Source organism: Arachis ipaensis, chromosome B9 (assembly GCF_059453495.1).
Source record: "Arachis ipaensis isolate K30076 ecotype BB chromosome B9, ASM5945349v1, whole genome shotgun sequence".
In the NCBI taxonomy this organism is placed as follows: domain Eukaryota; kingdom Viridiplantae; phylum Streptophyta; class Magnoliopsida; order Fabales; family Fabaceae; genus Arachis; species Arachis ipaensis.
In genome coordinates this window covers 112,378,219-112,450,307 of record NC_142444.1, presented here as the reverse complement: position 1 = coordinate 112,450,307, position 72,089 = coordinate 112,378,219, and the positions used below count along the sequence as shown (strand labels likewise).

At 39.9% G+C, this 72,089-nt stretch overlaps 5 non-coding genes across 5 annotated transcripts; 2 read left to right on the top strand and 3 right to left on the bottom strand.

The window, feature by feature from the left end:
- Window positions 1-4,443: 4,443 nt before the first annotated feature.
- LOC148545939 (small nucleolar RNA R71) lies at window positions 4,444-4,547 on the bottom strand. Its single transcript, XR_015901825.1, has one exon. It is a non-coding gene; the product is annotated as a small nucleolar RNA R71 (small nucleolar RNA).
- Window positions 4,548-27,418: 22,871 nt separating this feature from the next.
- Window positions 27,419-27,525, bottom strand: LOC148545938 (small nucleolar RNA R71). The gene has a single exon (XR_015901420.1). It is a non-coding gene; the product is annotated as a small nucleolar RNA R71 (small nucleolar RNA).
- A 15,006-nt stretch (window positions 27,526-42,531) lies between these two features.
- Window positions 42,532-42,639, top strand: LOC148545937 (small nucleolar RNA R71). Its single transcript, XR_015901202.1, has one exon. It is a non-coding gene; the product is annotated as a small nucleolar RNA R71 (small nucleolar RNA).
- A 530-nt stretch (window positions 42,640-43,169) lies between these two features.
- Window positions 43,170-43,277, top strand: LOC148545936 (small nucleolar RNA R71). The gene has a single exon (XR_015901212.1). It is a non-coding gene; the product is annotated as a small nucleolar RNA R71 (small nucleolar RNA).
- A 27,324-nt stretch (window positions 43,278-70,601) lies between these two features.
- On the bottom strand, window positions 70,602-70,709 carry LOC148545935 (small nucleolar RNA R71). The gene has a single exon (XR_015901665.1). It is a non-coding gene; the product is annotated as a small nucleolar RNA R71 (small nucleolar RNA).
- Between the last annotated feature and the right edge of the window lie 1,380 nt (window positions 70,710-72,089).

Here is a 72,089-nt window from a genome sequence, read left to right as displayed (position 1 = left end):
ATCATATACCGTGAGGTGTTAGAAACTAAGGACTCGGATTGTAAAAGGTTTTGCGCGAGCACCTTGAAGCTTGGCAATAGTGGAACTTCTCAATAGCGATTGAGAAAGAAAGTGGACGTAGGACAAGGATTGTGCCGAACCACTCTAAATAGCGTTTGCATCTCTCCAAACTCATCTCTTCAATATTATTGTCTTTTACCTTTGAGCAAATAAATTGTGATCGAAAAGTAGCTTCGTAAGTACTTAAGGAATAGCTTAAGTCCGATTGGTGAAAAGCTTGATCAATTTATTTGAGTTGGTATCTATTGGAAAGTAAAAGCTCCTTATAAATGCTTAGCAATTGAGTTAAGCTCTTGGAAAAATACTAGTACAATAACACTTTTGTATATTGTCTTTAACTTTCGTAAAAAGATTCATTGTTGTTGCAATACTCAATTCACCCCCCCCCCTCTTGAGTAATTGTGCATAGGTTCTACATAACTTAGTTAACGTGACTCTTAACGTGGGCAATGATGGCTTTGAGAGTGCTATTGGCAATCACTTTTCTCATTAACCTTGCAAGTTACCTCCCTTTCCTTGCTTCCTTTGGTCCTGAAATCAAGCAACAGAGTGCATCAAAGTTCTAGTCCAAGTCATGGGTAATGCAGCATACAATTTGTCACTAAATTCATGCAAAATCCTCATGAAATAATGTAAAATGCACAATGTATGCTTGAATCAAGGTGTAGGTGAATATCTACCCAAAACTAGCTTATTTCCTAAAGAAATGCATGAAACTAACCTAAAAATAGTAAAGAAAAGGTCAGTGAAACTGGCCAAGATGCCCTGGCATCACAACACCAAACTTAAAGCTTACTTGTCCCTAAGCAAGTACTGGAACAAGAGAATGATGAATGGAATATCCAGAGGAATGAGTCATTCTTGTGGAAGTCATGTTACTGATTTTATGGTGGTTTCATGCATAGAAACTTAGGTTCATTCCATTACTGGCTTTCAGACTTTTATCATGTCCCTAAACACTTACTTTATTTATATCCCATGAGACTTTTATTCATTGATCCTTTTATTGTTATTTCAAGGGTTATTTGTGTTATTTAGGCTAAGTGCTCTGTAAGGGGGCAACTCTTTAAAATAAGCTTTCAGCCAACACTCCCGAACCAGTTGGTTCAAGGTGCTAGGTGTTGAAGCATGATGCCAAGGCATCATAGGCTAGTTTCACTAGCATTTTTCTGTTAGTTTTAGTTGTTTTATGCATTTTCTTGAGCTTAAAGTAACCAAAAATGGTTAAATGAAGAACAAAGTAATGAACCATCCAAACAATATGATTTTGATGCAAATTCCATGAGTTTTAGTTATATTACTTAAATGCTATGAATGAAAGATTTCTCATGAAATTTTGCAAGACTTTGATGCAATTGTTTGGATGATTTCAGGGAAGAAGAGGCTAAGCAAGGAAGCAACAAAATCAACAAAGGAAGCTTGAATATCACATGTGGAGTTTAAGTTCCAGTTTAAGCCTAAACTGGAGCTTAAACGCCAAAATCATGAAGGATAAGAAATGCTGGGATTGAAGTTTAACCTCCAGTTTGACAACGCCAGAATGAAAAGCCTCACTTAAGGAGCATTCCACGTTTAACCTCCAGTTTGACCTCAAACTGGAGGTTAAACGCCAGAATGAGTATGCCACCCAGGGAGGAGTTCCACGTTTAACCTCCAGTTTGACCTCAAACTGGAGGTTAAACGCCAGAACCAGGAAGAGTACCAGGGAGCCACTCCACGTTTAAGCTCCAGTTTGACTCAAACTGGAGCTTAAACGTGTTCGATAGCTTTTCTACTCCAGGGTTGCTCTCTCCATCTCCACGTTTAACCTCCAGTTTGACCTCAAACTGGAGGTTAAACGTGTTCGACACCTCCAGGGCCACCATTCTAAGCTTCCACGTTTAACCTCCAGTTTGACCTCAAACTGGAGGTTAAACGTGTTCGACCTCCAGTATGCCTCCACCCTTTTCCACGTTTAACCTCCAGTTTGACCTCAAACTGGAGGTTAAACGTGTTCGACCTCCAGGGCTGCCCTTCCTATTTCCACGTTTAAGCTTCAGTTTAACCTTAAACTGAAGCTTAAACGTGTTCGACTACATGACTCTCCAGGGCTACCTTCTTCCATTTCCACGTTTAAGCTTCAGTTTAACCTTAACTGAAGCTTAAACGTGCTTCTACAAATGGCCTCACTGGAAGTGTCTGGCGTTTAAGTTGCAGTTTAAGCTTAAACTACAACTTAAACGCCACTCTTGAAAAAGGTTTCTGGGCCAAAAATATTGTGATTTAAGTTAGTCTTTGAGCACAATTATTAACTTAAACTTACTTTGGTATGAAACCCAATTGAATATCATGGTTTATGGGATTGGGCCTGAAGGATTGATGAGTTTGAAATCTCAATTTATTGAGTCATGTGTCATTATTTGATTATCACTAAGTTGGCTCAATAAATGTTACAGGATTTGGATCAACAACCTCATCAAGATTATGGATCATAAACCCAAGGCAAAAGGAAAGCAAGGAGAGGCCTCAAAGCCCAAGAAGCACAACTGAAGCTCAATATAGAAAGTGTATAAATAGGATAGAAGTTAAGTTAGAGAGGACTTTTTACTTTTCACTTTTAGCTAGTTTTCCTTTTCTTTGTAATTGAATTCAGAGCTATGATTCACTAAACCCCCTTTCGTTGGGTTAGGGAGCTCTATTGTAATTCAATGAATCAATAATAGTTTATCTTCTTCTTCAATCTTTTCTCTTGAATTTTGTTAGAAAGCTTCTCGATCTAATTCCATTGAGTAGTTGTCTTGGGAAAGAAACTACTCATACTTGGAATCCTTCGGAGCCTTGGGAAAGGAATGGAGGATTCATGCTAGAGAAGCTTTCTCACAGTGGATTGGATTGGGGTTTGGATGGATATTGTGACATGTAATCCTACCAAATTGTGGTTCATGAAATTGTGTGGTATAATCAGTGATCAAGCATCATCTCTTCTTATGAACATTTAAACCAAGGGATTGGGAATTTGTTTGTTTTTAGAGAGCATTGGTGAGCCAAGGAATTGGGATCCAATCATATAAGATTGCCAAGCAAAATTCAATGAATGCATTGGTTGAGGAAGAGATATACATGTTTTGATTCGGAGATTTCAATATCTCCTAAACCCAATGAATTCCCCATTTCTGATTTCTACTTTCTCTTTACATTCTGCAATTCAATTCTTGCAATCATCCCCATTCCCTTTTAATTTCAGCAATTTACATTCTGCTCTTTAATTCATGCAATTTAAGATTCAGCCATTTAATTTTCTTGTCATTTACTTTTCCCGCCAATTTTACATTCCGCAATTCTCATCTCAAATCTTGATTCCGCTCAACTAGAACACACTTCTAATCCGAATTGCTCACTCAACCAATCCTTGTGGGATTCGACCTCACTCTATTGTGAGTTTTTACTTGACGACGATAACCGGTGCACTTGCCGGAAGGAATTTTGCCGATCGTGCAATTTCCTAAATCGTAGCATAACTAGTTTATGTGCATCAAGTTTATGGCGCCGTTGCCGGGGATTGGTTTTCGATTGACAATTCTCAAATTGGAAGCTAACTAGATTGAGCAATTTTCTCTTGCTTTGTTAATTCTGTTCTAGATACTTGTTGAATTTTAATTTCTGCACTTGGTTACATGCTTTCCTTCTTTATGCCCTTTAAATTCATGCAACTAACTTACTGACTCACTAACTGTTTGAATTAATTCCTCAATTGAGCTAACCATACTCTTCCATTAACCAAGAGTATTTCACTTGTTTGTGTTTGAGCTGTGTTCTTGTATGACAGGTAGGAGAGGAGAGACATCAACTCCTCCATATACCGAACCAGAGAGGACCCTTCATAGACTTAGAAGGGAAGCAAGAGGGAAGAGAGTAGTGGGAGAAGAGGAATCTGAAGGAGAATCTGAGGACAATTTTGAGGAAGCTTTAGATCTCAACATGGATAGAGAAGTTCACAACCATGAGAGAGCTGATGGAAACGATGCCATCCCTGAGAGGAGGGTTCTTAGTTCATACATAAACCCAACCTCTGGGAATTGTGGTAGTAGCATCCAGAAACCACCCATTCAGGCCAACAATTTTGAGCTCAAGCCACAGCTAATATCACTTGTGGAAAATCATTGTTCCTTTGGAGGAAGTGCTAATGAAGACCCAAACCAACATCTCACAAAATTCCTGAGAATTTGTGACACTGTGAAGTCCAATGGAGTCCAGGAAGATGCCTATAAACTGCTTTTGTTCCCATTTTCACTTAGGGACAAAGCAGCTAAGTGGCTGGAATCATTCCCAAGGGGGAGTCTAACAACATGGGATGAGGTGGAAAGCAAGTTTCTGGCACGTTTCTACCCTCCACAAAAGGTCAATAGGCTTCGATCTGAGGTTCAGACTTTTAGACAACAAGATGGTGAAACTCTCTACGAGGCATGGGAGAGATTCAAGGACTTGACAAGGAAATGCCCACCAAACATGTTCCATGATTGGGTGCAACTGCACATCTTCTATGATGGGCTCTCTTATGAATCAAGGAAGGCTGTAGACCATTCATCAGGAGGTTCATTGAACAGGAAAAAGACTGTGGAAGAAGCCATTGAAGTGATCGAGACAGTGGCTGAGAATGAGTACTACTATGCATCAGAAAGGCACAACACTAAGGGAGTCATGGAGCTGAACCATGTTGATACAATTCTAGCCCAAAACAAGGTGTTTGCCAAGCAACTAGCAGAGCTTACCAGGCAACTAGAAACAAAGCAAGTAGCTGCAATACACACACAAGATCAAGAGGAGGTAGGCATTGAAGGAGGTGATTGGGATGAGGCTAACTATGTGGGAAACCAACAAAGGCAATCATATGATCCACATTCCAACACTTACAACCCAGGCTGGAGAAACCACCCAAACTTTGGGTGGGGAAACCAACAAACCCAACCACAAAATCACAAACCTTACAACCACAACCAACATAACAATTCCACATACCAAAACTCCAACCAAAGATCATACCAAGCCACACAAAGCACCTACCCCCAATCATCATATCATGGCCAAAATAATCAACATACCCAGCCTAATCCGAACCAACAATTTCAAGATCAATTAAACCGGATAGAAGGAATTATGGCAACCATGAGTCAAGACATCATTGAACTGAAGAGCTTCAGGGATGATGTGAGAACTACCTTAAGAAACCATGGTGAAAAACTCAAAAGGATGGAATCTCAAGTAGGAGAGCTATCTCAACAGGCACCCAAATCAACTGCAGTGTTCCCTAGTGACACAGAAAAGAATCCTAAAGGGGAACAAAAGAGAGTAAGATGGGAAGAATGCAAAGCCATCACCATAATAAAGGAAGTCTCAGAAGAAGAAGGAATCAGGCCCTCAGAGCAGGAACCAGAAATTTTGAAGGAAGGTGTGGAAGAAGTTAAGCAAGAAGGTGGAACTGAGCAAGCCAAGGAACTGCAAAAAGGCATGATGGAAGTAGACCAACCAAAAGCACCATTTCCTGAGAGGTTAGGAGGAGGTGAAAAAAGGAAAACCTATTCAAGGTTTCTAGAGACATTTAACTCTCTTCATGTCAATATTCCCTTTCTTGAGATTCTTCATCAAATGCCCACACACATCAAGTATTTAAAGGAATTGTTAAGCAAGAAAAGAGTGTTGAAGGGAGGACAAACGGTAACAATGAACAAAGAATGCAGTGCTCTCATCAAGAAGGACACACTCTCTAAGAAAACGGACCCAGGAAGTTTTCATATCCCTTGCATCATAGGGGAAACAAAAATTGACAGAGGATTCTGTGATCTAGGAGCTAGCATAAACGTGATGCCTCTAACTCTTATGAAGAGGCTACAACTGAATGAGGTGAGATCCACTGATGTAATCATACAACTGGCTGACAAAACTCAGAAGCAAGCTGAAGGGGTAGTTGAAAATGTGCTGATGAAAGTGGGGGATTATTATTTCCCCACAGACTTTGTCATTGTGGACATGGAGGAAAGCTACTTACACCCTATCATTCTGGGCAGACCATTTCTAGCCACTACTAGAGCGCTCATAGATGTAGAACAAGGAGAGCTAATTCTGAGAATACATGATGAACAGCTCATTTTCAAAGTCTTCAAACCTGCATCTGAGCCTGAACCAGAACCTGAAAAGCCTAAAGATGATAGTAGCCATCCGTGTTTGGAGGAAAGTAATCCAGCAGCTGAGACTCTAAAACAGTCATTGGAAGGCAAACAAGAGTTGCAAGAGTTAGAGCCACAAGAATCAGTGGAAACAGATCAGAAGGATCCTCCTGACATAAAGGTCAATGAAGAAATCCTCAAGAGAAAGGGAAGAGTGATAGGGAGATTGCCAAGAGGATGGAGAAACAAGAAAATTCCCACTGAAGGTTTTTCTCCGGGAGATAACGTGATATCAAGTCATTATCTGCCAATCCCACCTGGCCTCAAGACCATTCCTTCCCAGCTCCCTCAAGTGTTCACAATCAGGAAAGTTCTTTCTATGGAACATTTAGAGGTCATGAATGAATCAAGTGGGGACGTTTTCATAGTGAAAGGAGAGGACGTCAAGCACTACAATCCACCCTAACAAGGGACAACCGTCAAGCTAATGACGTTAAACAAGCGCTTGTTGGGAGGCAACCCAACCTGAGGTAATACCCTTTTGCTGTTTCTTTTATTTGTTTCAATAAAAAGGGTAAAGTAGTTTCTGTGCATTGCAAAGAATTAAGTTTGGTGTTTCACACCAAACAATGAATTCATGGATCAATAAGTCAAAGGGGAATGTGTGACTCTAAGTTTGGTGTTCCACCATAAAGATCAACTGAACACAACAACCTTTGAATTATATGAAAGGAACAACTATTCTAAGCAGTCACAGAAATGCTTAAAACCCTTAGTAGCAACATCATTCCAAGATAACTCAAGGATTCAAAGAACAGAGAGAAGTAAGTGGGAGACTAAGTTTGGTGTTCACACACCAACTTAAGAATCCGATACTTACCCACACATAGTTGAGCTAACCACTCAAGTGCTTGAGAAGCAAGCAACTTCATTACTCTTTGCAGGAAAGGAAACAAGAACCTTAAAGCATGAAGCAACATTTAGGAAGAAGAAGGAGAAATCAAAGTGTTTCCTGACAACAAAGAGAAAACAAGGAATTTCACAAGGTGATATTGTTCCTTGATAATTCTTTAAAAAGGGCAAACAAAAGCATGCGTGTTCTTGTTTAAACTGTAAATGTTGAATCTTTCTGGAATGTGTAGTTTTTTTTTGTTAATTGCTTTGAATAAAGTGAATGCCTAGATGTTTGGATATAACTTCACCTTCTTAAACAAGTGCGTGCCATGCTTGTTCTGTTTCCAAAAATAAAAGAAAAGTTTGAACAAAAGTAACTTGGCTAAATTAGTGACAAATCAAGTAGAATTAAGTGGTGGTATGCATGCTTGATTGTTTAGTCAGATCACTAAAAATTAGAGTGTAGAATTATCATTTTTCATGTAGAAAGTGAACATTGTCTATGGATCTTGATGAATAAATGTCTTTGGCCATGAAAAAGAAAGAAAAAGAAAAAGAAAAAGCCACGGAAAAAGGCAACCAAAAAGCAAAAAAATTGAGAAAATAAGCTAGGTACCAATGGTTTGAACTTCTGAGACAAATGCCTGTGGTGTTTATGTATTAAGGATATGCTTGGATGAATAGGTTCTGAGGAGTGTTTCAACACTTGGTAACTTGGGTTAACTAACCTGGGATTATCAACCAAAAGTCCATTATCAAGAGCAACCTAAATACAAAACATTTAGTCACACAAAGAGGTGCTGGGCACCAATGTCTCAAGAAGAAATGTGAACTAAAATGCCTAAAGTGGATATGTGTAGTGCACTGATAAGAAAAAGAAAATGCCAAAGGCTTGTGCAACACATGACACTAAGCAAACAAGGAGCAAAAGAAGCTCTAAGAAAAAGAAAAGAAAAACAAAGAAGAGAAAAGTGCCAAAGACATAAGAATAACAAGAGGCCATAGCAATGTTTGATGGATGCAATGAAAAAGTGATAATCCTACCTGATAAGTATGAAAAAGTGATGCTGCAACTTTCTGCATAAAACCCTTCTGATGAACTTCAAATGCTTGCTAATATAGCCAATGTAATTGCTTTCTGTTTCATACTTTCTTCTCAATTAACTCAGGACTTGCTTAGGGACAAGCAAGTATTAAGTTTGGTGTTGTGATGCCAAGGCATCATAGGCTAGTTTCACTAGCATTTTTCTGTTAGTTTTAGTTGTTTTATGCATTTTCTTGAGCTTAAAGTAACCAAAAATGGTTAAATGAAGAACAAAGTAATGAACCATCCAAACAATATGATTTTGATGCAAATTCCATGAGTTTTAGTTATATTACTTAAATGCTATGAATGAAAGATTTCTCATGAAATTTTGCAAGACTTTGATGCAATTGTTTGGATGATTTCAGGGAAGAAGAGGCTAAGCAAGGAAGCAACAAAATCAACAAAGGAAGCTTGAATATCACATGTGGAGTTTAAGTTCCAGTTTAAGCCTAAACTGGAGCTTAAACGCCAAAATCATGAAGGATAAGAAATGCTGGGATTGAAGTTTAACCTCCAGTTTGACCTCAAACTGGAGGTTAAACGCCAGAATGAAAAGCCTCACTTAAGGAGCATTCCACGTTTAACCTCCAGTTTGACCTCAAACTGGAGGTTAAACGCCAGAATGAGTATGCCACCCAGGGAGGAGTTCCACGTTTAACCTCCAGTTTGACCTCAAACTGGAGGTTAAACGCCAGAACCAGGAAGAGTACCAGGGAGCCACTCCACGTTTAAGCTCCAGTTTGACTCAAACTGGAGCTTAAACGTGTTCGATAGCTTTTCTACTCCAGGGTTGCTCTCTCCATCTCCACGTTTAACCTCCAGTTTGACCTCAAACTGGAGGTTAAACGTGTTCGACACCTCCAGGGCCACCATTCTAAGCTTCCACGTTTAACCTCCAGTTTGACCTCAAACTGGAGGTTAAACGTGTTCGACCTCCAGTATGCCTCCACCCTTTTCCACGTTTAACCTCCAGTTTGACCTCAAACTGGAGGTTAAACGTGTTCGACCTCCAGGGCTGCCCTTCCTATTTCCACGTTTAAGCTTCAGTTTAACCTTAAACTGAAGCTTAAACGTGTTCGACTACATGACTCTCCAGGGCTACCTTCTTCCATTTCCACGTTTAAGCTTCAGTTTAACCTTAACTGAAGCTTAAACGTGCTTCTACAAATGGCCTCACTGGAAGTGTCTGGCGTTTAAGTTGCAGTTTAAGCTTAAACTACAACTTAAACGCCACTCTTGAAAAAGGTTTCTGGGCCAAAAATATTGTGATTTAAGTTAGTCTTTGAGCACAATTATTAACTTAAACTTACTTTGGTATGAAACCCAATTGAATATCATGGTTTATGGGATTGGGCCTGAAGGATTGATGAGTTTGAAATCTCAATTTATTGAGTCATGTGTCATTATTTGATTATCACTAAGTTGGCTCAATAAATGTTACAGGATTTGGATCAACAACCTCATCAAGATTATGGATCATAAACCCAAGGCAAAAGGAAAGCAAGGAGAGGCCTCAAAGCCCAAGAAGCACAACTGAAGCTCAATATAGAAAGTGTATAAATAGGATAGAAGTTAAGTTAGAGAGGACTTTTTACTTTTCACTTTTAGCTAGTTTTCCTTTTCTTTGTAATTGAATTCAGAGCTATGATTCACTAAACCCCCTTTCGTTGGGTTAGGGAGCTCTATTGTAATTCAATGAATCAATAATAGTTTATCTTCTTCTTCAATCTTTTCTCTTGAATTTTGTTAGAAAGCTTCTCGATCTAATTCCATTGAGTAGTTGTCTTGGGAAAGAAACTACTCATACTTGGAATCCTTCGGAGCCTTGGGAAAGGAATGGAGGATTCATGCTAGAGAAGCTTTCTCACAGTGGATTGGATTGGGGTTTGGATGGATATTGTGACATGTAATCCTACCAAATTGTGGTTCATGAAATTGTGTGGTATAATCAGTGATCAAGCATCATCTCTTCTTATGAACATTTAAACCAAGGGATTGGGAATTTGTTTGTTTTTAGAGAGCATTGGTGAGCCAAGGAATTGGGATCCAATCATATAAGATTGCCAAGCAAAATTCAATGAATGCATTGGTTGAGGAAGAGATATACATGTTTTGATTCGGAGATTTCAATATCTCCTAAACCCAATGAATTCCCCATTTCTGATTTCTACTTTCTCTTTACATTCTGCAATTCAATTCTTGCAATCATCCCCATTCCCTTTTAATTTCAGCAATTTACATTCTGCTCTTTAATTCATGCAATTTAAGATTCAGCCATTTAATTTTCTTGTCATTTACTTTTCCCGCCAATTTTACATTCCGCAATTCTCATCTCAAATCTTGATTCCGCTCAACTAGAACACACTTCTAATCCGAATTGCTCACTCAACCAATCCTTGTGGGATTCGACCTCACTCTATTGTGAGTTTTTACTTGACGACGATAACCGGTGCACTTGCCGGAAGGAATTTTGCCGATCGTGCAATTTCCTAAATCGTAGCATAACTAGTTTATGTGCATCAAAGCACCCCTAAGGACTTACTTGCTCAAGTCTCTCCCCCATACATACACACCACAGGCATATAGTTTATTTATTTTCTTTTCTTGAGACCTTGGTGTCCAGCACCTCTTTGGGTTACTAAATGCTCTGTAGTGAAGGTTACTCTTGATAGTGGACTTTCAGCTGATAATCCCGAGTTAGTTAACCCAAGTTACCAAGTGATAAGGCACTCCTAAGAGCTTATTTATCCAAGTAGATCCCTCACACAGGAGCACCACAGACACTTGCCTCAAGATTAAAACCATTGGTGCCTAGCCTTATTGCTTACTCTTTTTCTTTTATTTTTTATTTTTTTTTCACTTTCATTGTTCTTTCCCTCTTTCTTTTTAGGATCTTCTTATTTAGCCAGTCTCATGGGGTGTGTCTCAAGCGTAGTATTCATGACAGATAGTTGTCTTCCCACCCTTGTGGTTGAACCAACTTAGCTAACTTATGACCACACCACAAACTCATGAACTCATTCCATAGTATGAACTTTACTCTGGTCTTTTAAAAATACTCATTCTCCTTTCATTTGATTCAAAAGGGATAAGCATACAAGTAAGCAAAGTAAGGATGCAATAATGACATTCAGACTAGAAAACACAGCCTTAATCAATAAAAAGTTTTAAAGACAGAATTGACATGCTTATTTACAAGGAACAAGCACACATACATACAAAGAACTTAGAAGACAATCATGCAATTGAATGTACTGGAAATAAGTAAGAGGAAAATGGAAATTTACCACCTTGTAGTTCATCTTTATTGTTGTTGCCCTTCTTCTCCTACTTTTCTCCCTTCCCACACCAATTTAGACTAATTGCTTGTCTTCAAGCAGCAAATAAAACAGTGGTGGTGAGGTCTATGATGGGTCATGAATGTCTTACATACTGAAATGTAAGTGATGTATGTGGTTAAGCAAGCAAAAATTAAGGATAACACTGCAAGCCTAAGAAGCAAAGGCATTATGATTATACAAACAAGTGGTGTTGCTGGATACATTGCATAGAAAAATAAGTGGCACACCAAACTTAGTGTGACACTTTCTCTTAGAATGGATGCAAGTATCCAGAAAGATTGAAAACAGATTGTTGCAGGGCAACACCAAACTTAGAATGTGATCATATGCCAATTTTATTTGGAAAGAAGCTGAGTAAAGAACTGTTGTATTAATAACAAAATCACCAAGAGCCAAAGCTGTCACGAACAGGGGCTTCTTGGTGAGGCATTAACACAAAGAGTTAGAGAGCATTGAAAATAAAGAACTAAAGCAATTACATGAATAAAGCAAAACAAAAGAAAATGTCTAATCTAGGTAATCAACCAACCGGTAGTTTGTTAATCACAATTAATCTCCGGCAACGGCGCCATAAACTTGATGCGGGGAAAACTTGTCTCTCAACAAATCTCCCTTCGGCAAGTGTACCGAATTTGTCGTCAAGTAAAAACCCACAATAGAGTGGGGTCGAATCCCACAGAGATTGATTGATCAAGCAACTTTAATTAGAAGAATGTTCTAGTTGAGCGAATCCAGAATTTGGGTTGAGAGTTGCAGAAAATAAAATGGCGGAAATGTAAATAACAGAAAAGTAAATGCTGGAATTAAAGAACTGGAAGTAAATGACTGAAAATAATTGCAGAATTGTAAATGGGAATGGGGGATTTGCTCATAAAAGTAAATGGCAGAAATTAAAGAGAATGGGTAAGATCAGAGATGGGGAGTTCATTGGGCTTAGGAGATGTTGCAATTCTCCGGATCAAGTTCATTCTCATCTCTTCCTCAATCAATGCACTCATTGATCTCCTTGGCAATCTTAAGTGATTGAATTACAATTTCTTGCAATTCAATCTCTCAAATCTTGATCAATAGCCAATTCCTTGGTCAATTTCTCATGAGAAGAGATGAAGTATGGTCACTGATTATACCACATGCATTTCCCAAATCAAGTATTGAGAGGGTTATAGTCACATACCCATCCAAACCCAATTTGGTCCAGCATGAGAAAGCATTTCTAGCTTGATCTATTCATTCCTCTTTCAAGGTTCAAAAGAGATCCAAGTTTGAATAGCTTCTTTTCCAAGATAACTACTCAATGGGATGAAGATCGAAAGCTTTCAAGTAAAATCAAGAGAAAAGATAGAAGAAGAATAATGAAAATTAGTATTGATCCATCAAATTATAACAGAGCTCCCTAACCCAATGAAAGGGGTTTAGTTGTTCATAGCTCTTGAAAATGAAAACAAAGATGGATAATACATCATAAAACTAGAAAATTCAGAGAGGGTAAAATACAGAGTGTAATTCCCCTTTTCCAGCCGTCCAGAACTCTCTCTTTAACAATTCAAAGTTACTCCTATATATACTACTCTTCTCAGCTTCTAGTTTGCTCTTCAAGTCTTGGGCCTTTGGATCTTGAGTTTGAAGCAGTTCTTTTCTTCATTTGGGCTTGGTTTTACTTGCAGAGAGAAAGTGCTAAGTGGGCAAAGACTTTAGCTCAGGGCGTTAGGGGTGTTAACAATTAATGAAAGTATAAGTTCGAGAACGTTAGTGGCACTTAACATTTTCACTAACGTTCCAATGTACCCCTTTGCCTCATGTTAGAGCCCACGTTAACTAGGTTAATGTGGCTTCTAACGTGGCCTTGCCAACCTTCAAGAACGTTAGTGACACTCAACATTGTCACTAACGTTCTAGTGTGCCCCTTTTTGCTTCACGTTAAAGCCCACGTTAACTAGGTTAACGTGGCTTCTAACGTGGCCTTGCCAAACTTCGAGAACGTTAGTGACACTCAACATTGTCACTAACGTTCCAATGTGCCCCTAGATCTCACGTTAGAGTCCACGTTAACTAGGTTAACGTGGCTTCTAACATGGCCATTCTTAGCCATCCCAACGTTAGTGACAATGTTGAGTGTCACTAACGTTGGCTCATCATTTATTCCTCATCGTTAGCTTCCACGTTAACTAAGTTAACGTAGAAGTTAACGTGGCTCCTTGGGGGTTTGTGTGGTTGCTTTCAACGTCAGTGACAATGTTGAATGTCACTAACGTTGTCGACAACTCTCACTTCTTACGTTAGCTCCCACGTTAACCAAGTTAACATGGGAGTTAACGTGGTGTGTTGCATCCTTAGGCCAACGTTAGTGACAATGTTGAATGTCACTAACGTTGGCTTCTCTTCCCCCTTTAGCGTTAGAGGCCACGTTAACTAGGTTAACGTGGGCTCTAACGTGGCCACTCATGAGTGTTTGCCAACGTTAGTGACAATGTTAAGTGTCACTAACGTTGGCTCAACTTCCCTTCTCCACGTTAGAGTGCACGTTAACTTAGTTAACGTGACTCTTAACGTGGGCAATGATGGCTTTGAGAGTGCTATTGGCAATCACTTTTCTCATTAACCTTGCAAGTTACCTCCCTTTCCTTGCTTCCTTTGGTCCTGAAATCAAGCAACAGAGTGCATCAAAGTTCTAGTCCAAGTCATGGGTAATGCAGCATACAATTTGTCACTAAATTCATGCAAAATCCTCATGAAATAATGTAAAATGCACAATGTATGCTTGAATCAAGGTGTAGGTGAATATCTACCCAAAACTAGCTTATTTCCTAAAGAAATGCATGAAACTAACCTAAAAACAGTAAAGAAAAGGTCAGTGAAACTGGCCAAGATGCCCTGGCATCACAACACCAAACTTAAAGCTTACTTGTCCCTAAGCAAGTACTGGAACAAGAGAATGATGAATGGAATATCCAGAGGAATGAGTCATTCTTGTGGAAGTCATGTTACTGATTTTATGGTGGTTTCATGCATAGAAACTTAGGTTCATTCCATTACTGGCTTTCAGACTTTTATCATGTCCCTAAACACTTACTTTATTTATATCCCATGAGACTTTTATTCATTGATCCTTTTATTGTTATTTCAAGGGTTATTTGTGTTATTTAGGCTAAGTGCTCTGTAAGGGGGCAACTCTTTAAAATAAGCTTTCAGCCAACACTCCCGAACCAGTTGGTTCAAGGTGCTAGGTGTTGAAGCACCCCTAAGGACTTACTTGCTCAAGTCTCTCCCCCATACATACACACCACAGGCATATAGTTTATTTATTTTCTTTTCTTGAGACCTTGGTGTCCAGCACCTCTTTGGGTTACTAAATGCTCTGTAGTGAAGGTTACTCTTGATAGTGGACTTTCAGCTGATAATCCCGAGTTAGTTAACCCAAGTTACCAAGTGATAAGGCACTCCTAAGAGCTTATTTATCCAAGTAGATCCCTCACACAGGAGCACCACAGACACTTGCCTCAAGATTAAAACCATTGGTGCCTAGCCTTATTGCTTACTCTTTTTTTTTTTATTTTTTATTTTTTTTTCACTTTCATTGTTCTTTCCCTCTTTCTTATTAGGATCTTCTTATTTAGCCAGTCTCATGGGGTGTGTCTCAAGCGTAGTATTCATGACAGATAGTTGTCTTCCCACCCTTGTGGTTGAACCAACTTAGCTAACTTATGACCACACCACAAACTCATGAACTCATTCCATAGTATGAACTCTACTCTGGTCTTTTAAAAACACTCATTCTCCTTTCATTTGATTCAAAAGGGATAAGCATACAAGTAAGCAAAGTAAGGATGCAATAATGACATTCAGACTAGAAAACACAGCCTTAATCAATAAAAAGTTTTAAAGACAGAATTGACATGCTTATTTACAAGGAACAAGCACACATACATACAAAGAACTTAGAAGACAATCATGCAATTGAATGTACTGGAAATAAGTAAGAGGAAAAAGGAACTTTACCACCTTGTAGTTCATCTTTATTGTTGTTGCCCTTCTTCTCCTACTTTTCTCCCTTTCCAAACCAATTTAGACTAATTGCTTGTCTTCAAGCAGCAAATAAAACAGTGGTGGTGGGGTCTATGATGGGTCATGAACGTCTTACATACTGAAATGTAAGTGATGTATGTGGTTAAGCAAGCAAAAATTAAGGATAACACTGCAAGCCTAAGAAGCAAAGGCATTATGATTATACAAACAAGTGGTGTTGCTGGATACATTGCATAGAAAAATAAGTGGCACACCAAACTTAGTGTGACACTTTCTCTTAGAATGGATGCAAGTATCCAGAAAGATTGAAAACAGATTGTTGCAGGACAACACCAAACTTAGAATGTGATCATATGCCAATTTTATTTGGAAAGAAGTTGAGTAAAGAACTGTTGTATTAATAACAAAATCACCAAGAGCCAAAGCTGTCACGAACAGGGGCTTCTTGGTGAGGCATTAACACAAACAGTTAGAGAGCATTGAAAATAAAGAACTAAAGCAATTACATGAATAAAGTAAAACAAAAGAAAATGTCTAATCTAGGTAATCAACCAACCGGTAGTGTGTTAATCACAATTAATCCCCGGCAACGGCGCCATAAACTTGATGCGGGGAAAACTTGTCTCTCAACAAATCTCCCTTCGGCAAGTGTACCGAATTTGTCGTCAAGTAAAAACCCATAATAGAGTGGGGTCGAATCCCACAGAGATTGATTGATCAAGCAACTTTAATTAGAAGAATGCTCTAGTTGAGTGAATCCAGAATTTGGGTTGAGAGTTGCAGAAAATAAAATGGTGGAAATGTAAATAACAGAAAAGTAAATGCTAGAATTAAAGGACTGGAAGTAAATGACTGAAAATAAATTGCAGAATTGTAAATGGGAATGGGGGATTTGCTCATAAAAGTAAATGGCAGAAATTAAAGAGAATGGGTAAGATCAGAGATGGGGAGTTCATTGGGCTTAGGAAATGTTACAATTCTCCGGATCAAGTTCATTCTCATCTCTTCCGCAATCAATGCACTCATTGATCTCCTTGGCAATATTAAGTGATTGAATTACAATTTCTTGCAATTCAATCTCTCAAATCTTGATCAATAGCCAATTCCTTGGTCAATTTCTCATGAGAAGAGATGAAGTATGGTCACTGATTGTACCACATGCATTTCCCAAATCAAGTATTGAGAGGGTTATAGTCACATACCCATCCAAACCCAATTTGGTCCAGCATGAGAAAGTATTTCTAGCTTGATCTCTTCATTCCTCTTTCAAGGTTCAAAAGAGATCCAAGTTTGAATAGCTTCTTTTCCAAGATAACTATTCAATGGGATGAAGATCAAAAGCTTTCAAGTAAAATCAAGAGAAAAGATAGAAGAAGAATAATGAAAATTAGTATTGATCCATCAAATTATAACAGAGCTCCCTAACCCAATGAAAGGGGTTTAGTTGTTCATAGCTCTTGAAAATGAAAACAAAGATGGAGAATACATCATAAAACTAGAAAATACAGAGAAGGTAAAATACAGAGAGTAATTCCCCTTTTTCCAGCCTTCCAGAACTCTCTCTTTAACAATTCAAAGCTACTCCTATATATACTACTCTTCTCAGCTTCTAGTTTGCTCTTCAAGTCTTGGGCCTTTGGATCTTGAGTTTGAAGCAGTTCTTTTCTTCATTTGGGCTTGGTTTTACTTGCAGAGAGAAAGTGCTAAGTGGGCAGAGACTTTAGCTCAGGGCGTTAGGGGTGTTAACATTTAATGAAAGTATAAGTTCGAGAACGTTAGTGGCACTTAACATTTTCACTAACGTTCCAATGTACCCCTTTGCCTCATGTTAGAGCCCACGTTAACTAGGTTAACGTGGCTTCTAACGTGGCCTTGCCAAACTTCGAGAACGTTAGTGACACTCAACATTGTCACTAACGTTCTAGTGTGCCCCTTTTTGCTTCACGTTAAAGCCCACGTTAACTAGGTTAACGTGGCTTCTAACGTGGCCTTGGCAAACTTCGAGAACGTTAGTGACACTCAACATTGTCACTAACGTTCCAATGTTCCCCTAGATCTCATGTTAGAGTCCACGTTAACTAGGTTAACGTGGCTTCTAACGTGGCCATTCTTAGCCATCCCAACGTTAGTGACAATGTTGAGTGTCACTAACGTTGGCTCATCATTCATTCCTCATCATTAGCTTCCACGTTAACTAAGTTAACGTGGAAGTTAACGTGGCTCCTTGGGGGGTTGTGTGGTTGCTTCCAACGTTAGTGACAATGTTGAGTGTCACTAACATTGTCGACAACTCTCACTTCTTACGTTAGCTCCCACATTAACTACGTTAACGTGGGAGTTAACGTGGTGTATTGCATCCTTAGGCCAACGTTAGTGACAATGTTGAATGTCATTAACGTTGGCTTCTCTTCCCCTTTTAGCGTTAGAGGCCACGTTAACTAGGTTAACGTGGGCTCTAACGTGGCCACTCATGAGTGTTTACCAACGTTAGTGACAATGTTAAGTGTCACTAACGTTGGCTCAACTTCCCTTCTCCACGTTAGAGTGCACGTTAACTTAGTTAACGTGACTCTTAACGTGGGCAATGATGGCTTTGAGAGTGCTATTGGCAATCACTTTTCTCATTAACCTTGCAAGTTACCTCCCTTTCCTTGCTTCCTTTGGTCCTGAAATCAAGCAACAGAGTGCATCAAAGTTCTAGTCCAAGTCATGGGTAATGCAGCATACAATTTGTCACTAAATTCATGCAAAATCCTCATGAAATAATGTAAAATGCACAATGTATGCTTGAATCAAGGTGTAGGTGAATATCTACCCAAAACTAGCTTATTTCCTAAAGAAATGCATGAAACTAACCTAAAAACAGTAAAGAAAAGGTCAGTAAAACCGGCCAAGATGCCCTTGCATCACGCGGCCGCGTGAGCCATGCGGCCGCGTCACTGCGATTTGCTCTCCTTCGCGCAGTCGCGTGATCCATGCGACCGCGTCACTTCTCGCTGGTTATCTCCTCAAATTCTTGTGTTCCTTCCATTTTTGCTAGCTTCCTTTCCAATCTCCAACTCATTTATGCTCTGTAAAGTCTGAAACACTCAACACACAGATCACGGCATCGAATGGAATAAAGGAGAATTAAAAATAAATAATTAAAGTCTCTAGGAAGCAGTTTTCAAACATGTAATAAATTCAGGAAGGAAATCTAAATGCATGCTAATTTAATGAATAAGTGGGTAAGGATCATGATAAAACCACATAATTAAACACAATATAAATCATAAAATAGTGGTTTATCAACCTCCCCACACTTAAACATTAGCATGTCCTCATGCTTAATTGAAGGAGATAAGGAAATGAGCATGAACATGTAGAAACTCAGGAAATGCAATGCAAGCGTATATGTATATAAATAAATGCAACTATATGATTCTTGTCCACTTGATCAAAAGTAAATAAGCTCTTCAAAACAATTACAAACCAAATTCCACTAATTTTATCATTATACAATAAAACAGATAAAAGTGCAAGAATATAGCTCATGAAAGCAGGGAACATGAAAATTCAAGCATTGAACCCTCACTGATAATGTATGTACGCTCTAATCTCTAGTTAGGATAATCACTCTATCCTCCTCTAATCATGCCTTCTAACTTTTTTTCTTCTCCTAACCAATCAACAACAGTTAATATACTAATGCAAACATCGTGAGGTCTTTTCAAGGTTGTAATGGGGCTAAGGTATAGGTAGGGGTGTATATTTGGTCAAGTGAGCTAATAAATTGAATCTTTAATTAACCCAAGCTCCAACCTAACTTGTATTCACTTAATGTAATCTTTAAAGTATATACCTAGCTACCTAGAGTTCCCCTTTTCAATCCCTACTCATGTATCAACTTCCTATTTTGATTCTATCATATGTGCACTGATCTTTGAATTCTGAATTTAACATTGGGGTAATTTTGTCCCCTTATTTATTTATTTTTCATTTTTTTTGACATTAAAATAAATAAAGCTTATCAATGCACATAGATTTTTCATTCTTATATTTTCACATGAGTAGGTATCCAAATTCCCCTTAAATTTTCATGACACATTCCCTTAACAACTTTTGTTCCCACAATTTCCCATACTTAAGTAGCACACACAATTCTATCTTAAGCTAATCAAAGATTCAATTTGGGATATACAATTTTTTTTCGGCTTAAGGTTAGTAATGTGGTAAAATATCAAACAAATGGGATTTAAAGGCTCAAAGTGGTTAACAAAGGTAATTGAAAAGGGTAGGCTCAATTTGGATAAGTGAGTTAAAAAAATAATGGCCTCAATCATGTGCAAGCATGTAAATATAATAAATATTGGACATATAAGATAAAACAAAATATAGATCACAATCATAGAGAAGTAAACACACAGAAATGAAATAATTATGGATAAATAATGTAACCATACATAAAGGCTCAAATCTTTCACAGGTTGTGTGTTCTTTAGCTCAAATATTATGTTCCAAATATAACTCAAGCAAATTTATCATAAAAAATTTTTGAAAAATTAGTGAAATTTTGTTCCAAAGATAGAGTCTTAAAAGAAACTTATTGTCTTTTCAATCAAGTGGAACATGCATGCAACTATTCTAACCTATGAAATTTATTCTATTTTATAAAGGAAAGAAAATCTAACTAACATATCCTAATTATTGGTGCTAGAGAAGAGAAATTACCTCCGGAAGTCAGGTACTGACCGACCTCCCCACTCTTAAGGCTTTGCACCGTACTCGGTGCCATCTGTCAAGAACAGGGGTGGGCTGGTAGCAATATCTCCACAATCGGGGCCGTCATGGCTCCCTGTGCTGGTAAAAGAAGTGGAGTCCGGGGTATCCGAGTCCTTGAAGTGTCCCTTGAGTAGCTCCTTGAGGTGTTTGAATCGGCGCTCGTTACGACGCTCTCTTATCTTAGCTTTCTGTTCTTGCCGATCCAACCGTTCGATTATCTGCTGGAGCAATGCCTCAGTTGTAGGTGCTTGTGGTGTTGAAGAAGGATTGTCTTCAACTGGAGCAGTAGGAAGATTTGTAGTGACTGTTGGAAGTCTGAGGTATTTCCCGTTAGGGACATACTGATCATCCCGTGGAAGCACGGTTTGGTGTCCCCAGCTCTGTAGGAGACTCTGGCTGCTGAGACAAGATCTAAGACCATTGCGGGAAAAGGTAAATTGCCCGCAATTTGTACGTGTCCCATAGTATTCCGGATATGTCTTGAGAGATTCAGAGGTTGGTCTGTAAGGATGCACCATAGTAGAACAGCCATGTCCGCAGTGAAGGAGGACTCGTGGGTGCTCGGGAAAACGTAATGGGACATGATCTGTGCCTATACGCGAGCCTCCAAAGTGAGTGCTGAAGCCAAGATTCTCTTAGGGCGGGTACGGTGGTATCCATAGATCCAACGGCTGCCAGGTAATGCGATGACTCCGAGAACGGAGTCCCAGTCAAATTGGTACCTCTGGCGCTTAAGTGCGGCTTCTTGAAAGGCGTCCATTCCTTCTGGAATAAGGGGAAGATTCAGAGCTTGCTGAATGGCCTCTTCTGTGATGGGGACTTGCTTCTGCTGGACATAAACAGACTGTAGGGTCGGCATGTAGAAGTTGGAGTAGAACTCAACTACCCAAGAAAGATTGATCTGCCTTGGCTGTCTCCGTAGGAAACCCCATTGTCTTCGTTTAATTTGCGGCTCAACAAAGATAGCAATATTGGACGGGAGGATAAGAAGGTATTCATTGTTATAGTTCCTTTCTGCCAGGATAGGGAACATCTGCTCACAGTAGCGATTGGGAAATCGCGCAGTGTCCTTTGCTGGAAAGGCTTTCTCCTTTTCATCAACCTTTATTATCCTCTTAACTCTTTTTGTTGAGGGCTTGACTGCAGTTGAAGAAGGCTCTGCCACTAATGCTCTTTTAGTTCCTCTTCTTGCTAGTGGTTTGGAAGTTGCTTTCTCCTTTCCTTTCTTGGTGGCCATCCTAAAAGAAGAGAAGAGAAAGTAAATTAAATTCAAAGAGATAGACAGCAAGGAAGGAAACGGAAAAGAGGTTGAAGGGTGCACAGTAAAATGTAAATGACATTAACACATGCTCTCAAGTACATATGAAAAGCCATCAATGGAAAATAGCTAGTGCAGATAAAGACAAGGGAATGCAAGGTGTTTATTGGCATGCTGGCAAAGGGCATGAGTAACATAGACCAAGCAATACTTTGTAACAAACCATCACGTTTGTATTGATAATTAAATTCAATTAATAAAATAGTAAGGGAAAGTTGTGAAAAGCAAGCATTGAAAAGTATAACAACATAGAGAAGTGCATAATGCCATATAAGCTTTTTCACAAACACATAGCATGCATGGTGAATAAAGTATAGAAAATATGAAGATGAACATGCAAGAAATCCCTTAAATAGAATAAATGTCAAACAATTTGCAACAATCCACAAGCATATAATGAGGGATGATGACTCAAAAGAAAATTTCTAACACCATGTAAAAAGGAAAAGAAAAAGAAGGAAAATATGAATAATGAAAAGAGAAAGAAAAGAGAAGAAAATATATATAAAATAATAAGAATGATAGAAAGAGAGAGAGGGGAGAAGAGAATAAAACGTTGTTAATGGAGGTGAGAGAGATAGAGAGTGAAAGGTGAGATAGAAAGAGGAAGGGGGAAAGAAGGAATGAGGAGGGAAAAGGAAAATTAGGATTTGGAAGAGAGAGAGAAGATAATCTGGCAATTTAGGTTGAGCTGTGCGGCGCATGCGATGCGGCCGCATGGGGCACGCGTTCGCGTGAAGGCGCCTCAAGTAAGGTGACGCGATCGCGTCGGTCACGCGGTCGCGTGACCCATATTATGCTTCTGGCGCGAGTGCAGCCTCGCTCCAGCACAACTCTCTGTTCAAATTAATTTAATTGCCAAAATTGGAGTGACGCTATCCGTACGGTTCGGCCTTCTCTACTTTGTATGGACCTTCCCATTTTGATCTCAACTTACCTGGTATAAGCCTTAGTCGAGATTTGTAAAGGAGGACTAAATCCCCAGGTAGGAACTCTTTCTTCTTGATATGCTGATCATGTACAGCCTTCATCTTTTCCTTGTAAATTCTGGAGTTCTCATAAGCTTCTAGGCGAAGGTTCTCCAGTTCCTGTAGTTGCAACTTCCTTTCAGCTCTGGCTTTCTCAATTCCCATGTTGCACCCCTTAACTGCCCAAAAAGCTCTGTGTTCTACCTCAACTGGGAGATGACAAGCTTTTCCATAAACCAAGCGGAAGGGGCTCATCCCAATGGGTGTCTTGTATGCTATTCTGTATGCCCACAGTGCATCTTGCAGCCTGATGCTCCAGTCTTTTCTATGTTGCTTTACTATCTTTTGCAAGATACGCTTAATTTCTCTGTTTGACACCTCGGCTTGCCCATTAGTTTGGAGATGATAAGCTGTTGCAACTTTATGAATTATCCCATGCTTCTTCATCAATCCTGTTAGTCTCCTGTTACAAAAATGGGTGCCTTGATCGCTCACGATCGCTCGTGGTGATCCAAAGCGACATATAATATGGTTTCTCACAAAGGAAACAACAGTGTTAGCATCATCAGTGCGGGTAGGAATTGCTTCCACCCATTTGGAAACATAATCCACAGCTAACAATATATAAAAATATCCATTAGAATTTGGAAATGGACCTATGAAGTCAATGCCCCAAACATCAAAAATTTCACAGAAAAGCATATATTGTTGAGGCATCTCATCCCTCCTGGATATATTACCAAATTTCTGGCATGGAAGACAAGATTTACAAAACGCAGCAGCGTCTCTGAAAAGAGTAGGCCACCAGAATCCACAGTCTAAGATCTTTCTAGCTGTTCTTTGAGGGCCAAAATGTCCTCCACTCTCAGATGAGTGACAGGCCTCTAAAATGGACTGGAATTCTGATTGAGGCACACAACGTCTAATTATCTGGTCAGCGCCACATCTCAATAAATATGGGTCATCCCATATATAATATTTAGACTCGCTTTTCAGCTTGTCTCTTTGATGCTTAGAAAAGTTTGGAGGAAATGTGCAGCTTACTAAATAATTAGCAACAGGTGCATACCAAGGGACTACCTCGGATACTGCTTGCAGGTTATCAAAAGGAAAATTATCATCTATAGGAGTAGAATCATCCTTAATATGTTCAAGGCGACTCAAGTGGTCTGCTACTAAATTCTGATTACCACTCCTATCCTTTATTTCTAAATCAAATTCTTGTAACAGCAGTATCCAACGTATAAGTCTTGGTTTGGACTCCTTTTTAGCTAATAGATACTTTAAAGCTGCATGGTCCGAATACACTACTACTCTAGTACCAAGTAAATAAGCTCGGAATTTGTCCAAAGCAAAGACAATAGCAAGAAGCTCTTTCTCAGTAGTAGTATAATTAGACTGGGCAGTGTCTAAAGTCTTAGACGCATAGGCAATAACAAAAGGATCCTTACCTTTACACTGAGCCAGCGCTGCTCCTACTGCATGGTTGGAAGCATCGCACATGATTTTAAACGGCTGGCTCCAGTCTGGTCCTCTCACAATTGGAGCTTGAGTTAGAGCAGTCTTCAGCTTATCAAACACTCGTTTGCAATCCTCACTCAACTCGAACTCAATATCCTTCTGCAGTAATCTGGATAAGGGAAGTGCCACCTTACTAAAGTCTGATGCCAGGGTATCTTGGCCAGTTTTACTAACCTTTTCTTTACTATTTTTAAGGTAGTTTCATGCATTTCCTTAGGAAATAAGCTAGTTTTGGGTAGATATTCACTTACACCTTGATTCAAGCATACATTGTGCATTTTACATTATTTCATGAGGATTCTACATGAGTTTAGTGACAAATTATATGCTGCATTGCCCATGACTTGGACTAGAACTTTGATGCGCTCTATTGCTTGATTTCAGGACCAAAAGAAGTAAGGAATGGGAGGTAACTTGCAAAGTTAATGAGAAAAGTGATTGCCAATAACGCTCTCGAAGCCATCATTGACCACGTTAAGAGTCACGTTAACTAAGTTAACGAGAACTCTAACATGGAGAGGGGAAGCTGAGCCAACGTTAGTGACACTTAACATTGTCACTAACGTTGGCAAATGCTCATAAGTGGCCACGTTAGAGTCCACGTTAACTTAGTTAACGTGGCCTCTAACGTTAGAAGGGGGGAGAAACGCCAACGTTAGTGACATTCAACATTGTCACTAACGTTGGCCTAAGTTGAAATATACCACGTTAACTCCCACGTTAACTTGGTTAACGTGGGAGCTAACGTAAGAAGCAAGAGTGGTCGACAACGTTAGTGACACCCAACATTGTCACTAACGTTGGAAGCAACCACACAACCCCCCAAGGAGCCACGTTAACCTGCACGTTAACTTAGTTAACGTGGAAGCTAACGTTGATGAGTGAAAGAATGGCCAATGTTAGTGACACTCAACATTGTCACTAACGTTGGGGATGGCTAAGCATGGCCACGTTAGAAGCCACGTTAACCTAGTTAACGTGGACTCTAACGTGAGACATAGGGGCACCTTGGAACGTTAGTGACAATGTTGAGTGTCACTAACGTTCTCGAAGGATGGCAAGCCCATGTTAAAGAGCCACGTTAACTAAGTTAACGTGGGCTCTAACGTGGGAACAAAGGGGGCTTTTCAAAGTTATTGGGAATGTTAAGTCTCAATAACGTGTGCGAAGGACTTAGAGGCAACGTTAGTGGCAATGTTTATGCCACTAACGTTGAAGTTAACGTGGCTTTTACTTAGGAACGTTAGTGAGAAAGTTGATTGTCACTAACGTTCTCGAACTCATATTTTCACTAAACGTTAACACCCCTAACGTCCTGAGCTAAAGTCTCTGCCCACTTCACATTTTCTCTCTGCAAGTAAAGCCAAGCCCAAATGAAGAAGAGAACTGCTTCAAACTCAAGATCCAAAGGCCCAAGACTTGAAGAGCCAACTAGAAGCTGAGAAAAGTAGTATATATAGGAGTAGCTTTGAATTGTTTAGGAGTGCTGGAAGTTGGGGGAAAAGAGAACTACTCTCTGTATTTTACCTTCTCTGCATTTTCTAGTTTTATGATGTATTCTCCATCTTTGTTTTCATTTTCTAGAGCTATGAACAACTAAACCCCTTTCATTGGGTTAGGGAGCTCTGTTGTAGTTTGATGGATCAATACTAATTTTCATTATTCTTCTTCTATCTTTTCTCTTGATTTTACTTGAAAGCTTTCGATCTTCATCCAATTGGGTAGTTATCTTGGAAAAGAAGCTATTCAAACTTGGGTCTCTTCTGAACCTTGAAAGAGGAATAAAGAGATCAAGCTAGAAATGCTTTCTCATGCTGGACCAAATTGGGTTTGGATGGGTATGTGACTATAACCATCTCAATACTTGATTTGGGAAATGCATGTGGTATAATCAGTGACCATACTTCATCTCTTCTCATGAGCAATTGACCAAGGAATTGGCTATTGATCAAGATTTGAGAGATTGAATATGTAATTCAATCAATTAAGATTGCCAAGGAGATCAATGAGTGCATTGATTGAGGAAGAGATGAAAATGAACTTGATCCGGAGAATTGCAACATCTCCTAAGCCCAATGAACTCCCCATCTCTGATCTTATCCATTCTCTTTAATTTCTGCTATTTACTTTTATGAGCAAATCCCCCATTCCTATTTACAATTCTGCAATTTACTTTCAGTCATTTACTTCCAATCCTTTAATTCTAGCATTTACTTTTCTGTTATTTACATTCCCACCATTTTATTTTCTGCAACTCTCAACCCAAATTCTGGATTCGCTCAACTAGAACATTCTTCTAATTAAAGTTGCTTGATCAATCAATCCCTGTGGGATTCGGCCTCACTCTATTGTGAGTTTTTACTTGACGACAAATTCGGTACACTTGCCGAAGGAAATTTGTTGAGAGACAGTTTCCACCCGCATCAAGTTTATGGCTCCGTTGCCGGAGATTGATTGTGCATCAACAATGATTAAATTGAAAGATCACTAGATTGAGCATTTTTATTTTGTGAATTTCATTTTCTGTTTGAGTGATTTACTTTCTGTTTTAGTTAAACTTCTTCCCTTCCCCCTCTACTCTTTGTTTTTCTTTGTTATTTTCAATTCTGTTTGCTAACCCACTAACTGTTTGATATATTGCATCACCCACAACTAACAGTAATTCTGACAAAAATACTTTCTGCACATATCTTTTCTTGCTTACACTTGATGGTTGTATGACAGGGAGAAGAAGCGGGGCTTCAACTTCCTTCGATTCTGAACCTGAGAGGACCTTCCTTAGATTAAGGAGGGAGGCAAGAGGAAAGAAAGTGGTTGGTGCTGAGGAAGAGGAGGAATTCTTTGAACCAAACATGGAACACAACATGGAAAACCATCATGAAGAAGAGGATCACAACCATGGGGGAGGAGGTAGAACAAATCATGCTGGGGAGGATAGAAGAGTTTTGGGCTCTTACATCAATCCAAACCCAGGAAATTGTGGAAGTAGCATCCAAAAGCCAACAATCCATGCCAACAACTTTGAACTTAAACCACAGCTCATCACCCTTGTTCAGAACAACTGTTCGTTTGGAGGAGGTGTCCAAGAAGACCCCAATCAACATCTAACCACCTTCCTGAGGATATATGACACAGTGAAGTCTAATGGTGTTCATCCTGACACCTATAGACTGCTCTTGTTTCCATTCTCACTTAAGGACAAGGCAGCCAAGTGGCTAGAATCTTTCCCAAGGGAAAGCTTGACAACTTGGGAAGACGTGGTGAATAAATTCTTAGCAAGATTTTACCCTCCTCAATGAATCAATAGGCTGAGAGCTGAGGTCCAAACTTTCAGGCAACAAGATGGTGAGACTCTATATGAAGCATGGGAGAGGTTTAAAGACCTAACAAGGAGGTGCCCACCAGATATGTTCAACGAATGGGTGCAGCTGCACATTTTCTATGAAAAGGCTTTCTTATGAGTCAAAGAAGGCCGTAGACCATTCATCCGGAGGATCTTTGAACAAGAAGAAAACTATTGAGGAAGCCATAGATGTTATTGAAACAGTAGCAGAGAATGACTACTTCTATGCTTCCGAAAGAGGGAACACAAGAGGAGTAATGGAGCTAAACAATGTAGATGCTCTGTTGGCCCAAAACAAGCTCATTACCCAGCAGCTGGCTGACCTCACCAAGAAGATGGAGAGGAACCAAGTAGCAGCAATCTCCACTTCATCAACAACCCAAGAAGGAGTGAATAAAGAAGTAGAGGGTAGTCAGGAGTAAGCCAACTACATTGGGAATTCACCAAGGCAAAACTATGATCTATACTCCAAGACCTACAACCCTGGATGGAAAAACCACCCAAACTTTGGGTGGGGAAGTCAGCAAGATCAAAACCAAGACCAGAGACGTTACAACTCCAACAACAATGCAGCTCACCAACAATTCACACAGAGGACATCTCAACACCCCCACAACAACACTTCTCCATACGCTTAGCAAAACCAAAACAGCACATCTGCTCCGAATCACCCATCAATTGATGACAAGCTCTCTAAGATTGAAACCTTACTTGAAGGAATATGTCAAGAGATTCAAGAAAATAAGGTGTTCAAAGAGGAGGTGCGAGCCAATATTAAGAACCAGGGAGAGACCATTAGAAAGCTGGAATTCCAGGTGGGATGTTTAGCTGAGAAGATTCCCAAACCGAATAGCTTCCCAAGTGACACAGAGAAAAACCCCAAAGGAGAAGCAAAGAAACTAAGATGGGAAGATTGCAAAATGGTCACTACAAGTGATCAAGAGACTGAATACAAGCATGGCAAACCTTTCGAACAACCTGATGATAACTCAACAAAGGAGGAGGATAGAGATCACCAAGAACCAGAAATCTCACAACAAGAGCTACTGAAGCTCTATGCACCTTTCCCTCAACTGCTCAATGGTGCTGTGGGAAAGAGAATATACTCAAGGTTCCTAGACTTATTTGCATCTCTGCATATAAACATACCATTCATCAAGGAAATTCAACGAATGCTTGTATTCATCAAGTATATGAAGGGACTTCTTCCCAGGAAAAGCTCACTCAAAGGAGGCCAGACTATAGTGATGAACAAGGAATGTAGTGACCTTATTCAACCTGAGTTGCCTACAAAAAGAAGAGACCCAGGGAGTTTTCACATCCCTTGTGCCATAGGTGAAACTATGTTCGATAGAGCACTATGTGATTTGGGGGCCAGCATCAACTTACTGCCCTTATCCCTGATGAAGAGGTTGCAGATCAATGAGATAATGCCAACAGATGTAATCATCAGACTGGCTGACAAAACTCAAAAGCAAGCAATAGGAGTGGTGGAAAATGTGTTGCTAAAGGTTGGGAAATACTTTCTCCCAACAGACTTTGTCATCCTGGACATGGAAGAGAGTCACACTCACCCAATCATATTGGGAAGACCATTCCTAGCTACGGCCAGAGCACTTATCGATGTAGAGAAAGGGGAGCTAATATTGAGAATCCATGATGAACGACTCAGCTTCAATGTTTTCAAACTCTCACAAGAAACAGATCAAGAGGACAAGGAACTAAGCACAAATGATAATGAGACACTGAAAGAGGAGACAAGCACTGAAGCACAGCCAGTTCATTCTGAGATCCCCTTAATTGATAAACAAGGAAAACAACAATTGCCACAGCTCAAGGAAAAGTTGGAGGAACCTAAACCTCTAGAGGCAGGTGAAGACAGCAACACAACTCCTTTAGAAAAAGAGGTCACAAAGGGGAAGGCAACCTCAAAAGAAACAAAGAAGAAGGTACCAAGGAGGTGGAAGAACAAGAAGATCCCTACGGAAGACTTCTCTCCAGGGGATAGAGTTGTCTCAGCTTACTTCCCAGATATTCCCCCTAATCTCCCACTGTACCATCTCAGTTACCTAAGGTTTTCACTATCAACAGAGTTCTTTCCCTGGAACATGTGGAGATCATTGATCCAACCAATGGATATAAGTCCACAGCAAGAGGGGAGGACTTTAAGCACTACCAACCACCCTGATGAGGGAAAAACGTCAAGCTAGTGACGCTAAAGAAGCGCTTCATGGGAGGCAACCCATGTTTTATATGTTTTTAAAATAGTGAATAAATCAATGTTTATGAATTTCAACCCAAACTTGACAAACACTTGGTGAAATCTTTATCATGCAGTATATAGTAAAGAATAAGTTTGGTGTTCAAAGAAGAACTCTTGGAGCTTTGAACAAAACTTTTCATCACAGTGCTCCAAACTAAGTTTGGTGTCACCCCAAGGTGCCATCAATCTGCCTATAAGGATACACAAATAGTTGGCTAGTTGAAATTCATAAATATACAAACTCTTTTTCTTCTCTTTATTATTCTAGCCGTAGAGTTGATTTTTATGATATTAATTTCCTTATTTTAAATCTTTATAGGAAAAAGGAAAAGGGGAGTGATTGGACAGTTAAACAAAGAAGGTTTGGACACCACAAAAGGAGGGACTACACACTTGTTCCGAAAAGGGAATGCATTGGAAAATGTTGCCATGCAACATTGGAAAAATAGGACCAGCAAAGCTCGAACAAAGGAGAGTGTGTATTCTTCCGGGAGGATACCGAGCCAAGCGAGCGAAGCTGGATAGATGTGTGGGACAGAGGGAAGACCAAGGGGTTCAGCAGATGAACGAGTGATTAATACTGCTAGAGGTATCTTGTTCGACTTCTACTTGCATTTGAGAAGTATATCCTTAGCTTTCTCTCGTCTGAGCCAGGATCACGAATTCCAGGAAGCAATCAACTTACAGAGAACTAAGAACAACGACTACGCCCCCTACGATTGTTTCGATTTCTGCCACTACTTTTTGAGTATCCCACTCCTCTATTGGTTGAATTCATTCAATAAAGTGAAATAAAAGAAAAGAGGGAACGAGACATCACAATGAGATCTTTATAAAAGACCGAGCAATCTCATTCATAAAGTGATGATCCTTGTCTTTTATCCATGCATCACCCCAACCGTCCATCAAGTAACCACCCCATCAATCCACACCCTCCATTCTCTCACAACTTCTCTATATAAACGACCCTTGTTCCGTACCCACCTTTATTGTCATTACCCACTCTTCACCACTCTCCATTTCGGTACAAGACACTCCCTACCTCATTAAAAACCTTTTTCCACCTCACTCTCTTCATTGCAATAAAACCCTAAACAACCAAAAATCTCCACAACTTTGCCACCTTTACATATTAACTATCATTCATGGCGTCTTCGGGCTCTGAAAGAAGGAAGGGAAAGGAACCCATGGAAGAACACCCATATGATGAAAAGAGATTTAGAAGCTTGCATCATGCATTGCAATACAGGTGGATGGTTGATAAGGAAATCATTTATGAGCTGGGATTTCAAGTTAAAAAGACTGAGTGCCCCGAAATCACAGAGAAGATAGAAAGGAGAAGATGGGAGCTCCTCACTGACCCGGTCATTAAGGTGAATGCAAACCTCATAAGATAATTTTATGCAAATGCGGTTCGATATGATAAGAAGGATGAGTCCTATACAAGCTTTGTGAGAGGAAAGATGGTGGACTTTGATCCCATGAGTGTCATGAGGGCATTGAAGCTACGGTCTATACAGTTTGAAGAAGAAAGCTATCACTCAAGATTGGACAACCCCAATTATGACCAGATTCTGCAAGATATTTGTGTACCAGGAGCTGACTGGGAAAGGGGTGCGAGAAATAAACCAAAGTTCATCAAGAGAACAGATCTCACTCCTGAAGCCAAGGGGTGATTTGAGCTAGTGAGAAGGTCTATTCTCCCAGCTGCAAATAACTCGGAGGTGAATGTCAAGAGAGCCACAATGGTGCACTGTATACTGAAGGGAGGAGAAATCAAGGTTCATGAACTCATAGCTGAAGGTATTAGAAAAATGGCAGAGAAAAGCGACTCAAGAGGAACGTTAGGTTACCCCAGCACTATTTACCGAATATGCAAGAAAGCTGGGGTGGTTTTTGAAGATGAGAACCCCGTGTGGATAAAGGAAGGCATCCCAATAACTGTACGAAGGATGAATGCTGCAGCATCCCCTTTGCCTCAGCGGAAGCAAAGGAAGAGGACAGCCCCTCAAGTAGTGGAAGGACAAGTCTTAGAGGGTCAAGCACAACAGACCTTGGACATGCACCAATTGCAGGAAGCCATTGATGGCTTGTCTAGACAATATTTGGAAAGCCAAGGAACACAGAAAGAGCTTCAACTACAGATGATGGGGCAGCAAGAGGAAGCACTCTCAAGATGGATGACTCAGCAAGGTGAGTGGCAAAGGCAAATCATGGAACAGCAACTAAGTCAAGGACAACAATGGGGAGAAACATTCAATAGGATGGAACAAAGGCAAAACGAGCAACAAGAATCCATCTAGAGGATAATGATGGGAAGCAGAAGCTGGTGAATTAAAAATTTATTAAAATGGTTACGTTGCAAGTATAGTTCTTAACTCACCGAAAATCTGCCTATCAATTTAGAAATATGTCACAGAGAGTTTAAATTAAAATTACTGGGAGTTTTAAGTCCCAGGTCATCTCCCAACGAGTTGCAGAAAAGTGTGCTGTTTTATTAATCAGATGTTCCAAGAAGTTGAGCTAAGTAAATTGGAATTTAAATTGAGAAATTTTAAATAATATAAATAAAAGCCTTGACTGGGAATTGATTAGTTAGAATCTCTATCATTGATGGAGTGATTTTTAAGATTGATTTATAATTAACGGTTACTCTGTTTGGTTATCCTTTACTAGGTAAGGGAAAGTCAAACAAGTTGGACTGCCAGATCTATTCACGAGTTACAACCCACTTAGTTCAAAGGGATTGGCGTTGGTGACAGGATAGCAATCCAACATTTAACCCAACTATAAATTTCTCCTTCAATCCTTCCAACTCAAGAATTCCTTTTAATCAACTCCCTATCAAGTAATGAAACTACTCACGCATTGTAAATAAAGAATCCATGGCACATGAAAGGGAATTAAAAGAAGACATGATTATTGGAATTGAAATTGAATTAAAGAGAAATAATCCTTGCATTAATTAATCATAAAAGTATCTGAATGACAAAATTGAACATAACAAAGAACATGGAAGAATAAAACCAAGTTAAGAGAACAAACTAGAGTGATGAAGTCTTAATGAGGAAATAACTCTTCTCAATGTTCCAATGCTAAGACCAATTGAAAATTTAAAATTCTAAAAACTACCGAGAAAAACCTAAGAGAGTGAAAAAACTAGATCTAAAACTACTGAATGAATGTCTGTGTTGTTTCTGCATATTCTCTGACTCTAGTCTGCTGTTCCGGGCCAAAAACTGGGCCGAAATAAGGTCCAAAATCGCCCCCATCAAATTCTGCAGATTATACAGATCGCACATGTCACGCGATCGCGTCGTCCATGCGGACGCGTCGCTTGCGCTTTTTCCTTTCCACGCGTTCGCGTCGTCCATGCTACCGCGTCGCTTGCGCTTTCCAATCCGCGCAAGCCATGCGGTCGCGTCACTGCGAATTGTGCTCCTTTGCGCGGTCGCGTGAGCCATGCGACCGCGTCACTTCTCGCTGGTTATCTCCTCAAATTCTTGTGTTCCTTCCATTTTTGCTAGCTTCCTCTCCAATCTCCATCTCGTTCATGCCCTATAAGGCCTGAAACACTTGACACACAGATCACGGCATCGAATGGAATAAAGGAGAATTAAAAGTAAATAATTAAAGTCTCTAGGAAGCAATTTTCAAACATGTACTAAATTTAGGAAGGAAATCTAAATGCATGCTAAATTGATGAATAAGTGGGCAAGGATCATGACAAAACCACACAATTAAACACAATATAAACCATAAAATAGTGGTTATCAACCTCCCCACACTTAAACATTAGCATGTCCTCATGCTAAATTGAAGGAGACAAGGAAATAAGTATGAACATGCAGAAACTCATGAAATGCAATGCAATCCTACGTATATAAATAAATGCAACTATATGATTATTGTCCACTTGATCAAAAGTAAATAAGCCTTTCAAAACAGTTACAAATCAAATTCCACTAATTCTATCATTATACAATAAAACCAATAAAAGTGCAAGAAGATAGCTTATGAAAGCAGGAAACATGAAAATTCAAGCATTGAACCCTCAACGATAATGTATGTACGCTCTAATCTCTAGTGTATAGGGTAATCACTCAATTCTTTTCTAGTCATGTTTTCTAACTTTTGTTTTTTTCTTAACCAATCAACAACAGTTAATATACCAATGCAAACATCATGAGGTCTTTTCAGGGTTGTAATGGGGCCAAGGTGCAGGTAAGGATATACATATGGCTAAGTGAGCTTTATAAATTGAATCTTTAATTAACCTAAGCTCTCACCTAATATACATATATTCTATATACTTTTAAATTCATGCTTAGCTACCCATAATTCCCTTTTTCAACCCATACTCATGTTTCAACTTTGTATTTTAATTCTATCATATGTGCATTGATCTTTGAATTCTGAATTTAACATTGGGGTAATTTTGTTCCCTTATTTATTGTTTTTTTTGAATAAATAAAGCTTATCAACGCACATAGATTTTTTATTCTTATAGTTTCACATGAATAGGTATCCAAATTCCCTTTAAATTTTCATGACACATCCCCTTAACAATTTTTGTTTCCACAATTTCCCATACTTAACTAGTACACATAAATCTATCTTAAGCTAACCAAAGATTCAATTTGGGATATGCAATTGTTTTTTTTTCAGCTTAAGGTTAGTAATGTGGTAAAATATAGAACAAATGCGGTTTTAAAGGCTCAAAGTGGTTAACAAGGGTAATTGAAAAGGGTAGGCTTGATTTGGATAAGTGAGTTTAAACAAATAATGGCGTCAATCATGTGCAAGCATGTAAATATAATAAATATTGGACATATAAGATAAAACAAAATATAGATTACAATCATAGAGAAGTAAACACACAAGAATAAAATGATTATGGTTAAATAGTGTAAACATACATAAAGGCTCAAATCTTTCACAGGTTGTGTGTTCTTTAGCTCAAACATCATGTTCCAAATACAACTCAAGCAGATTTATCATAAAAATTTTGAAAAATTAGTGAAATTTTATTCCAAAGATAGATTTTTAAAAGAAACTTATTGTCTTTTCAATCAAGTAAAACATGCATGCAACTATTCTAACCTATGCAATTTATTCTATTCTATAAAAGAAAGAAAAATCTAACTAAAATATCCTAATTATTGGTGCCAGAGAAGAGAATTTACCTCCGGAAGTCAGGTACTGACCGACCTCCCCACACTTAAGGCTTTGCACCGTCCTCGGTGCCATCTGTCAGGAACAGGGGTGGGCTGGTGGCAGTATCTCCACAGTCGGGATCATCATGGCTCCCAGTGCTGGTAAAAGAAGTGGAGTCCGGGGTGTCTGAGTCTCTGAAGCGTCCCTTGAGTAGCTCCTTGAGGTGTTTGAATCGGCGCTCGTTACGGCACTTTCTCATCTTAGCTTTCAGTTCATGCCGATCCAATTTTTCAAGTATCTGCTGGAGCAATTTCTCGGTTGTAGATGCTTGTGGTTTTGAAGAAGGAATATCTTCAACTGGCTCAGTAGGCTGGCTTGTAGTGGCTGCTGAAAGTCTGAGGTATTTCCCGTGAGGGACATATTGAGCATCCCGTGGAAGCATGGCTTTGGTGTCCCCAGCTCTGTAGGAGACTCCGGCTGCTGAGAAAAGATCTGAGACCAAGGCGGGAAAAGGTAAGTTGCCCGTGATTTGTACGTGCTCCATAGCATTCCGGATGTATCTTGAAAGATTCAGAGGTTGGTCTGTAAGGATGCACCATAGTAGAACAGCCATGTCTGCAGTGAAGGAGGACTCATGAGTGCTCGGAAAGACGTAATGGGACATGATCTGTGGCCATACGCGAGCCTCCAAGGTAAGTGCAGAAGCCAAGATTCCCTTAGGGCGGGAACGGTGGTATCCGTAGATCCAACGGCTGCCAGGTAAAGTGATGACTCCGAGAATGGAGTCCCAGTCAAATTGGTATCTCTGGTGCTGAAGGGTGGCTTCTTGAAAAGCGTCCATTCCTGCAGGAATAGGGGGAAGACTCAGAACTTGCTGAATGGCTTCTTCTGTGATGGGGACTTACTTCTGCCGGACATAAACAGACTGCAGGGTTGGCATGTAGAAGTTGGAGTAGAACTCAACTACCCAAGAAAGATTGACCTGCCTTGGTTGTTTCCGTAGGAAACCCCATTGTCTTCGCTCAATTTGCGGCTCAACAAAGGTGGCAATATTGGACGGGAGGGTAAGAAGGTATTCATTGTTATAGTTCCTTTCTGCCAGGATGGAGAACATCTGCTCACAGTAGCGATTGGAAAATCGCGCAGCGTCCTTTGCTGGAAAGGCTTTCTCCTTTTCGTCAACCTTTATTATCCTCTTGACTCGTTTTGTTGAGGGCTTGACTGCGGTTGAAGAGGGCTCTACCACTAATGCTCTTTTAGTTCCTCTTCTTGCTGGTGGTCTGGAAGTTGCTTTCTCCTTTCCTTTCTTGGTGGCCATCCTGAAAGAAGGGAAGAGAAAGAAAATTAAATGCAAAGAGAGATACAGCAAGGAAGGAAACGGAAAAGAGGGTGAATGATGCACAGTAAAATGTAGATGACATTAACACATGCTCTCGAGTACATATGAAAAGCCATCAATGGGAAATAGCTAGTGCATAAAAAGACAAGTGAATGCAAGGTGTTTATTGGCATGCTAGCAAAGGGCATGAGTAGCATAGACCAAGCATTACTTTGTAACAAACCATCACGTTTGTATTGACAATTGAATTCAATTAATAAAATAATAGGGGAAAGTTGTGAAAAGCAAGCATTGAATAGTATAGGAACATAGAGAAGTGCATAATGCCACATGGACTTTTTCACAAACACATAGCATGCATGTTAAACAAGATGTAAAAAGTATGAAATTGAACATGCAAGCAATCCCCTAAAATAATAATAATAATTGTCAAATAAATTGTAACAAGTCACAAGCATATAGTGAGGGATAATGACTCAAAAAATTTCTAACACCATGTAAAAAGGGAAAAGAAGAATAAAGAAAATAAAAGTTTGAAAAGAAAAAAAAAGAAAAAGAAAATAATAATATATACATAATATAATAAGAATGATAGAAAAGAGAAGAAGGAAGAAGAAGGTAAAACCTTCTTAATGGAGGAGAGAGAGAGAGAGTGAGATAGAAAGGAGAAGGGGGAAAGAAGAAAGAAGGAAGAAGGAGGGAAAAGAAAAATTAGGATTTGGAGGAAAGAAAGATAAGATAATTTGGCAATTGAGGATTAGCTGTGCGGCACATGCGACGCGGCCGCCTGGGGCATGGGTTCGCATGGGGGCACGTCAGGGAAGGGGACGCGATCGCATCGGTCTCGCGGTCGCATGACCTATGTTGCACTACTGGCGCGAGTGCAGCCTCGCTCCAGCACAACTCTCTGTTCGATTCATTTCAATTGCCAAAATTGGGTAACGCGATCGCGTGGGTCATGCAATCGCGTGAGTGCGCGGCAGAAAATAATTGACGCGGTCGCGTGACAAGGATTGTGCTTCCAGCACCAATCCAGCACCACTCTCGCACAATATAGCATTGTGCACCCTTTTACGTCGAAAATGCAGGGCACGCGGCCGCGTGAGGCACGCGGTCGCGTGGGAGGCCATGATTTCCATGCGACGCGGTCACGTGGAGTAATTTGTGCCATTGGCATGACTCCAGTGCTCCTCCTGCGTAACTTTCTGTTCATTTTTATTTTTCTTTACTCCTCCTGCCACGCGGACGCGTCGCTGGTGCGATCGCGTCGCGCGGCGAAAATATATATATATATATATATATTTTTTTTTTTCTAAGGAAAGATAAAGACATGTAATTGAAAGAGCACGGAAGCACTAATAAAGAGAAGAGTTATTAAAGAAGAAAAACTAAAAGTGAAGAAAAGAACAATCATACCGCGGTGGGTTGTCTCCCACCAAGCACTTTGCTTTTACGTCCGTAAGTTGGACGCTCCACTAGCTCAATCTGCTGCTATGTGGGGATCTTCCAAGTGGAAGATCTCAAGCTCCTTATTTCTCTGCACCTTCTCACCATGGTACAGCTTTAGGCGGTGTCCATTAACCTTAATAAGTTTAGAACTTGAAGGATGGCTTAGGTGATAAACTTCGTACGGTTCAGCCTTCTCTATTCTGTATGGACCTTCCCATTTTGATCTCAACTTACCGGGCATGAGCCTCAGTCGAGATTTGTAAAGGATAACAAAATCTCCAGGTTGGAACTCTCTCTTCTTGATGTTTTGATCATGCACAGCTTTCATCTTTTCCTTGTATATTCTGGAGTTCTCATAAGCTTCTAGGCGAAGGTTCTCCAGTTCCTGTAGTTGCAACTTTCTTTCAGTTCCGGCTTTCTCAATTTCCATGTTACACTCTTTAACTGCCCAGAAGGCTCTGTGTTCGATTTCAACTGGAAGATGGCAAGCTTTTCCATAAACTAAGCGAAAGGGACTCATCCCAATGGGTGTCTTGTATGCTGTTCTATATGCCCACAGTGCATCTTTTAGTCTAGTGCTCCAGTCTTTTCTATGAGGCTTTACTATCTTCTGCAGGATACGCTTAATTTCTCTGTTTGACACCTCGGCTTGCCCATTAGTTTGGGGATGGTAAGCTGTTGCAACTTTATGGATTATCCCAAGCTTCTTCATCAATCCTGTTAGTCTCCTGTTACAAAAATGGGTGCCTTGATCGCTCACGATCGCTCGTGGTGATCCAAAGCAGCATATAATATGGTTTCTCACAAAGGATACAACAGTGTTAGCATCATCAGTGCGGGTAGGAATTGCTTCCACCCATTTGGAAACATAATCCACAGCTAACAATATATAAAAATATCCACTAGAATTTGGAAATGGACCCATGAAGTCAATGCCCCAGACATCAAAAATTTCACAGAAAAGTATATATTGTTGAGGCATCTCATCCCTCTTGGATATGTTACCAAATTTCTGGCATGGGTGACAAGATTTACAAAACTCAGCAGCATCTCTAAAAAGAGCAGGCCACCAGAATCCGCAGTCTAAGATCTTTCTAGCTGTTCTTTGAGGGCCAAAGTGTCCTCCACTCTCAGATGAGTGACAGGCCTCTAAAATGGACTGGAATTCTGATTGAGGTACACATTGTCTAATTATCTGGTCAGCGCCACATCTCCATAAATATGGGTCATCCCATATATACTATTTAGACTCGCTTTTCAACTTGTCTCTTTGATGTTTAGAGAAATGTGGAGGAAATGTGCGGCTAACTAAATAATTAGCAACAGGTGCGTACCAAGGGACTACCTCAGATACTGCTTGCAGGTTGTCAAAAGGAAAATTATCATCTATAGGAGTAGAATCATCCTTAATATGTTCAAGGTGACTCAAGTAGTCTGCTACTAAATTTTGATTACCACTCCTATCCTTTATTTCTAAATCAAATTCTTGTAACAGCAGTATCCAACGTATAAGTCTTGGTTTGGATTCCTTTTTAGCTAAGAAATACTTTAGAGCTGCATGGTCCAAATACACTACTACTCTAGTACCAAGTAAATAAGCTCGGAATTTATCCAGAGCGAAAACAATAGTAAGTAGCTCTTTCTCAGTAGTAGTATAATTGGACTGGGCAGTGTCTAAAGTCTTAGACGCATAGGCAATAACAAAAGGGTCCTTACCTTCACGCTGAGCCAGCGCTGCTCCTACTGTATGGTTGGAAGCATCGCACATGATTTCAAACGGCTGGCTCCAGTCGGGTCCTCTCACAATTGGGGCTTGAGTTAGAGCAATCTTCGGCCTATCAAATGCTTGTTTGCAATCTTCACTGAACTCGAACTCAATGTCCTTCTGCTATAATCTGGATAAGGGAAGTGCCACCTTACTAAAGTCTTTAATAAATCTCCTGTAGAAACCTGCATGGCCAAGGAACGAATGGACTTCCCTCACAGAAGAAGGGTAAGGTAAACTAGAAATAACATTCACCTTTGCTGGGTCTACAGAAATGCCATTATTAGACACCACATGTCCTAATACAATTCCTTGCTTTACCATAAAGTGATATTTTTTGAAATTCAATACAAGGTTTGTATTAACACATCTATCTAATACTCTAGATAATCCCTCTAAGCAAAGGTTGAAAGAATCACCATAAACACTAAAATCGTCCATAAAAACTTCCATACAGTCCTCAATAAGATCAGAGAAAAGACTCATCATGCACCTTTGGAAGGTGGCTGGTGCATTGCACACGCCAAAGGGCATTCTCTTATAAGCATAAGTCCCAAAAGGACATGTAAAAGTAGTCTTTTCCTGATCCTCAGGAGCTATATGAATCTGGAAATAACCTGTGTAACCATCTAGAAAGCAATAATGTGATTTACCTGACAGGCAATCCAGCATTTGATCAATGAATGGAAGTAGGTAGTGATCCTTACGGGTAGCTTGGTTGAGACGCCTGTAATCAATGCAGACTCTCTAAGCATTCTGAACTCTAGTTGCTATGAGCTTACCATGCTCATTCTTCACGGTAGTGACTCCGGACTTCTTGGGCACCACTTGTACTGGGCTTACCCATTCACTGTCTGAAATGGGATATATGATACCGGCCTCCAATAGTCTGGTCACTTCCTTTTTGACAACTTCCAAGATGGTGGGGTTCAATCTCCTTTGGGGTTGACGGACAGGTCTTGCTCCTTCTTCCAAAAATATTCTGTACTCGCATACTTGAGGGTCGATTCCCACTATGTCTACCAAACTCCACCCAATTGCTTTCTTATGCTTCCTCAGCACATCAAGTAACTGCTCTTCTTGTTGAGAAGTCAGTTCTCTTGCAATAATAACCGGAAGCTTCTGCTCATCCTCAAGGTAAGCATATTTGAGATGTGGAGGGAGAGGTTTCAATTCTAACTTTTGATCATGGGCAGGCTCTGGATTATCTAGGGTTTGTGAAAATGGCGAAGTGTCCTTATTGTCAGTCAAGAGGGTCCCCACACTTGGACCTTGTCTAGTGTGCCTCCCTTCAAACTCTTCTTTTTGAACTTCAGCTACACTTTCGTCTATGACATCACACTGGAAGATAGAACGATCTTCTAGGGGGTTGTCAATGACTCCATTCAGATTGAAGATTACTATGCGGCCATCTATTTCAAAGGAGTATGTTCCTGAAAAAGCATCTAATTTGAATTTTGATGTCTTCAGGAATGGTCTTCCAAGTAGGATTGATGATGGCTTATCTGAATCATTATGGGGCATCTCCAAGATATAAAAATCAGTGGGAAATGTGAGCCCTTTAATGTTCACCAAAACATCTTCAGCAACTCCAGCCACTGTAATAATACTTTTATCTGCTAACACAAAACGACCTACCGACCTTTTTAAGGGAGGGAGCCTTAAAACATCATATATAGACAAAGGCATTATACTGACACATGCTCCTAAATCACACATGCAATCATAAATTACTACACCACCAATAGTACAACTAACTATGCAAGGACCTGGATCACTACATTTTTCAGGTAATCCTCCCATTAAAGCAGATATAGAACTACCTAAAGGAATAGTTTCTAATTCATTAATTTTGTCTTTATGGATACATAAGTCTTTTAGAAACTTTGCATATTTAGGTACCTGCTGAATAACATCGAAAAAGGGAACAGTTACCTCAACCTTTTTTAATATTTCTACCATTTTAGAATCAGGTTCCAGCTGCTTCCTGGGCTTCCTTGCAAGTTGTGGAAATAGAATGGGGGTAGTGTTTTCTATGGTGCCTGCGCCTTTTGGTGCTTCTTCCTGTGGTTGAGCTATCTCTTCTTCAGCTATGTCCTGTATATCCTCTTCCTCTTCAACATCTTCGATTTCTACCACCTCTTCAACTGAGGTGTATTCTGGTGAGCTTGGTTCCTCCTGATTCCTCTCCTGCAGTGTGGTTCCGAACCTCAGGGTGATGGCATTAATGCCTCCCTTTGGATTGGGTAATGGTTGAGAGGGGACTCCAGTGGTGCTTGAAGGTTGGTTACTGGAATTTTGTGCTGAACCAAGTTGTGTCATAAGAGCTTGCAGAGTAGAGGTGAAACCATTCAGACTGGTGTTAATATTGTTCACGATGGTATTTTCCATGGCCAGTTGTCTTTTCTCAAAAGCTTGTAATAAATCTTCATTAGAAGATACAGAAGAATGAGTAAATTGAGAGGTTTGCTGCTGATTGTTCGGTGGTCCTTGGTTTTGCCTCAGGTGAGGTGCTCGATAAGGTTGATTTTGCTGCCTGTTGTTGTTATTATTCCACCTCTGATTTTCTTGGTTATCTCTGCCTCCCCTATTATTGTTGTCTCTCCAATTCTGGTTTGAATTGTCCTGCCATCCATGGTTATTATTTCCACTTTGATTGTACCCTTGGTTGGGGCGGTCATAGAAGTTGTGAGTGGATGCCACCATGTTGTCTTCTTGTTGGAGCTGCGGGCATTCATCAGTGTAATGGCTGTAATCAGCACAAATTCCGCAAATTCTTTGTGGAACTAGTTGTTGGTTTTGCTGCGGTTGAGTTTGCTGAGCTTGTTGATTCAACTGCATTTGCTTCAGCAGGTTGGTCATCTCACAGATGCTTCAATTTAGAACAGCAGTCTCTATGCCAGAAGATACTTCTGCAACGGCTTTTGAACGGCCTTGCTTCTGTCTGTGGTTCCGAGTAGATTCAGCTAAATCACTGATCAATTGCCAAGCTTCATCAGTGGTCTTGTACTTCTTCATAGACCTATTGCTGGCACTTTCCAATGTGGTCATATCTTGGGGCCTCATACCTTGTGTGATATAGCTGAGTAGCACGATCTTGTCAATCATGTGGTGGGGGCATGCTTCCAGAAGATTATTGAAGCGCTCCCAGTATTCAAAGAGAGTCTCATTGTCATCCTGAACAATTGTAGAGATATCCTTCCTCAGTTTATCAGTAACTTCAGATGGAAAGAATTTCTCCAGAAACTCCTTTCTGAGTGTATCCTAGTTGGATACATTTGCTAGAGGTTGAGTGTAGTACCACTCTCTTGCTTTTCCCTCAAGAGAGAACGGAAAAGCTTTCAGCAGAATTGAAGTTTCATCAGTGCCATCACGCCTGACAGTAGAACAAGCTGCCTGGAAATCTCTCAAGTGCTTGATAGGCTCTTGAGCAGGTAGGCCATGAAACTTGGGCATCAAATTTAGCAGTGCGGTCTTTATTTCAAAATCCGTAGCTACCGCTGGATGATGCGCTTGAAACGGTTGCTTCAAAATCTGCTAGAGGATACTTCTGCGACAGCTTTTGAACAGCCCTGCTTCTGTCTATGGTTCCTAGTAGATTCAGCTAAATCACTGATCAATTGCCAAGCCTCATCCGTGGTCTTGTAGTTCTTTATAGACCCATTGCTGGAACTTTCTAATGTGATTTTATCTTGGGGCCTCATACCCTGTGTGATATAGCTGAGTAGCACGATCTTGTCAATCATGTGGTGGGGGCATGCTTCCAGAAGATTATTGAAGCGCTCCCAGTATTCAAAGAGAGTTTCATTGTCATCCTGAAGAATTGTGGAAATATCCTTCCTCAGTTTATCAGTGACTTTAGATGGAAAGAATTTCTCCAGAAACTCCTTTCTGAGTGTATCCCAGTTGGATACATTTGCTAGAGGTTGAGTGTAGTACCACTCCCTTGCCTTTCCCTCAAGAGAAAACAGGAAAGCTTTCAGCAAAATTGAAGTTTCATCAGTGCCATCACGCCTGACAGTAGAATAGGCTGCCTGGAAATCTCTCAAGTGCTTGATAGGCTCTTGAGCAGGTAGGCCACGAAACTTGGGCATCAAATTTAGCAGTTCGGTCTTTATTTCGAAATCTGTAGCTACCGCTGGATGATGCGCTTGGAACGGTTGCATTGTAAAATCAGGGGCTCCTTCCTCCTGGATGGTAACTCTCCTAGCTGCCATATCTTCTGCACGTAAAACAACCGAATCAGTAGAACGGGGGCTGGTTTCTTCCTCAAATTCACTTTCAGATCTGCCCTCAGAGCGGGCTAACCTACGCTGTTCTCGCCTTATTCGTGAAATTGTTCTTTCAATTTCAGGATCGAATATTAGCAAGCGCGGATCAGGAAGTGAACGTGTCATTTGACGGAAGAAACATGCAGCTCATAGTAGCAAAATTAAGTAAAATGCAAATAAATAAATTCTAATTAATGAAATTAGCACTCTATTGCAACTCACCGGCAACAGCGCCAAAAATTGATGGGAAGCAGAAGCTGGTGAATTAAAAATTTATTAAAATGGTTACATTGCAAGTATAGTTCTTAACTCACCGAAAATCTGCCTATCAATTTAGAAATATGTCACAGAGAGTTTAAATTAAAATTACTGGGAGTTTTAAGTCCCAGGTCGTCTCCCAACGAGTTGCAGAAAAGTGTGCTATTTTATTAATCAGATGTTCCAAGAAGTTAAGCTAAGTAAATTGGAATTTAAATTGAGGAATTTTAAATAATATAAATAAAAGCCTTGACTGAAAATTCATTAGTTAGAATCTCTATCATTGATGGAGTGATATTGATTTATAATTAACGGTTACTCTGTTTGGTTATCCTTTACTAGGTAAGGAAAAGTCAAACAAGTTGGACTGCCAGATCTATTCACGAGTTACAACCCACTTAGTTCAAAGGGATTGGCGTTGGTGACAGGATAGCAATCCAACATTTAACCCAACTATAAATTTCTCCTTCAATCCTTCCAACTCAAGAATTCCTTTTAATCAACTCCCTATCAAGTAATGAAACTACTCACGCATTGTAAATAAAGAATCCATGGCACATGAAAGGGAATTAAAAGAAGACATGATTATTGGAATTGAAATTGAATTAAAGAGAAATAATCCTTGCATTAATTAATCATAAAAGTATCTGAATGACAAAATTGAACATAACAAAGAACATGAAAGAATAAAACCAAGTTAAGAGAAAAAACTAGAGTGAGGAAGTCTTGATGAAGAAATAACTCTTCTCAATGTTCCAATGCTAAGACCAATTGAAAATTTAAAATTCTAAAAACTACAGAGAAAAACCTAAGATAGTGAAAAAACTAGATCTAAAACTACTGAATGAATGTCTGTGTTGTTTCTGCATATTCTCTGACTCTAGTCTGCTGTTCCGGGCCGAAAACTGGGCCGAAATAAGGTCCAAAATCGCCCCCATCGAATTCTGCAGATTATGCAGATCGCACATGTCACGTGATCGCGTCGTCCATGCGGATGCGTCGCTTGCGCTTTTTCCTTTCCACGCGTTCGCGTCGTCCATGCTACCGCGTCGCTTGCGCTTTCCAATTCGTGCGGCCGCGCAAGCCATGCGGCCGCGTCACTGCGAATTGTGCTCCTTTGCGCGGTCGCGTGAGCTATGCGACCGCGTCACTTCTCGCTGGTTATCTCCTCAAATTCTTGTGTTCCTTCCATTTTTGCTAGCTTCCTCTAAAATCTCCATCTCGTTCATGCCCTATAAGTCCTGAAACACTTGACACACAGATCACGGCATCGAATGGAATAAAGGAGAATTAAAAGTAAATAATCAAAGTCTCTAGGAAGCAATTTTCAAACATGTACTAAATTTAGGAAGGAAATCTAAATGCATGCTAAATTGATGAATAAGTGGGAAAGGATCATGACAAAACCACACAATTAAACACAATATAAACCATAAAATAGTGGTTTATCAGCTAATCAACATCCAAGCACATCAAGGGGCACACATACATGAGATGCATCGAAGACAAATAGAACAGGCAGAACTATTGGACGAGCAAAGGGCATTCGCAGAAGGAGTTTACATGAGCGAAACAGGACATCACATAAACACTCAAGCCAGGCTCGGCTACTTAGTGGGACAGCTGCCAATATTGCATCCAGGAATAGCCAGGTATGAAGAAATGAAGGATGAATTAGCACGAGAGGAAAGACAAAGGGTGGAAGAGAGTCATGAGTCAGTGAGGAAGGCACTTGAGGATTGGAAGCAAGCAAGATTGGCACGGATGCGAGGAAATGCAAGAGGAAACAAGGAGGACAAGCAAGGAAAAGAGCATGGACATCCACAACAGTAAAAGGTGGTGGAGTTCCTTCTTTATTCCACCTTTCTCTATGTTTTAAATAAGGAAGATCTTGTATAAAATAGAACTTGCTTCCATGTTATGTTTAAACCTTTTTCGATTCTGTCTTTTAAGTCTTTGGTATTGAAGAAGGTCTCTGTGTGCTAGTCTTTATGTCACTGCATCCTTACTTTACTTACTTGTATGCTTGTTCCTTTTGAATCAAATGAAGAGAGAATGTTTATGTTTCAAAAGACCAGAGTGGAGTTCATACTATGGAGTACATTCATGAGTTTGTGGTATGATCATAAGTTAGCTAAGTTGGTTCAACCATAAGGTGGGATGACAACTATCTGGCCTGAATACTTTGCTTTGAATATACTCATGAGACTAAGTATATGACAAGATCCTAATAAGAGAAAGAGAAAAGAATAATGAAAGTGGAAAAACAAAAGAAAAAGAGTAAGCAATAAGGCTAGGCACCAATGATTTTGATCTTAAGATATGTGTCTGTGGTGTTCCTGTGTGAGGGATCTACTTGGATGAATAAGCTCTTAGGGATGCTTTATCACTTGGTAACTTGGGTTAACTAACCCGGGATTATCAGCTGAAAGTCCATTATCAAGAGTAACCCTCATCACAGAGCATTTAGTAACCCAAAGAGGTGCTGGACACCAAGGTCTCAAGAAAAGAAAATAAATAAACTATGTGCCTGTGGTGTGTATGTATGGGGGAGAGACTTGAGGGAGTAAGTCCTTAGGGGTGCTTCAACACCTAGCACCTTGAACCAACTGGTTCGGGAGTGTTGGCTGAAAGCTTATCTTAAAAAGTTGTCCCCTTACAGAGCACTTAGCCTAAGAACACCAATAAGCTCTAAAATGACAATAAATGGATCAATGAATAAAAGTCTCATGGGATGTAAGCAAGGTGAGTGTTTTAGGACATGATAAAGGTCTGAAAGCCAGTAAACGAATGAACCTAAGTTGCTATGTATGAAACCACCATAAAATCAGTGATATGACTTCCACAAGAATGACTCATCTCTCTTGGCATTCCATTCATCATTCTCTTGTTCCAGTACTTGCTTAGGGACAAGCAAGCTTTAAGTTTGGTGTTGTGATGCCAAGGCATCTTGGCCAGTTTCACTGACCTTTTCTTTACTGTTTTTAAGGTAGTTTCATGCATTTCCTTAGGAAATAAGCTATTTTTGGGTAGATATTCACTTACATCTTGATTCAAGCATACATTGTGTATTTTACATTATTTCATGAGGATTCTGCATGAGTTTAGTGACAAATTATATGCTGCATTGCCCATGACTTGGACTAGAACTTTGATGCGCTCTATTGCTTGATTTCAGGACCAAAGGAAGCAAGGAATGGGAGGTAACTTGCAAAGTTAATGAGAAAAGTGATTGCCAATAACGCCCTCGAAGCCATCATTGACCACGTTAAGAGTCACGTTAACTAAGTTAACGAGAACTCTAACGTGGAGAGGGGAAGTTGAGCCAACGTTAGTGACACTTAACATTGTCACTAACGTTGGCAAATGCTCATAAGTGGCCACGTTAGAGTCCACGTTAACTTAGTTAACGTGGCCTCTAACGTTAGAAGGGGGGAGAAACGCCAACGTTAGTGACATTCAACATTGTCACTAACGTTGGCCTAAGGAGAAATATACCACGTTAACTTGGTTAATGTGGGAGCTAACGTAAGAAGCAAGAGTGGTCGACAACGTTAGTGACACCCAACATTGTCACTAACGTTGGAAGCAACCACACAACTCCCCCAAGGAGCCACGTTATCCTCCACGTTAACTTAGTTAACGTGGAAACTAACGTTGATGAGTGAAAGAATGGCCAACGTTAGTGACACTCAACATTGTCACTAACGTTGGGGATGGCTAAGCATGGCCACGTTAGAAGCCACGTTAACCTAGTTAACATGGACTCTAACGTGAGACATAGGGGCACCTTGGAACGTTAGTGACAATGTTGAGTGTCACTAACATTCTCGAAGGATGGCAAGCCCACGTTAAAGAGCCACGTTAACTAAGTTAACGTGGGCTCTAACGTGGGAACAAAGGGGGCTTTTCAAAGTTATTGGGAATGTTAAGTCTCAATAACATGTGCGAAGGACTTAGAGGCAACGTTAGTGGCAATGTTTGTGCCACTAACGTTGAAGTTAACGTGGCTATTACTTAGGAACGTTAGTAAGAAAGTTGATTGTCACTAACGTTCTCGAACTCATATTTTCACTAAACGTTAACACCCCTAACGTCCTGAGCTAAAGTCTCTGCCCACTTCACATTTTCTCTCTGCAAGTAAAGCCAAGCCCAAATGAAGAAGAGAACTGCTTCAAACTCAAGATCCAAAGGCCCAAGACTTGAAGAGCCAACTAGAAGCTGAGAAAAGTAGTATATATAGGAGTAGCTTTGAATTGTTTAGGAGTGCTGGAAGTTGCGGGAAAAGAGAACTACTCTCTGTATTTTACCTTCTCTGCATTTTCTAGTTTTATGATGTATTCTCCATCTTTGTTTTCATTTTCTAAAGCTATGAACAACTAAACCCCTTTCATTGGATTAGGGAGCTCTGTTGTAGTTTGATGGATCAATACTAATTTTCATTATTCTTCTTCTATCTTTTCTCTTGATTTTACTTGAAAGCTTTCGATCTTCATCCAATTGGGTAGTTATCTTGGAAAAAAAGCTATTCAAACTTGGATCTCTTCTGAACCTTGAAAGAGGAATGAAGAGATCAAGCTAGAAATGCTTTCTCATGCTGGACCGAATTGGGTTTAGATGGGTATGTGACTATAACCCTCTCAATACTTGATTTGGGAAATGCATGTGGTATAATCAGTGACCATACTTCATCTCTTCTCATGAGCAATTGACCAAGGAATTGGCTATTGATCAAGATTTGAGAGATTGAATTTGTAATTCAATCAATTAAGATTTCCAAGGAGATCAATGAGTGCATTGATTGAGGAAGAGATGAAAATGAACTTGATCCGGAGAATTGCAACATCTCCTAAGCCCAATAAACTCCCCATCTCTGATCTTACCCATTCTCTTTAATTTCTACCATTTACTTTTATGAGCAAATCCCCCATTCCCATTTACAATTCTGCAATTTACTTTCAGTCATTTACTTCCAATCCTTTAATTCTAGCATTTACTTTTCTATTATTTACATTCCCGCCATTTTATTTTCTGCAACTCTCAACCCAAATTCTGGATTCGCTCAACTAGAACATTCTTCTAATTAAAGTTGCTTGATCAATCAATCCCTGTGGGATTCGACCTCACTCTATTGTGAGTTTTTACTTGACGACAAATTCGGTACACTTGCCGAAGGAAATTTGTTGAGAGACAGTTTCCACCCGCATCAAAGTCCTTAATAAATCTCCTGTAGAAACCTGCATGGCCAAGGAACGAACGGACTTCCCTCACAGAAGAGGGGTAAGGTAAACTAGAAATAACATTCACCTTTGCTGGGTCTACAGAAATGCCATTATTAGATACCACATGTCCTAATACAATCCCTTGTTTTACCATAAAGTGGCATTTTTCGAAATTCAATACAAGGTTTGTATTAACACATCTATCTAATACTCTAGATAATCCATCTAATCAAAGGCTAAAAGAATCACCATAAACGCTAAAATCGTCCATAAAAACTTCCATACAGTCCTCAATAAGATCAGAGAAAAGACTCATCATGCACCTTTGGAAAGTAGCTGGTGCATTGCACAAGCCAAAGGGCATTCTCTTGTAAGCATAAGTCCCAAAAGGACATGTAAAAGTAGTCTTTTCCTGATCCTCTGGAGCTATATGAATCTGGAAATAACCTGTGTAACCATCTAAAAAGCGATAATGTGATTTACCTGATAGGCGATCCAGCATTTGGTCAATGAATGGAAGTGGGTAGTGATCCTTACGGGTAGCTTGGTTGAGACGCCTGTAATCAATGCAGACTCACCAAGCATTCTGAACTCGAGTTGCTATGAGCTCTCCATGCTCACTCTTTACTGTAGTGACTCCAGACTTCTTGGACACCACTTGTACAGGGCTTACCCATTCGCTGTCTGAAATGGGATATATGATACCTGCTTCCAATAGTCTGGTCACTTCCTTTTTGACAACTTCCAAGATGGTGGGATTCAATCTTCTTTGGGGTTGACGAACAGGTCTTGCTCCCTCTTCTAAAAATATTCTGTGCTCACATACTTGAGGGTTGATTCCAACTATGTCTGCCAAACTCCACCCAATTGCCTTCTTATGCTTCCTCAGTACATCAAGTAACTGCTCTTCTTGTTGAGAAGTCAGTTCCCTTGCGATAATGACTGGAAGCTTCTGCTCATCCTCAAGATATGCATATTTGAGATGTGGAGGGAGGGGTTTCAATTCTAACTTTTGATCATGGGCAGGCTCTGGATTATCTGGGGCTTGTGAAAATGGTGAAGTGCCTTCACTGTCAGTTAAGAGGGTCCCCACACTCGGACCTTGTCCAGTGTGCCTCTCTTCAAACTCTTCCTTGTGAACTTCAGCTACACTTTTGTCTATGACATCACACTGGAAGATAGAACGATCCTCTGGGGGGCTGTCAATGACTCCATTCAGATTGAAGATTACTATGCGGCCATCTATTTCAAAGGAGTATGTTCCTGAAAAAGCATCTAATTTGAATCTTGATGTCTTCAGGAATGGTCTTCCAAGTAGGATTGATGATGGCTTATCTGAATCATTATGGGGCATCTCCAAGATATAAAAATCAGTGGGAAATGTAAGCCCTTTTATGTTCACTAAAACATCTTCAGCAACTCCAGCCACTGTAATAATGCTTTTATCTGCTAACACAAAACGAGCTGCCGACCTTTTTAAGGGAGGGAGCCTCAAAACATCATATATAGACAAAGGCATTATACTAACACATACTCCTAAATCGAACATGCAATCATAAATTACTACACCACCAATAGTACAGCTAACTATACAAAGACCTGGATCACTACATTTTTCAGGTAATCCTCCATTAAAGCAGATATAGAACTACCTAAAGGAATAGTTTCTAATTCATTAATTTTGTCTTTATGGATACATAAGTCTTTTAGAAACTTTGCATATTTAGGTACCTGCTGAATAACATCAAAAAGAGGAACAGTTACCTCAACCTTTTTGAATATTTCTACCATTTTGGGGTCGGGTTCCGACTGCTTCCTAGGCTTCCTTGCAAGTTGTGGAAAGGGAATAGGAGTAGTATTTTCTGTGGTGTCTGCGCCTTTTGGTGCTTCCTCTTGCGGTTGAGCTATTTCTTCTTCAGTTATGTCCTGTATATCCTCTTCCTCTTCAACATCTTCTATTTCTACCACCTCTTCAGGTGAGGCGTATTCTGGTGAGCTTGGTTCCTCCTGATTCCTCTCCTGCAGTATGGTTCCGGACCTCAGGGTGATGGCATTAATGCCTCCCTTTGGATTGGGTAATGGTTGAGAGGGGATTCTAGTGGTGCTTGAAGGTTGGTTACTGGAATTTTGTGTTGATCCAAGCTATGTCATAAAAGCTTGCAGAGTAGAGGTGAGACCATTCAGACTGGCATTAATACTATTCATGATGTTATTTTCCATGGTCTGTTGTCTTCCCTCAAAAGATTGTAGTAGCTCTTCATTAGAAGATAAAGAAGAATGAGTAAATTGAGAGGTCTGCTGTTGATTGTTCTGTGGTCCTTGGTTTTGCGTCAGGTGCGGTACTCTGTAAGGTTGATTTTGCAGCCTGTTGTTGTTATTATTCCACCTCTGATTTCCCTGATTATCTCTGCCTCCTCTATTATTGTTGTCCCTCCAATTCTGGTTTGAATTATCCTGCCTTCCATGGTTATTATTTCTACTTTGATTGTACCTTTGGTTGGGGCGGTCATAGAAGTTGTGAGTGGATACCACCATGTTGTCTTCTTGTTGGAGCTGCGGGTATTCATCAGCGTAATGGCTATAATCAGCACAGATTCTGCAAATTCTTTATGGGACTAGTTGTTGGGTTTGCTGTGGTGGAGGAGGTTGAGCTTGCTGAGCTTGTTGTTGATTCAATTGCATTTGCTTCAGTAAGTTGGTCATTTCACAGATGCTTTGAGTTAAAGTAGCAGTCTCTCTACTAGAGGATACTTCTGCGACAGCTTTTGAACAGCCCTACTTCTGTCTGTGGTTCCTAGTAGATTCAGCTAAATCACTGATCAATTGCCAAGCCTCATCCGTGGTCTTGTACTTCTTTATAGACCCATTGCTGGAACTTTCTAATGTGATCTTATCTTGGGGCCTCATACCCTGTGTGATATAGCTGAGTAGCACGATCTTGTCAATCATGTGGTGGGGGCATGCTTCCAGAAGATTATTGAAGCGCTCTCAGTATTCAAAGAGAGTTTCATTGTCATCCTGAAGAATTGTGGAAATATCCTTCCTCAGTTTATCAGTGACTTCAGATGGAAAGAATTTCTCCAGAAACTCCTTTCTGAGTGTATCCCAGTTGGATACATTTGCTAGAGGTTGAGTGTAGTACCACTCCCTTGCCTTTCCCTCAAGAGAAAACAGGAAAGCTTTCAGCAAAATTGAAGTTTCATCAGTGCCATCACGCCTGACAGTAGAATAGGCTGCCTGGAAATCTCTCAAGTGCTTGATAGGCTCTTGAGCAGGTAGGCCACGAAACTTGGGCATCAAATTTAGCAGTGCGGTCTTTATTTCGAAATCTGTAGCTACCGCTGGAGGATGCGCTTGGAACGGTTGCATTGTAAAATCAGGGGCTCCTTCCTCCTGGATGGTAACTCTCCTAGCTGCCATATCTTCTGCACGTAAAACAACCGAATCAGTAGAACGGGGGCTGGTTTCTTCCTCAAGTTCACTTTCAGATCCGCCCTCAGAGCGGGCTAACCGACGCTGTTCTCGCCTTATTCGTGAAATAGTCTTTTCAATTTCAGGATCGAATATTAGCAAGCGTGGATCAGGAAGTGAACGCGTCATTTGACGGAAGAAAACTGCAGCTCATAGTTGAAAAATAAAATAAAATGCAAAGAAATAAATTCTAATTAATAAATTTAGCAATCTATTGCAACTCCCCGGCAACGGCGCCAAAAATTGATGAGATGCAGAAGCTGGTGAATTAAAAATTATTAATATGGTTACGTTGCAAGTATAGTTCTTAACTCACCGAAAATCTGCCTATCAATTTAGAAATATGTCACAGAGAGTTTAAATTAAAAGTTACTGGGAGTTTTAAGTCCCAGGTCGTCTCCCAACGAGTTGCAGAAAGTGTGCTATTTTATTAATCAGATGTTCCAAGAAGTTGAGTTAAGTAAATTGAAAATTAAATTGAGGGAATTTAAATAAAATGAATAAAAGCCTTGACTGGGAGTTGATTAGTTGGAACTTCTATTGTTGATGGAGTGATTTTAAGATTAAATTATAATTAATGGTTGTTCTGTTTGGTTATCCTTTACTAGGTAAAGAAAAGTTAAACAAGTTGGAATGCTGGATCTGTTCACAAGTTGCGACCCACTTAGTTCAAAGGGATTGGCGTTAGTGATTAGATACAATCCAATGGTTAACCCAATTACAATTTTTCTTTCAATCCTTCCAACTCAAGAGTTCCATTTAATCAACTCCCCATCAAGTGAAGAAACTACTCACTCATTGTAAATAATAAATTCATAACACATGAAAGGGAATTGAAGGAAGACATGATTATTAGAATGGAGAAATAGATTAAAATGGAAGAAATAATTCTTGTATTAAACAGTCATAAACGTATTCAAGTAATAAAATTGAACAAAGCAAAGAACATGGAAGAATAAAACCAAGTTAAGAGAACGAACTAGAATGATGAAGTCTTGATGAGGAAATAACTCTTCTCAATGTTCCAATGCTAAGACCAATTGAAAATTAAAATTCTAAAACCTAGAGAGAAAAACCTAAGGGAGTAAAACTAGATCTAAAACTGTTTTCTGTATATAATGAATGTTCTCTTTTGTTTCTACATATTCTCTAGCTCTAGTCTGTTGTTCCGGGCCAAAAATTGGGTCGAATTAAGGTCCAAAATCGCCCCCAACGAATTCTGCAGATTATGCACATCGCACATGTCACGCGATCGCGTCATCCATGCGGACGCGTCATTCGCGTTTTTCCTTGCCACGCATTCGCGTCGTCCACGCTACCGCGTCGCCTGAGCTTTTCCAATCCGCGCGGCCGCATGAGCCATGCGACCGCGTCACTGTGATTTGCTCTCCTTTGCGCGGTTACGTGAACCATGCGACCGCGTCACTTCTCGCTGGTTATCTCCTCAAATTCTTGTGTTCCTTCCATTTTTGCTAGCTTCCTTTTCAATCTCCAACTCATTTATGCCCTGTAAAGTCTGAAACACTCAACATACAGATCACGACATCGAATGGAATAAATGAGAATTAAAAATAAATAATTAAAGTCTCTAGGAAGCAGTTTTCAAACATGTAATAAATTCAGGAAGGAAATCTAAATGCATGCTAATTTAATGAATAAGTGGGTAAGGATCATGATAAAACCACACAATTAAACACAATATAATTCATAAAATAGTGGTTTATCACTGACCTCCCCACACTTAAGGCTTTGCACCGTCCTCGGTGCCATCTGTCAGGAACAAAGGTGGGCTGGTAGCAGTATCTCCACAGCCGGGACCGTCATGGCTCCCTGTGCTGGTGAAGGAAGTGGAGTCCGGGGTGTCTGAGCCTCTGTATTTTCCCTTAAGTAGCTCCTTGAGGAATTTGAATCGGCGCTTGTTATGGCACTCTCTTAGCTTTGCTTTGTATTCTTGCCGATCCAACTTTTCAAGTATCTGATGGAGCAATTGGTTTGTTGTAGGTGCTTGTGGTGTTGAAGGAGGAATCTCTTCAGCCGGTTCAGTAGGCTGGCTTGTAGTGGCTGCTATAGGTCTGATGTATTTCCCGTTAGGGACATACTGATCTTCCCGTGGAAGCATGGCTTTGGTGTCCCTATCTCTGTAGGAGACTCCGGCTGCTGAGACAAGATCTGAGACCAAGGCGGGAAAAGGTAAGTTGCCCGCGATTTGTACATGTCCCATGGCATTCCGGATGTGTCTTGATAGGTTCAGAGGCTGGTTTGTAAGGATGCACCATAGTAGAACGGCCATGTCTGCAGTGAAGGAGGACTCGTGAGTGCTCGGAAAAACGTAATGGGACATAATCTGTGCCCATACGCGAGCCTCCAAGGTGAGTGCAGAAGCTGATATTCCCTTAGGACGGGAATGGTAGTATCCGTAGATCCATCTGCTGCCAGGTAGGGTGATGACTCTGAGAACAGCGTCCCAGTAAAATTGGTACATCTGGCGCTTGAGTGCGGCCTCTTGAAATGCGTCTAGTCCTTCTGGAGTAGGGGGAAGATCTAAAGCACGCTGAATGGCCTCTTCTGTAATGGGGACTTGCTTCTGAGGGACATAGACAGACTGTAGGGTCGGCAGGTGGAAGTTGGAGTAGAACTCGACTACCCAGGAAGGATTAACCTGTTGTGGCTGTCTCTGTAGGAAATCCCATTGTCTTCGTGCAAGTTGTGGCTCAACAAATTCAGCAATATAGTTTGGGAGGATAAAAAGGTATTCGTTGTTGTAACTCCTTTCTGTCAGGATGGAGAACATCTGCTCACAGTAGCGATTGGTAAATCACGTAGTGTCCTTCGCTGGGAAGGCTTTCTCTTTATCATCAACCTTTATAATCCTCTTAATTCTTTTTGTTGAGGGTTTAACTGCAGTTGAAGATGGCTCTGCCACTAATGCTCTTTTTGTTCCTTTCCTTGCTGTTGATTTGGGGGCAGCTTTCTCCTTGCCTTTCTTGGTGGCCATCCTAAAAGAAAGAAAGGAAAAGTATATTAAGATGTCAAGGGTTGGAGCAAGGAAGAGGGTGTAAAAAGTGGTAATCAATGCACATTAAATGATGAATGATGTTAACACATGGTCATGACAACATGTGGAAGATCATCAATGGAAATATAACGAGTGCATATGGGGACAATTAAATGCAAGGTGTTTATTGGCATGCAGGCAAAGGCATGAGTAGCATAGATCAAGCATTTAATGTCCAAGTTAGATTACCAAGCATTTCAAACTGATAATTTGTTTGTAATGACAAGTATATTAAATTAATATGATATGAAAAAGGGTTTTGTGAAAAGCAAGCATTTAGAGTAGGAGAATAAAATAATTCAAAAATAGTGCACAATGCCATACGGGCATTTTCACAAACACATAGCATGCATGGTAAATAAGCTATTGAAAGTATTAAATTGAACATGCAAGCAACCCTTTTAAAAAGTAAAATATAGTTGTCAAACAATTCCTGAATAATCCACAAGCAAACCATAAGGAATAATAATGACCCTAATAAACATCCAACACCAATTAAAAGAAAAAAGAAAAAAAAAAGAGAACATGGATAATGCAAGTAAAAAGAAAAAGAAAAGGAGAAGAAAACATAAATTAAGAAGAAGAATAAAAAAGTAAAGATGGATGAAGAAAAGAAAAACCTTGATAATGTTGGTGAGAGAGAAAGTAGAAAGTGAGAAAGAAGGAAGGAGGAAGAAAGGGGAAGAAAATAATGAGGAGGGAAAAGAAAAAGTAGGATTTGGGGAAGAGAAAGATAAGATATTTGGCAAATTAGGATAAGTTGTGCAGCGCAAGCAACGCGGACGCGTGACGTGTTTTGTGCTACTGGTGCGAGGGCAGCCTCTCGCTCGCACAACTCTCTGTTCAAAACTCATTATTGCCAAATTCCAGGATGACGCGGTCGCGTGGTTGACGCGATCGCGTGAGTGGCCATTATAGGGATATGACGCGGACGCGTGAGCCATGCGTCTGCGTGGTAAGGCTTGTGCGTTCAGCACCAGTCCAGCACCACTCTAGCACAACTTTCGGTCGTGCACCCTTTCTTACGTCAATTTCCAGGTCACGCATCCGCGTGAGTGACGCGGACGCGTGGGAGGCATGTTTCCCATGCGACGCGGACGCGTCAGCGACGCGGTCACGTGGGATGATTTGTGCCAAAGGCACGCCTCCAGCCACGTTCCCGTGTGACTTTTTGTTCGATTTCTTATTCTCTTCTAAGCCACCTGCGACGTGGACGCGTCGGCGACGCTGTCGCGTCACGTGCTCTCCCTCTCTTTTTTTTTATTAAATAAAAATATGCAAATATAGATGCGAACTAAATGTGCTAATAAGGAGAAGAGTTATTGAAAAAGAAAACTAAGAATAAAGAAAGGAACGATCATACCATGGTGGGTTGTCTCCCACCAAGCACTTTGCTTTAACGTCCGTAAGTTGGACGCTCCACTAGCTCAGTCTTCTGCTGTGAGTAGATCTTCCAAGAGGAAGATTTCTAACTCCTTGTTTTTCGTCACCTTCTCACCATGATATAGCTTCAAACGATGTCCATTAACTTTGATGAATTCAGAGCTTGAAGGATGACTTAGGTGAAAAACTCCGTACGGCTCAGCCTTCTCTACTCTATATGGACCTTCCCATCTTGATCTCAACTTGCTTGGCATGAGCCTCAGTCTAGATTTGTAAAGGAGGACTAAGTCCCCAGGTTGGAACTCTTTCCTCTTGATGTGCTTATCATGTACAACCTTCATCTTTTTCTTGTACAGCCTTGAGTTCTTATAAGCTTCCAGGCGAAGGCTTTCTAATTCTTGCAGTTGCAACTTCCTTTCAGCTCCGGCTTTGTCAAAACCCATGTTGCACTCCTTTACTGCCCAAAAGGCTTTGTGCTCTACTTCAACTGGGAGATGACAGGCTTTTCCATAAACTAAGCGGAAGGGACTCATCCCAATGGGTGTCTTGTATGCTGTTTTGTATGCCCATAGTGCATCTTGTAGCCTGGTGCTCCAGTTTCTTCTATAAGGTTTGACTATTTTCTGTAATATGTGTTTTATCTCTCTGTTAGACACCTCGGCTTGCCCATTAATCTCAGGATGGTAGGCTGTTGCTACTTTATGAATTATCCCATGCTTCCTTAGTAATCCTGTTAGTCTCCTGTTACAAAAATGGGTGCCTTGATCACTCACGATTGCTCGTGGTGATCCAAAGCGACAAATGATATGGTTTCTAACAAAGGAAACAACAGTGTTAGCATCATCAATGCGGGTAGAAATTGCTTCCACCCATTTAGAAATGTAATCCACTGCTAACAATATATAAAAGTGACCATTAGAATTTGGAAATGGACCCATGAAGTCAATGCCCCAAACATAAAAAATTTCACAGAAAAGCATAATTTGTTGAGGCATATCATCCCTCTTGGATATATTACCAAAATTTTGGCATGGGAAACAGGATTTACGAAATTCAGCAGTGTCTCTAAAACGAGTAGGACACCAGAATCCACAGTCTAAGATTTTTCTAGCTGTTCTTTGAGGGCCAAAATGTCCTCCACTCTCAGATGAGTGACAGGCCTCTAAAATGGACTGGAATTCTGATTGAGGCACACACCTTCTAATTACCTGGTCAGCGCCACATCTCCATAAATATGGGTCATCCCATATATAATATTTAGACTCGCTTTTCAACTTGTCTCTTCGATGCTTAGTAAAGTTTAGAGGAAAAGTGCGGCTAACTAGATAATTAGCTACATGCGCATACCAATGGACTACTTCAGATACTGCTTGCAGGTTATCAAATGGGAAATTATCAATTATAGGAGTGGAGGTATCCTTATTATGCTCAAGGCAACTCAAGTGGTCTGCCACTAGATTTTGGTTACCACTCCTATCTTTAATTTCTAAATCAAATTCTTGTAGTAGCAGTATCCAACGTATAAGCCTTGGTTTGGACTCCTTTTTAGCTAATAAATACTTTAGAGCTGTGTGGTCTGAGTACACTACTACTTTAGTACCAAGTAAATAGGCTCGGAATTTATCCAGAGCGAAAACAATAGTAAGAAGCTCTTTCTCAGTAGTAGTGTAATTAGACTGAGCGGCGTCTAAAGTCTTAGACGCATAAGCAATTACAAAGGGGTCCTTACCTTCACGCTGAGCCAGCGCTGCTCCTACTGCATGGTTGGAAGCATCGCACATTATTTCAAATGGCTGGCTCCAGTCTGGTCCTCTCACAATTGGAGCTTGAGTCAGGGCAGTCTTCAGCTTATCAAATGCTTATTTGCAATCCTCACTGAACTCGAACTCAATATCTTTCTGTAGTAATCTGGATAAGGGAAGTGCTACCTTACTGAAGTTCTTAATGAATCTGTGGTAAAAACCTGCATGGCCAAGGAACGAACGGACTTCCCTCACAGAGCAGGGGTAAGGTAAACTAGAAATAACATCCACCTTTGCTGGATCTACAGAAATGCCTGTATTAGACACAACATGTCCGAGTACAATCCCTTGTTTAACCATAAAGTGACATTTTTCAAAATTCAATACAAGGTTTGTACTGACACATCTATCTAATACTCGAGATAAACTATCTAAGCAAAGGCTAAAGGAATCACCATAAACGCTAAAATCATCCATAAAAACCTCCATATAGTTCTCAATAAGGTCTGAGAAAAGACTCATCATGCACCTTTGGAAAGTAGCTGGTGCATTGCACAAGCCAAAGGGCATTCGCTTATAAGCATAAGTCCCAAAAGGACATGTAAAAGTAATCTTTTCCTGATCTTCAGGAGCTATATGAATCTGGAAGTAACCTGTGTAACCATCTAAAAAGCAATAATGCGATTTACTTGACAGGTGATCCAGCATTTGATCAATAAATGGAAGGGGGTAGTGATCCTTACGGGTGGCTTGGTTGAGATGCCTGTAATCAATGCAGACTCTCCAGGCGTTCTGTACTCTAGTTGCTATGAGCTCTCCATGCTCATTCTTCACTATAGTGACTCCAGACTTCTTGGGTACCACTTCTACTTGGCTTACCCATTCACTGTCTGAGATGGGGTAGATGATATCCGCCTCAAGTAGTCTGGTCGCTTCTTTTTTGACAACCTCCAAGATAGTAGGATTCAGTCTTCTCTGGGGTTGACGAACAGGCCTTGCTCCCTCTTCTAAGAATATTCTGTGCTTACAAACTTGAAGGTTGATGCCTACTATGTCTGCCAAACTCCACCCAATTGCCTTCTTGTGCCTCCTCATCATACTAAGTAGCTGCTCTTCTTGTTGAGAAGTGAGTTTCCTTGCAATGATAACTGGGAACTTCTGCTTGTCCTCAAGGTAAGCATATTTGAGGTGTGGAGGGAGGGGTTTTAATTCTAACTTCTTCTCATGGCCATGCTCTAGATTGTCTGGAGCTGGTGACAATGGTAAAGTACTTTCGTTGTCCTCAGAAAGTGTCCCCACACTCGGACCTTGTCCTATGTAGTTCTCTTCGAACTCCTCCTGGTGAACTTCAGCCACAGTTTCATCTATGATGTCACACTGGAGGATAGAATGATCTTCTGGAGGGTGCTTCATAACTCCATTCAGATTGAAGCTTACTACTCGGCTGTCTATTTCAAAAGAGTATGTTCCTGAAAAAGCATCCAATTTGAACTTCGAGGTCTTCAGGAATGGTCTTCCGAGTAGGATTGATGATGGCTTCTCTAAGTCATTTTGGGGAATCTCCAGGATATAAAAGTCAATGGAAAATGTGAGCCCCTTAATGCCTACTAATACATCTTCAGCAACTCCAACCACTGTAATAATGCTTTTATCTGCTAACACAAAATGAGCTGCCAACCTTTTTAAGGGAGGGAGCCTCAAAATATCATATATAGACAAAGGCATTATACTCACACATGCTCCTAAATCACACATGCAGTCAGAAAATACCACACCACCAATAGTACAATTAACTATACATGGACCTGGATGACTACACTTTTCAGGTATACCTCCCATTAAAGCAGATATAGAACTACCTAAAGGAATAGTTTCTAATTCATTAATTTTGTCTTTATGTATACATAAATCTTTTAGAAACTTTGCGTATTTAGGTACCTGCTGAATAACATCAAAAAGGGGAACAGTTACCTCAACCTTTTTGAATATCTCTACCATTTTAGGATCAGGTTCCAACTGCTTCCTGGGCTTCCTTGCAAGTTGTGAAAATGGAATAGGCGTGAAATTTTCTGCAGTGTTTGTGCCCTTTGGTGCTTCTTCCTGTGATTGAGCTTCTTCTTCTTCAGCCATGTCCTGTATGTCCTCTTCCTCCTCAACATCTTCTATTTCCACTACCTCTTCAGCTGAGGCGTGTTCTGGTGGGCTTGGCTCCTCCTGATTCCTCTCTGGCAGTGTGGTTCCGGACCTTAGGGTGATGGCATTGATGCCACCCTTTGGATTTGGTAAGGGTTGAGAAGGAATTTCACTGGAGCTTGCCTGTTGAGTGTTTGAAGTATTGGGTGGTGCCAGCTGAGAGATGAGAGCTTGTATAGCGGATGCTAGGCCATTAAGTGAACTTTCCATGTTCCTTTGTCCTTGTGTAATGGATTGAAGAGCATCGTCACTCGGAGAGGAATTAGATTGAGTGATCTGCGAAACTTGTTGTTGGTTGTGCTGTGGTCCTTGGGACTGCCTCAGGTGAGGTGCTCTGTAAGGCTAGTTCTGGTTCTGCTGCCTGTTGTTGTTATTATTCCACCTCTGATATCCTTGATTGTCTTTGCCTCCTCTGTTATTATTGTCCCTCCAATTCTAGTTAGAATTGTCTCTCCAATTCTAGTTAGAATTATCCTGCCATCCATGGTTGTAACTGCCACCTTGATTGTACCCTTGGTTGGGGCGGTCATAGAAGTTATGAGTGGCTACCACAGTATTGTCTTCCTGCTGGAGCTGCGGACATTCATCAGTATAATGGCTGTAATAAGCATAGATCCCACACACTCTCTGGGGGACTAACTGTTGGCTTTGCTGTGCTTGCTGTTGACTCAACTGCATCTGCTTCAGTAAGTTGGTCATTTCACATATACTCTGAGCCAGAGTAGTAGTTTCTTTGCTAGAAGATACCTCAGCAACAGCCTTTGACCGGCCTTGTTTCTGCCTGTGATTCCTTATAGACTCAGCCAATCGCTGATCAATTGCCATGCCTCATCAGTGGTCTTGTACTTTTTCATAGACCCATTGCTAGCACTTTCCAATGTGGTCTTATCTTAGGGCCTCATGCCCTATGTGACGTAGCCGAGCAACACTATCTTATCAATCATATGGTGGGGACATGCTTCCAGAAGGTTGTTGAAGCGCTCCCAGTATTCATAGAGAGTCTCAGATTCGTCCTGAACAATCATGGAAATGTCCTTCCTCAGTTTATCAATAACTTCAGCTGGAAAGAATTTTTCCAAAAATTCTCTTCTAAGTGTATCCCAGTCAGAAACTGTTGCTGCGGGTTGAGTGTAGTACCACTCTCTCGTCTTTCCCTCAAGAGAGAATGAGAAGGCTTTTAACAGAATAGAAGTTTCATCTGCACCATCGCGCCTGACAGTAGAACAGGCTGCTTGGAAATCCCTAAGGTGCTTGATAGGCTCTTGAGCATGTAAGCCATGAAACTTAGGTATTAAGTTGAGCAGTGCAGTCTTTATTTCAAAGTCTGTAGCCACTGTTGGGTGATGCGCTTGAAACGGTTGCATTGTAAAATCAGGGGCTCCAGCCTCCTGGATAGTAACTCTCCTAGGTGCTGCCATGTCACCTACACGTAAATCAACCGAATCAGCAGAAAGGGAGCTTGTTTCCTTCTCAAGTGATGTTTCAGACTCGCCCTCAGAGAGGACTAACCGACTCCGAGCTTACCTTATTCGTGAGATAGTTCTTTCAATCTCAGGATCAAATACTGGCAAGCTTGGATCAGAAAGTGAACGCGTCATTTAACGAAAGAAACATGTAGCTCATAGTAGCAAAAATTAAATAAAATGCAAATAAATAAATTCCAATCAATAACTTAGCACTCTATTGCAACTCTCCGGCAACGGCGCCAAAAATTGACGAGGCGGAAATTTGTGAATTAAGGAATTATTATAAGAGATACGTTGCAAGTACAGTCCTTAACCAACTGAAATTCCGTTTATCAATTTAGAAGGGTTGTCACAAAAATTAGAATTAAAATACTGGGAGTATGAATCCCAGGTCGTCTCCCAACGAGTTGCAGAAAGATGTGCTATTTTATTAATCAGATGTTTTCTAAAAAATGGTTGAGTTGATAAACAAGAAATTAAATTAGAGAATTTATGTAATTTAAATAAAAACCTTGACTGGGAGTAGATTAGTTGGAAGCCCTATCCTTGATGGAGTTCTCTCAAGATTAAAATGATAATTGAAGGTTGTTCTGCTTAGTTACCCTTTACTAGGTAAAGGAAAGTCAAGCAAGTTGGAAAGCTATTTCTGGTCACAAGTCCTAATCATCTCCCTTAGGAAGGACTAGTGTCAATGACTAGAGGGCGATCCAACAATAAACCCAATTACAATTTTTCTCTTGAGTAATCCAACTCAAGGTTTCCTTTCAATCATCTCCCAATCAAGTTATGGAACTACTCGCTCATTATGAATGTAAATTTCACAAAATAGGGAAGAGAGATACTGAAAGACATAATAAATAATAATCAAAAGGATTAATTAAAAATAAAAATAGTTCTTGTATAAATAAATTCAAGAAATAATTCAAGAGTAACTCTGAGTAAATAAAGGACATGAAAGAGTAAGTGACAAGTAAGGAAACAAACTAGAATGACGAAGTCTTGACAGAGGTAATAACTCTTCTCGATATCCCAATCCAAAAAGCAATTAAAATCAAAATCCTAAAATCCTAAGAACTATGAATGTGTAGAGAGAAAACCTAGAGGAGAGGTAAAATCAGATCTAAAACTAACACTATGCGGAATGAATTATTGTCCTTTGTCTCTGCATGTTCCCTGGCTCTAATCTACTTTTCTGGGCCGAAAACTGGGTCAAAACATGGCCCAAAATCACCCTCAGCGAATTCTGCAGATTCTGCAGATCGCGCACGTCACGTGATCGCGTCATCCAGGCGTTCGCGTCATCCAGCGTTTTGCCTTGCCACGCGTGCGTGTTGTCCACGTCTTCGCGTCACTTGTGCAGTTTCCAATTCGTGTGGTCACGTGAACCATCGTCCGGGTCACTGCAATTTCCTCTATATCGCGCGGTCGCGTGAGCCATGCGTCCGCGTCACTTTTCGCTGGTCATCTCCTCAATTTCTTGTGTTCCTTCCATTTTTGCAAGCTTCTTTTCTAATCTCCAAGTCATTCATGCCCTATAAAGCCTGAAACACTTAACACACAGATTACGGCATCGAATGGAGTAAAGGAGAATTATAATACAAAATTAAAAGTCTCTAGAAAGCAAGTTTTCAACCATAAAGTATTTTTAGGAAGGAATTATAAATGCATGCTTATTTAATAAATAAGTGGGTAAAGATTTGATAAAACCACACAATTAAACACAATATAGACCATAAAATAATGCTTTATCAATCTCTTGCACTTTAAGCTTCAGCCATTTACATTTCTTGCACTCTAAGTTTCAGTCATTTACATTACTTGCAATTTAAGTTTCAGCTCTTTTACTTCTTCTGCACTTTACTATTCTATCAATTTCCCCTCTCCCTTTTATTTTCATGCAATTTAGCTTCTGTTGATCACAATTCACTCAAATCATCAACTATTTGCTTAACTAAATTCATCACCTAACTAAAATTGCTTAATCCATCAATCCCTATGGGATCGACCTCATTCTTGTGAGTAATTACTACTTGATGCGACCCGGTACACTTGCCAGTGAGTTTTGTGTGGAATCGTTCTTCCCTCATCAAGTACATAATGAGGGAGTAGACCACAATGTCTACAGACTATTACTATTTCTTTTTGCTGTAAAGGACCAAGCAAAGAGGTGGTCGGATAACCAACCCAGATCTAGCTTGAAAACTTGGAAATAGTTAGTAGACAAGTTTTAAAATTAGTACTTTCCCCCAAGAAAGATGACCCAGCTGAGACTAGACATCCAAGACTTCAAACAGGGAGATAGTGAATCTCTTTATGATGCCTGGGAAAAGTATAGAAGGATGCTAAGAAAATGTCCCACTGAAATGTTTTCAGGATGGGTACAATTAGACATCTTCTACTATGGACTTTCAAATATGGCTAAAATGTCTCTGGACCACTTTGCTAGTGGTTCCATACATATGAGAAAGACCATTGAAGAGACTTGCGAGCTTATTGAGACAGTTGCCACTAATCAGCATCTGTATTCAGCTGCTGAGACTTCTATGAAAAGAGAGGTTAAGGCAATATCTACTGAACCTAACCCTCCAGAGCAAGATGACCCATTGACTCAGCAACTGCATGCCGTTGCCCAGCAACTATTGGAACTGCAAGGGGCTTTGCAAGAAACTCAGGCTTCTAACAGGAATGTAGAAGCCCAGCTGATTCAAACAAGGCAGAAGTTATCTAAGCAGATAACAGAGGAATGCCAGGCTATTCAACTGAGGAGTGGGAAATCCTTAAACACCCAGCCTCAGTACAACAAGAGATCAAAGGAAGAAAAGCTAACAGAGAAATACAAGACTGATGTCCAAGACGTCTCTGAGAGCATTGAATGCCCAAAGAGGAATGTCATTGGCGTTCAACGCCAAGAAAGGGTATCCATCCCTGGTGTTGAACGCCCAAAAGGGAATAGTATCCCTGGCATTGAACACCAGGAACGAGGCAGTAATATGGGCCTTGGAGCAAGCATCAACCTAATACCTGCTTCATTAATAAAAAAGATTTGCTTGACTGATGAAGTCAAACCAACCCGCATATGCCTTCAACTTGCTGATGGTTCTATTAAGATACCATCAGGCATAATTGAATAAATGATTGTTAGGGTTGGACCCTTTGCTTTTTCCAATGACTTTGTGGTGTTGGATATGGAAGGACACAAGAGTGCATCCCTTATCCTAGGGAGACCCTTCTTAGTTACAAGAGGGATCCTCATTGATGTTGAAAAAGGGGAAGTAACCCGGAGAGTCAATGAGGAAAAGTTCGTACTGAATGCTGTCAAGGCTATGTAGCATCCAGACACCCCTGAGGAATGCATGAGTATTGACCTCGTTGATTCCCTGGTGGCAGAAGTAAATATGGTCGAAAGTCTCAAGGAAGGGCTGAATGACATCCTTACAGATGCCCAGCTTGATTTAAAGGAACCTCTGGAAATCCCTGAGGAAAAGGAGAAACCTCCAAAGCTTGAGCTCAAGCCATTACCATCCTCCCTGAAATATGTATTTTTGGGAGATGGAGATACTTATCCTGTGATCATAAGCTATGCCTTAGAGGCACAGGAAGAAGAAGCACTAATTCAAGTGCTTAAGACACATAAGACTGCCCTTGGGTGGACTATAAGTGACCTTAAGGGCATTAGCCCGGCTTGATGCATGCATAAAATCCTGTTGGAGGATGACGCCAAACCAGTGGTGCAACCACAAAGGTGACTAAATTCGGCTATGAAGGAAGTAGTGCAAAAGGAAATCACTAAGCTCTAGGAGGTTGGGATTATTTATCCCATTTCTGATAGCCCCTGGGTGACCCCTGTCCAAGTTGTTCCCAAGAAGGGAGGCATGACAGTGGTTCATAATGAAAAGAATGAACTGATTCCTACAAGGACAGTTACAGGGTGGCGTATGTGCATTGATTATAGAAGACTCAATGATGCCACCAGGAAGGATCATTTTCCTTTTCCATTTATTGACCAAATGCTAGAGAGACTAGTGGGGCATGCATTTTATTATTTCCTGGATGGATATTCTAGGTACAATCAAATAGCAGTGGATCCACAGGATCAAGAGAAGACAGCATTCACATGTCCATCTGGCGTGTTTGCCTACAGGCGAATGCAATTTGGCCTGTGCAATGCACCTGCCACCTTTCAGAGATGTATGATATCCATCTTCTCTGATATGGTAGAGAAGTTTGATGACCGGATAATTTATACCCTTTTTGGCATTGTTTTTACATAGTTTTTAGTATGTTTTAGTTAATTTTTATTATATTTTTATTAGTTTTTATGCAAAAATCACATTTCTGGACTTTACTATGAGTTTGTGTATTTTTCTATGATTTCAGGTATTTTCTGGCCGAAATTGAGGGACCTAAGCAAAAATCTTATTCAGAGGCTGAAAAAGGACTGCAGATGCTGTTGGATTCTGACCCTCCTGCACTCGAAGTAGATTTTCTGGAGCTACAGAAGTCCAATTGGCACACTCTTAATTGTGTTGGAAAGTAGATATCCTGGGCTTTCCAGAAATATATAATAGTCCATACTTTACCCGAGATTTGATTGCCCAAACTCGCGTTCAAAGCCAGCCTAAAACTTTCTGGCGTAAAATGCCCAAACTGGCACCAGAATTGGAGTTAAACGCCCAAACTGGCACCCAAGCTGGCGTTTAACTCCAAGAACAGCCTATGCACGAAAAAGCTTCAATGCTCAGCCCAAGCACACACCAAGTGGGCCCTGGAAGTGGATTTCTGCACTATCTGCAGTTAGTTACTCATTTTCTGTAAACCTAGGTTACTAGTTTAGTATAAAAACTACTTTTAGAGATTTATCTTATCATCTCTGGACATTTAGTCCTTAGACCTTTGTCATGGAGGCTGGCCTCACGGCCATGCCTAGACCTTTTTCACTTATGTATTTTCTACGGTGGAGTTTCTACACCCCATAGATTAAGGTGTGGAGCTCTGCTGTTCTTCATGAATTAATGCAAGTACTATTGTTTTTCTTTTAATTCACGCATACTTCTTCTCCAAGATATACTCTTGTACTTAATTCAGTTAAGTCAGAATGAAGGGGTGACCCGTGACAATCACCCAATCTTTGTTACTCGCTTAGCCAAGATCCGCGTGCCTGACAACTACAAAGCGGTCTACATGATGTTCAACGTAGTCATTGATCCTCTTGCACACTGTGACGAGCTTCAAACCTGCGAATGTTGGGCACAGTGACAGTGTGCAAAAGGATCAATAGATTCTATTCCGACGCTAGCGGGAACCGACATATGATTAGCCATGCGGTAGCTGTGCCTGGTATTTTTCATCTGAGATGAGAAATCTGACAGTTGATTAGCCATGCAGAAACTGTAGAGGACCATTTTCACTGAGAGGATCCTACAGCTTGCCATGGAAGGAAGCACGCATGATTGGAAGAAGACAATAGGATAGTAGAGGTTCAAAAGCAACAAAGCATCTCCAGACGCTTTTCTGAAATTCCCACCAATGAATTACATAAGTAATTTTATTTTATTTTATGTTTTATTTATCTTTTAATTATCAAAACCTCATAACCATTTGAATACGCCTGACTGATATTTACAAGATGGCCATAGATTTCTTCAAGCCGACAGTCTCCGTGGGATCGACCCTTACTCACGTAAGGTATTACTTGGACGACCCAGTGTACTTGCTGGTTAGTTGTGCAGAGTTGTGAAAAGTGTGAATCACGATTTCCCACACCAAGTTTTTGGCACCGTTGCCGGGGATTGTTCGAGTTTGGACAACTGACGGTTCATCTTGTAGCTTAGATTAGGTAATTTTATTTTATGCTTAAGCTTTTTATTTTTATTTTTGAAAAAAATACAAAAAAAAATTTAATGTTTTCGAAAAATTCAAAAAAAATATATATATGTTCTTCAGAGTTTTTAAGAACAAATTCTAGAGTTTCATGAGATATGTTGAATCCTGGCTGGCTGCTAAGCCATGTCTAATCTTTTGGACCGAGGTTTCCACTTATCTTAGCTAGAGCCTTTTGGTTCCCATCAATCTGGCTGTTGTATGTAATGCTCTGCTAAAGCTTGGCTGGCCATTTTGCCATGTCTAATTCTTTACCGAAGCTTTAGACTAGCATTGCACGAATCCTGGAATTCTTATTAAAAATTTTGAATTTATTTATTTTCTTTTTCCAAATATTTTCGAAAAAAATACAAAAAAATTAATAAAACCATAAAAACCAAAAATTTTATGTTTCTTGTTTAAGTCTAGTGTCAAAATTTAAGTTTGGTGTCAATTGCATGTTTTAATTCTTCTTTAATTTTCGAAAATATATGCATTGTGTTCTTCATTGATCTTCAAGTTGTTCTTGATGATTCTCTGTGTTTAATCTTGTGACTTGCTTGTTTTGTGTCTTTTCTTATTTTTCATATGCATTTTCGAATTCATAGTGTCTAAACATTAAAAATTTTTAAGTTTGGTGTCTTGCATGTCTTTCTTTTTTTAAAAATTTTCAAAAATATGTTCTTGATGTTCATCATGATCTTCAAAGTGTTCTTGGTATTCATCTTGACATTCAAAGTGTTCTTGCATGCATTATTTGTTTTGATCTTAAATTTTTATGTTTTGTTTCATTTTTGCTGTTTAATGAAAAAAAAAGAGAAAAACAACAAAATGATATCCTTTTTTTTCTCTTTCTTTCTTTCTTCATTAATTCAAAAAAATAAAAAATAATATCTTTCCCTTATTTTACTCATAAATTTCGAAATTTTGGGTTGATTTTGTCAAAAGTTTTAAATTTTAGTTGTTTCTTGTTAATCAAGTCAAAATTTCAATTTAAAAATCCTATCTTTTCAAAATCTTTTTCAAAATCAAATCTTTTTTCATTTTTATTTCATGTTTTTCGAAAATTTTAAAAATTGATTTTCAAAATATTTTACTTATTTTTGTTTCATATTTTCGAATTTATTACTAACATTTAATATTTTGATTTAAAAATTTCAAGTTGTTACTTGCCTATTAAGAAAGGTTCAATCTTTAAATTCTAGAATCATATCTTTTAGTTTCTTGTTAGTTAAGTAATCAACTTTAATTTCAAAAATCAAATCTTTTTAATTTTCTTTTCAAATATTTTTCAAAATAAGTTTCAATCATATCTTTCAATCATATCTTTTTCAAACTTAATTTCAAAATCTTTTTCTAACTTCTTATCTTTTCAAAATTGATTTTCAAATCTCTTTCAATTAACTACTTGACTTTTTGTTTGATTTTAAAAGTTTACTATTTCTTATCTTTTTCAAAAATACCTAACTACTTTTCTCTCTCTCTAATTTTCGAAAATCACCAACCCTCTTTTCAAAATTCTTTATAATTAACTAATTGTTTTAAATTCTAATTTAATTTTATCCCTCTTTTAAAATTCTAATTCTAATTCATAATTAAAATAAAAACAAAAATATTTTCCTTTCTTTTAAATTAAAAATTCGAATAACTCTCTCTCATCTCTTTCTATTTATTTTATTTATTTACTAACACGTATCCTCTACTTATAATTCGAACACTCTTTCTCTCTCTGTGTTCAAATTCTTCTTCTTTTCCCTTCTTCATTCTATTCTTCTATTCTTCTACTCACATAAAGGAATCTCTATACTGTGACATAGAGGATTTCTCTTCTTTTCTGTTCTCTTCTTTTTCATATGAGCAGGAATAAGGATAAAACATTCTTGTTGAAGATGCTTGGTGACTTTACTGCACCCACTTCTGACTTCTATGGAAGAAGCATCTCAATTCCTGCAATTGGAGCAAACAACTTTGAGCTTAAGCCTCAATTAGTTTCTCTAATGCAGCAGAATTGCAAGTTTCATGAACTTCCATTAGAAGATCCTCATCAGTTTTTAGCTGAATTCTTGCAAATCTGTTACACTGTCAAGACCAATGGGGTTAATCCTGAGGTCTACAGACTTATGCTTTTCTGTTTTGCTGTAAGAGACAAAGCTAGGATATGGTTGGACTCACAACCTAAAGAAAGCCTGAACTCTTGGGAAAAGTTGGTCAATGCTGTCTTGGCCAAATATTTTCCACCTCAAAAGTCGAGCAAGCTTGGAGTGGAAGTCCAAACCTTCAGACAGAAGGAAGGTGAATCCCTCTATGAAGCTTAGGAAAGATACAAGCAATTGATCAGAAGGTGTCCTTCTGACATGCTTTCAGAATGGAGCATCTTATGTATAATGGTCTGTCTGAATTGTCCAAGATGTCATTGGATCACTCTGCTGGTGGATCTCTTCATCTGAAGAAGACGCCTGCAAAAGCCCAGGAACTCATTGAAATGGTTGCAAATAACCAGTTCATGTACACTTCTGAAAGAAATCCTGTGAATAATGGGATGACTCAGAAGAAAGGAGTTCTTGAGATTGATGCTCTGAATGCCATATTAGCTCAGAATAAAATATTGACTCAGCAAGTCAATATGATTTCTCAGAATCTGACTGGAATGCAAGCTGCATCCGGTAGTACTAAAGAAGCTTCCTCTGAAGAAGAAGCCTATGACCCTGAGAATCCTGTAATGGAAGAGATGAATTACATGGGAGAATCCTATGGAAACACATATAATCCTTCATGGAGGAATCATCCTAATTTCTCGTGGAAGGATCAGCAGAAGCCTAATCAAGGCTTCAATAATAATGGTGGGAGAAATAGGTTTGGAAATAGCAAGCCTTTTCCATCATCTTCTGAGCAACAGACAGAAAATTCTAAGTAGAGCCTCTCTGACTTAGCAACCTTAGTCTCTGATATATCTAAGACCACTCTCAGTTTCATGACCGAAACAAGGTCCTCCATCAGAAATTTGGAGGTACAAGTGGGTCAGCTGAGTAAAAGAGTTGCCGAAACTCCTCCTAGTACTCTCCCAAGCAATACAGAAGAGAATCCAAAAAGAGAGTGCAAGGCCATCAATATACCCAACATGGTCGAACCGGCAGAGGAGGGAAAAGCAGTAAATTCCAGTGAGGAAGACCTCAATGGACGTTCACTGGCCACTAAGGAGTTCCCTATTGAGGAACCAAAGGAATCTGAGGCTCATATAGAGACCATAGAGATTCCACTGAACTTACTGTTGCCATTCATGAGCTCTGATGAGTATTCCTCCTCTGAAGAGGATGAAGATATTGTTGAAGAGCAATCATAAAGCTGAATTCCAAGTTATTTGGTAATGAGACTTGGGAGGATGAACCTCCATTGCTCATCAATGAACTGAATACCTTGGTTCAACAGAAATTACCTCAGAAGAAACTGGATCCCGAAAAATTCTTAATACCTTGTACCATAGGCACCATGACCTATAAGAAGGCTCTGTGTGACCTTGGTTCAAGTATAAACCTCATGCCACTCTCTGTAATGGAGAAACTAGGGATCTTTGAGGTACAAGCTGCAAGAATCTCATTAGAGATGGCAGACAATTCAAAGAAACAGGCTTATGGACTTGTAGAGGATGTCTTAGTGAAGGTTGAAGGCTTTTACATCCATGCTGATTTCATAATCCTAGACACTGGGAAGGATGAGGATGAATCTATTATCCTTGGAAGACC